General features: G+C 40.0%; 3 protein-coding genes across 9 annotated transcripts in view; all 3 read left to right on the top strand.

The window, feature by feature from the left end:
• The window catches only part of LOC307121354 (protein translocase subunit SecA-like), a 5,423-nt gene extending 3,039 nt beyond the window's left edge, over positions 1-2,384 (top strand). Inside the window, exon 2 of the mRNA XM_079808902.1 lies at positions 1-2,384. This exon is cut by the window's left edge and continues 2,771 nt beyond it. Within this exon, the coding sequence (XP_079665028.1) occupies positions 1-694 (694 nt within the window). The 3' untranslated portion in view covers positions 695-2,384.
• Positions 2,385-29,888: 27,504 nt separating this feature from the next.
• LOC307120721 (uncharacterized protein) lies at positions 29,889-54,441 on the top strand. Of its 5 annotated transcripts, XM_079807869.1 has the most exons (6): positions 29,892-29,920; positions 30,170-30,272; positions 32,967-33,057; positions 50,557-50,619; positions 52,277-52,340; positions 52,580-54,441. In XM_079807869.1, exons 5-6 carry the CDS (start codon positions 52,282-52,284, stop codon positions 53,376-53,378), a joined length of 858 nt encoding a protein of 285 aa, XP_079663995.1. In that variant the 5' UTR covers positions 29,892-29,920; positions 30,170-30,272; positions 32,967-33,057; positions 50,557-50,619; positions 52,277-52,281; the 3' UTR covers positions 53,379-54,441. The 5 variants fall into 5 exon arrangements, with proteins under 5 accessions (XP_079663993.1, XP_079663995.1, XP_079663996.1 ...); XM_079807867.1 differs by lacking the exon at positions 50,557-50,619 and having other exon boundaries at positions 29,889-29,920; XM_079807870.1 differs by lacking the exon at positions 30,170-30,272.
• Positions 54,442-59,353: 4,912 nt separating this feature from the next.
• LOC307139206 (uncharacterized protein) lies at positions 59,354-71,539 on the top strand. Of its 3 annotated transcripts, XM_079838098.1 has the most exons (5): positions 59,354-59,387; positions 62,352-62,404; positions 63,614-63,732; positions 67,751-67,785; positions 67,910-71,539. In XM_079838098.1, exons 4-5 carry the CDS (start codon positions 67,779-67,781, stop codon positions 69,277-69,279), a joined length of 1,377 nt encoding a protein of 458 aa, XP_079694224.1. In that variant the 5' UTR covers positions 59,354-59,387; positions 62,352-62,404; positions 63,614-63,732; positions 67,751-67,778; the 3' UTR covers positions 69,280-71,539. The 3 variants fall into 3 exon arrangements, with proteins under 3 accessions (XP_079694224.1, XP_079694222.1, XP_079694223.1); XM_079838096.1 differs by lacking the exon at positions 63,614-63,732 and having other exon boundaries at positions 59,360-59,387; XM_079838097.1 differs by lacking the exons at positions 59,354-59,387; positions 63,614-63,732 and adding an exon at positions 61,611-62,034.
• Positions 71,540-72,089: the final 550 nt, after the last annotated feature.

Raw genomic sequence — 72,089 nt, 5'->3', positions numbered from 1 at the left:
CATTGTGACACTGAAGGAACAGCTAAAGGTGGATTTATCAAGCGCAATGCAGAAACTTTTGAGCAAACAGTCTCCATCCTCCATGGTCTACTATTACATTAGGTCTGGAAACAATCTCCGTGAGAAGGGACGCCTTGCTGAGAGCATTGAGATGTACACCAAAGCTTTGGAGACCGGCACATCTGGGGAGATTATTCCTCTCTATAATCGTGCACTGGCCACTATTACTAAGAAAAACGCTGGCTATATTGCTCAAGCATTGACTGATCTGGAAAAGGCTGGCAAGGCAATAGATTCATACAAGTCACACCTGGCACATATTTTTACATGTGTGAAATTATCAAGCCAAGAGCAGACAACAGAAGGCGACACTATGCTCATAAAACAGCTTCGAGTGAAGTGTATGATTGTAGACCTACTCAAGATGAACATTCAAGACGCTGTAATGAAGTTGAAGAGTGCTGAAATCAGAGGAGGAGATGTGAGACTGACTGAAAAACATCCAGTCTTTCTGGCTGCACACATTATGCTCAGTTATCCAAGACTTCTAAATGATCTGACGATGGAGACTGTACACGTAATATCATTGGGTCTTGAAGACATCTTCTCTTTAGACACCATTTTTTCTGCCAGTGGCCTTTTGTCAAAAGTATTAAAACTTATGAAATACGACAAAGCTTTCAAAAATAACTAAACAAACGAGGTATGCCGTCAGTTTTACATAAGGATCACATCTCTAATGTGTATCTTATGTACATGTCTAAGGAATTATTACTCTCTAATCACATATACTGTGCATGAGTTCATACACTATAATTTTCAGAAGTTAGCATTGCAAATTATGAAAGACTTCATAAACGTCACTTAATAAAAAGTAGGTCTATATTGTCAAGGAAGGGATAAAAGAAGATTGTAACTGTTGCCTGTATAGTATAAGTACTACCTATTGCAATACAATATAGTCACACTATAGAAATGCTCTACTGCACTATTCTAACTGCACTTTTTTTCCATCGTCAGTAACACTCTTTTATCTTTTTTCAGAAAATTAACAGTAAAAGACTGGCAGAAAAGTTGCCAGTAATTCACTATTCATTTTACAGTTATTTTCTGTACTTTACAGTGTGTTTAAGAAAGGCAGCGCAGATGACTGAATAAGTGTGTATGCTCAACACTTCCTGAGCTCATGCGATGGGCAACGAGCCCTGCTATGAGCAGATTCACTGAAGATGGAGAAGCAAGTGTGTGACATGGGACTGAGAGCATTCACTGTTCAGAGAGTTATACTTATATTGTGTGTCAGTGCTGAATCGTACCCCAGGTAGCCAGTGTAATCGCGGCTGATTTCCGGCTTATTCGCCTGTTCTGGCAGTGGCTCACCAAAAGTGAGCCAGCTCTGGCACAGTAATGGTTGCCCGATTTGGCTAGGCTTTGGATGTGCGGAATTGATTTGCACTGAGACACAGCACATTTAGCCACATTCAGCCCGATTACGGACCGTTAGAGCTGGTCTGATTATGGGTGAGATATGGTCACACAGACCCGGACCAGTTTAGGATGAGTGCTGGGGGCGGGTCTCCTTTTACAATGTGGTAAATTATACTTAGTAGATGACCCTTAAAATGAAATGTAATATCCTTTCCCTGTCAACGTAATGCTATTTATTTGTGTATTTTAAATTTAATTCATGTTAATATTTTTTCCCATTTTTCCCCACATTCTCTTTTTTCTTAACTTACTAAATTGGGAAATGAATGATTTAGCTGATGAAGCTTAAAGTGATTAAGGGAACTTTAACATTATTTCTGCTATATGAGCGTCACCTGCAGACTTTTTGTAGGGCTAATTGTCAGAAAAACAGAAGCACTTGCTACCATGATGAGTAAACCTTTGATAATCTAACACATAATATAATTTTAATAAACCGTTCTACACATATAATATTGAAGTAATGTTTACTTATAATAAAGCTATAATCGTGAGTTTTGTGACAGCCAGAGTTTAGCTCCTGCCTAATTAAACACACCTGAATCAGCCAATCAAAGACTCCAGGATTACTACCGGGCAGGTGTTTTGGAGCTGGTTGGAGATACACTTTGCAGGACAACAGCAACTAAACAAACCAATATAAAGTCTTACATTTTGAATACATTCATAAACATTTTGTATTGTTTCATCTGTAGCAAGAATATGACATGCTTTTTTCCACCACATTTTTCTATTAATCGACAGTAAGGATCACTGTTACAATCAGAAGCAATAATCAACAATAATGATTTTGTGATGAAATTGCAGCTTCTCCGTCTACTGAGTGTTTTTTTTTTTTTGCATTATGCAATTTTTGTGTAAATGCATGTACATGAACAGCATTAAACAGTCTGTATAAATAAGCATAAATGCAACTTCTGTTCCACCTTTGCACTGTAAAGATGCCTTTTCTTGATGTTGAAAGAAACTGGATTGGTAACAGTCTAGTATTGCGATTGATCTTTAAAATAAAAAATCAGTGTGAAGAAATGCATGTACTGCCAGTGTACATGCATTTCTTTGAATTAAATTGTATCAATTCACAGAAATTCAATTTGACCAACTGAAAAATCTAGATGTGACCAGTCACTAGAAAATGTTAGATTGGAGAAATGTTTTACAGCAGTGTTGGTAAATTACATTTTTCCATGGGCTCAACATATTATTTCAAATTGAGCCCATATTAACAGACTATTGCCACAATGGATAAAATTCAATTCACAGAAATTCAATTTGGCCAATTGAGAAATTTAGATGTGATCAGTCACTAGACATTTTTGAATTGGAGAGGCCTGACATTTTTTACAGTGCAGGCAAGTCCCGTTCTCCTGGCAAACCCAGACTCGTTCATGGGATTGTCAGACAGAGAAGCGTGATTGGTCACTCAGAGAACACGTCTCCTCTGCTCTAGAGTCCAGTGGTGGCGCGCTTTACCCCACTGCATCCCACGCTTTGCATTGCACTTGGTGATGTAAGGCTTGGATGAGCGGCTCGGTCATGGAAACCCATTCCATGAAGCTCTACACACTGTTCTTGAGCTCATCTGAAGGCCACAGAAGTTTGGAGGTCTGGAGCTCTTGACTCTGCAGAAAGTTGGCCACTTCTGTGACCCTCAGCATGCGCTGACCCCGCTCTGTGATCTCACTTCATGACTGAGTTGCTGTTGTTCCCAATTGCTTCCACTTTGTTATAATCCCACTAACAGTTGAGCGTGGAATATTTAGGGGTTCAAGCATGAAATGCTGAAACCCTATTGTAATTGTAAGGATTCGTAAAATGCATTGTGCAGGCCAAACCGTAAGGCCTAGAGACATGAAACCTGGCCAGATGGTAGGCCTCAGTTTGGGGACAACCTATCAGAGTATGACCCCGAATGGCCCATAGGTGGCGCTACAGCAACCAAAAGTTCAAATTTGCTAATAACTCTTAGACTGTTTGTCCCAGGATCAAGTGTCTAATATCGTTGGAATCCTTGGCTCAAGGCAGACAAAATGGCTATCTCCGATTTGGATGTAGGCAGGGAACATTTTCTGCTATGTCGAATTTTGTCCAAAACCTACTTTTGCGAACTAGTCCCTGGTTTTTTGCCCGATCGGAACCAAACCAGTCTAGGACAATTCTCTGGACTCTCTAGATCAATAATTATTGAAAAAAAGTTCAACTTTTGCATTTAAGTGGCTATAACAGGGTCATTTAGAAAAGGGGCGTGGCAAAATACACTAAAAAGCCTATAAATCCCAAATGAAAACTCAGAACTTCACCAAAATTGATGAGCATATGTGTCCGAACATGGTGAGAAAGCATGCAGAGTTTCATGGAGATCGGACCATAGGTGGCGCTATAACTGGCAAAAGCCTTCATTCTTATTAGGGGTTCAAGCATGAAATGCTGAAACCCTATTGTAATTGTAAGGATTCGTAAAACGCATTGTGCAGGCCAAACCGTAAGGCCTAGAGACATGAAACCTGGCCAGATGGTAGGCCTCAGTTTGGGGACAACCTATCAGAGTATGACCCCGAATGGCCCATAGGTGGCGCTACAGCAACCAAAAGTTAAAAATTGCTCATAACTCTTAGTCTGTTTGTCCCAGGATCAAGTGTCTTGTATTGTTGGAATCTTTGGCTCAAGGCGGACAAAATGGCTATCTCCGATTTGCTCGCCCTTCGGGCACCAATTTCGAGTAAATTGCATTTTTTTGAAAAACCAATTTTTGCTGAATTCTCCTAGGTTTTTGGCCCGATTGGAACCAAACCACTGCAAGAATATTCTCTGGAGTCTGACAATCAATAATCATCCAAAAAATTCAAAATTTAAATTAACGGTCGATAAGGGGAACCAAAATCTTTGATGGCACTAGGGCCATTTTTACTAAAATGGTTATAAATTGTGAACGGAAAGAGTTTTTTTTGCTAAACCTGGGATACATCTTCGTGAGCTCAATCTGAGATCATTTGAAAAAAATCGCAACAATTGGCCACTAGGTGGCACTATACAATGGTTATAACTTGTGAACGGAAAGAGATATTTATGCTAAACTTGGGACACATGTTCATAAGCTCAATCTGAGTTGACGTGAAAAAAAATCGTGACAATTGGCCACTTGGTGGCGCTAAAACAGTGAAAAAAATCATGAAAATAGCTATAAGCGCACCCAACCGTTAGTCTACTGAAAATTGGCATGCGGTGTCTTTGTCCAGGGTGCCATGATAGTCTATGAGAATATTGGTGTATCTCAAAAAACTCAGTATACGTCATTGGCTTTGCCTTGAAGGAGCCTTAGAAGTTTCAAGCCCGTGTTTTTTTCACAGGAGTGGCCTCCTAAGAATCCTTGCCGAGTCCAACAATACCAAACATGCCAGGTTTCGCTTTATGGTTTTTGTAAGTGTCATTTAGAGCTTTAAAAAATTGTGGTTATCTTCAAAGCCGTTAGTCTGATCGAGACAACAACAAAAAAACAAAGGAAATTTGAAAACATAGGTAAATAGCTAAACAATAATGCCAAAATGTTAAAATTATGATAGAAACTGACAAAAAAAATTATTAAATCCAATCAATTTCACCCATGGATCATTTTGATGCTCTCACATGTTTGAAACGAACAATGATGGATTGTGATGAAATTTGTTTTGAATTGAGACTGACGAATCCCCGTCCATACTGTCAATGACCGTTCGCAAAGACCCGCCCACTTTAGTTACTGTTGCTATGTCTGACAAGCGACGCCACTCTCAGGCCTAGTCCACACGGACACGGGTATTTTTATAACCGGAGTTTTTCCTCCTGTGTTTTAAAAAAAAATCCTGTCCACACATGCTCGGTTTTAAAGAAATCTCCGTCTACATGAAAACGCAAAAACCCGCTATCAAGCGCTGTCAAGAGCATGCCACACCAGCAGGCGGCGATATCACCCTAATCGTAAAGGCATGTTGGCCAATCAGAAGCCTAACAGAAAGTTATTACCAGTTCCGGTAGGCTTACAAACATGGCGCACAGAGGAAAGGGGGAGTCATATATTTGGAGTGATGATGAAATTCAATTGTTCCTTACTGTCACACTTGAATACAAAGTTAGCAAAACTCAGGAAAACGTGGACTGGGAGTCTTGCCAGTCCAAGTACGCCGACATCCTAGCGCTGTTCCTAGAGCAGTACCCTTCTGAGATGTCCCAAGAGTTTCCTCATCGTAAAGAGGATATAACCAGGACCATCATCACCAACAAGCTTAAGACGATCCGGGGTAAATACAGGCAAGCGGTGGATTCCGGTAGGAAAAGCGGCCATGGCAGAGTGGTTCTACTTTATTTTGAACTATGTGAGCAGATATGGGGTGGTTCTCCTGCAACGACAACCATTCCATCCGGTATAGAAACGACGGATGTTGATACGGCCTCTCATCACAGTTCAGATTCTGCATCTTCTACACTTGATCTCTCGGCTGCGGAAATGTCTCCTGTGTCTGATCAACTTCAAGACTCTGATGGCAGCACTTTGGCCCCCTCAGTGGTGAAGGAGAGGAGAGCTCTACTTAATGTATGTATCCTTAATCGTTGACCATTAAGACGTGCATTTTGTTTATAAAAGTAGAATGTAGATTAACTCTATATACACACCGGTACCGGTGTGTCTGTTGCAGTGGTGGAATAAGTACCGGGTCATTTACTTAAGTAAACGTAGCAATAACACAGTAGAAAGGTACCCTGTTACAAGTAAAAGTCCTGTATTAAAAATCGTAAAAGTACAAAAGTATAAGCATATATGTTTCAACAAAACCATGAAAAGGCTTAAGTACCAAAATAAAAAATGATGAATTAATTTCAGAAAACAGATATTTTATTACTGGAGAACTTATCAATGTGTTAATGTGTTCATCATGTTAATGTTACAACTGGTAAAGGCAGGGATAATTTTAAAGGCAAAGTTCACTTTAAAATGAAAATTCTGTCATCATTTACTCACCCTTAAGTTGTTTCAAACCTGTATGAATTTCTTTCTTCTGCTGAACATAAAGGAAGATATTTTGAAAAATGTCAGTAACCAACTAGTTAACTGGAAACATTGACTTCCATAGTAATTTTGTTTTTCTACTATGGAAGTCAATGTTTCCAGTTAACTAGTTGGTTACTGACATTCTTCAAAATATCTTCCTTTATGTTCAGCAGAAGAAAGAAATTCATACAGGTTTGAAACAACTTGAGGGTGAGTAAATGATGACAGAATTTTCATTTAAAGTGAACTTCAAGTACTTTATATACTGGTGGGTATTGATGATCTAAAACTGCAGTACTGGACATTGGAAATACTCAAAACATAAGTTACACAAAACTGGACTTAAGTACAATGTAAATGTACTTAGCTTTATAACACCAATGTTCTGTTGGTCATGTGGCTAACTCGGTTGTAACATTTTAGCATTTAGGCTATTTAGTTGAAACTTTCTTATGTAAGTTTGAAATAATTATTTTAATCTACTGTTTTCCAGGCAAAACTCAAAGGACACAAACAGGACAGACTTAAAAGAAAGCTTCCAGCTGAGACACAGTTGCTGCATGCAGCCGAGGAAGACATCCAGATCAAAAAAAGAATTCTGGACATGATGGAGACGTCAGAGAAGCAAGCATCTGAAAATTTCAGAAAATTATCTAGTAGTCTTGAGAGTATGACAAGCTCAATTGCAGATGGATTTTCACTGCTGAGACAAGTTCTAATGCCTCCACCACCACAACCATTCAACATGTCACCATATCAAACCAGGGGTCCATATGGGCACGTGTATGCATCTGCACCACCACCCAACACTACACCTGCCAGATTTCCACCCAACATTACACCTGCCACATTTCCACCCAACACTACACCTGCCACATTTCCACCCAACACTACACCTGCCACATTTCCACCCAACACTACACCTGCCACATTTCCACCCAACACTACTGTAAGTGTGTCACCACACACACCTGGCTGTACCTCACCTGTGCAGGGATTCAGACCGTTTTCATTCACACAAGCACTTTTCCAGGATGACATTTGAAGTTGTTAACAAAAAACATTAGAAAGCTGTTGTTTGGCCTGCATCTTTTTTTTATATTTATTTCATTTTTTATTATACTTTCACTTTCTGTTCAAAGACTGTTGAAGTACACCTGTTTTTGAGGTGTTAAATATTACATTTGTTGTTAGGCGGCTTCAATATTGTACGTAGAAAACAATTATTGCAAAAAAAGGTCTGTTTTGTTTTTAATGGACTGTCAAACCCTTTAAGTTTGTAGTACAAAAGATTTTCTGTAAAGGAAGCCCGCCTACTTTTAAGTTATGAGGTGAGGTCATGCCAGTAGTATTCTTTAAGTTACCAGTTTTGACACTGGTATTGCTCATTGAGTTAATTTGTTAAATTGAGCTGAAACTCAGGCAGGTTGTGAACTTGTGACTGTTTGTGCAGTGGCTGATTCAGTTCCAACAATGTGAAGAATGTATTCAATACAAAGAGTTTGAATATTGTACATGTCTGAGTGAGTGTTTATTTAACATAAGACAATGCCATGTGTGAACTGTAGATGCCTTAAACTCACAAGGACATTACAACCACATACATCATTTTCATATAAAATAGCCATAATTGATTTCCTGCAACAAAACAACAAATTTTAACTTAAGGCACTTAACAGTTTTTCACATGTTCAGGATTACACTTTATAGACCATAAGCAGGTTTGACTGGCATGTAACACACCCTCATGTACAAGGCAGAGAAGACAGTGTCCAGCAGATAGAAGTCCCCTTTATGGATCAAGAAATTCAGTAAGAACTCTCCGGACCCTTTTCCCTTCTGCTGTGATGCAGTCGGCTCTGAAATAAGTCTGTGTGTCTGGCTGGTTGTCCTTGTCATGCTGAACTGCCTCATTGACTCTGTTCTCGTCCATCGTCTCCTTAGTGGCCTCACAGTAGTTATGGAGCACAAAACAGGCATAGATGACAAAGGGAAGGTCGTTTAGATTAATGTCCATCGCCCTTCTCAATGCTCCAAATCGTGCTTTCAATCTGCCAAAGGCGCATTCAATAACCATTCTGGCTCGACATAAGGAGAGTCCAAAATACTGTTCCTGAACAGTGCTTCCCCCATTTGCATACTCCTTCATCAGGTAGGGAAGCAAAGGATACGCTGGGTCCCCAAGAAGAAAAACTGGAATTGACTCCGCATGTTCTAAAAAAAATTTTTTTGAGGAGGGGATCGTGCCATTTTTCAAATGTGTGTTCAGCATTGAATTTGCAAACATACGGGCGTCATGGACACTACCTGGCCATTTGACTACTACATCAATAAATGAATATTTGTAGTCACATGTGGCTTGTATGTTAAGAGAAAACCTACCCTTTCTGTTCAAGTAATCCATAGCATTTGTAGATGGCTGCTTAATTTCTACGTGGGTCCCATCCACAGCACCAATGCACTGAGGAATGCCATGGGCTCGGTGAAACCCCGCTACAAGTTCGTGTACACTGGACTCAGTGACAGGCAACTGTATATACACAGGGCCCAAGTGGACAGTAATTGCTTCACATACATGCCTTACTATTTTAGACACCACCTGTCTTGATAATCCAAAGGCGTTTGCAGTCTTGCGTAATCGCCCCTCGTCTGCTAAATAGTACAGTGTGCAGGCAACTTTTTTGACAACACTGACAGGCGATCTCATTACAGTTGTCTGCCCTTCAATGTACGGGCGAAGCAGCTCACTCAAAGTCAACAGCGATGTCCTCGACAAACGAAAATTCTCTCTCCATTCTTCAGCAACAACCACTTCGTTCTCAAAGCTGTCCCACCAACTAGAGGTCCGACCGGGTCTCGTCCAAAACCGGCGACGGCCACGGCGGCGGGGTCTGTGTCGTGGGTTTGTTGTCATTGCCAGTGCCCCGCGTAGAATTTCATTCTGACGCCTCTGTTCCGCAATATAATAATATATCTGAGCATGTATCTGTGTACATGATACAAGCAGCCCTGTTAGCACAGTTACTATCAGCAATATGTGGGCTACGTCCGCCATTGCACAGAATCGTCAACAAAGCAGTCAGCGACGCACAATCTGACGTCAAACACAGCGGATAACGGCGCACACTCTGACGTCGCAAGGCAAAAACTACGGTTTCACTGTCCACACGACAACACTGCAACCGGCGTTTCTGAAAATCCTCACCCTGGCCGGAGTTCTCAAAAAAGTCCGGTTTCAGTAACCGGATACTGCGTTTGCGTGTGGACGAACAGCCAAACCGCGTAGAAAAAGCTGCGGTTTTGAAAATACCCGTGTTCGTGTGGACAGGGCCTCACACCACACCAAGTTCTCACGCAGTGAAAAATACATTGCGGATCAGAGAAAAGACTGCGCGCTGACAGACGAGTACTTTTGATATGAAACAAAGTCTTTTCACACCTTTCAAATGTAGTAATTTTTTTGAGACATTTAAACAATAAATACCATTTGTGACTCTTTAATGTGTCTGATAGATCGCTGTAGACTCGAGGCTCAGTTAAAGCTGCTTGTGAACCGATCATCTCTTCCTTCTAGTTAATTTATATCATTAAAATAAACATGAATGAACATAAAAGGAATGTTGTTTTAAAGTGCTAAGACGTCAGTACACTTTGTTTTTCAAATTTAAATCCTCCTATGTTAATCTACTAACTTTCCTGACTGCTTTGTTGGACAAAATGGCGGATTATGATTAGTCAGATCGCCTATCAATAAAACTCCCTGCAAAGGGTCAATTGAGAATAGGCTTGTTTGAGATGAGCAAAATCTTCGCAGAACCGATCACCGGTGATCAGCACGAGATGCATGCCGGTTACAAATGTGTCAGAGTACGGTCTGCCTTGCTCTGATGTCATGCTGATGTATGTCAAAAATATCTCGCGAGCGCAAGGCGCACGTGTCGGATTCTGCAGTCGCGCGCAGTTGCTCTCCACCGACTGCGCTGATCAAAAGCATGATGGGAAACGACTTGCTGACGACACAGCTTAATGGTCATTGGTTTTATCAACTGTGATGTATTGTTCTCTTTTAAAATGTTTGATTTTAAAACTCTAATATCATGTTTTATGTGTATATGTTGTTTGTGAATATTCCCAAACTATCTGACAGTGCGATCTCTTTGGGTTATGCAATTTATTTTTTATAAAAAAATAAAATAAATAAAAACACATGTCTGTATTAAAGAAAGAAATATTGATAAACATGTATTTGGAATGGAATTAAATAACAAGTACTTTGGGTGTCTTGTTCATTTTATTTATTTTCATATAAAAGCAACATAACTTGAATTACATCCAGTTTATTAGCAAAACTGTGCACGAGCGTGAATCGCGTGAATCCCGCGATATCCATCTTTGATCTCGCAGGTGTCAGATCCACTGTGAGTAGAGAGAACTGTCCGGCTTGCCTGTGCTTTTTTCACTCCTCCTCTCACTGCAGCCACCTACTCTAGCATACATTTCAGGCGAGGCAAGGCGCATCTCAAACAAGCCTATTGCCTGTGCGCACAATCCTGATCTAATCGACAACTTTGCAGTTGCACATAGGAAAGCCCGGAAAATCCCACTATAATGTAAGAGAGCATCTTTTTTATGTATTTGGACCAAGTACTAACAATGTTTTATAGTGCGCTGTCCCCATTGTTTTTTTGTTGTTTTTTTGTTTTGTTTTTGGTGAGCGTAGGCTACTCATGATTTTGTTAGTAATCTCATCTCTTATATGCTGTGTATGATCATATCCTGCCCTATTCATGGTAGCCTACTCGCGGACATTGCGTCATCAATTGCGTCATCAAGGGGCCTGCCTTGATAATCCTACTTAAGGGCCCGTTGGCTCGTTCGTTACGCCACTGAATATAATTGTCTAAACTCCTTATTAAAATTATATATTTACAACAAATCTGACACATACAGTATGGGCACACTTTGAGTACTACTAATAAAAGTGGTGGAGATCAGGCAAGACTATAAGAAGACTCTAACTATAAATGTAAAAACGCTTTAAAACCATATATTTCCTATGGTAAACTGCCTGTATAGGCTGTAAATTGACTTTTTCATCTATGATGGCAGTTGTTAAATGCTTGCTAAATAAAACTTAATGTCTTTTGATGCTTGTGTGCTTAAAGGCCTTAAAGGCTTGAACCCCGCTAAATGCTGCTTGCAGCTTTAATTAGTATAATATTTGGACTACTTGCACAGGTGGCCACCGATCACAGCCCCACGCTTGAGTTCTCTGAGCTCCTGAGAGCGGCCCATTCTCTCACTAATGTGTGTAGAAGCGAACACACACACACACACACACACACGCTCCTGAGAGCGACCCATTCTCTCACTAATGTGTGTAGAAGCATCTGCAGGCCTAGTGCTTGATTTATACACCTGTGGCCATGAAGTGATTGAACACCTGAATTCAGTGATTTGGAGGGGCGTCCCAATACTTTAGGCAATATAGAGTATTTATAATGCCTTTAACAAATCACAAACATTTCTCAAGAAGATCTTTTACTGGTTGATATTTCTCATATGATCTATATGTGATGTGTTAACTAATGTGTGAATATTATCAATCAATGTTGAGGACAGCAACAATGGTGAGAAATCAGTGTTTTTAACTCTTGGTGGGCCCAGAAACTGCACAGGGCACATTTACCCACACTTCCTTTGGCTTTGAGTTGCCAAATGGCTCCATACAAACAACATGAAAGCTTTCGTCGTCTGAGGATCCTCACCACTGGCTTTCAACATTATCACAACTGATCTGACTGACCTGCCCTTCTTTCAAACCTCATCAACACTGCACAGGAAATCATACGCCGATTCTTGATGTCTAAATGATTAGAACTGGTTCAACATTTGATCTCGAGACGCTCTAGCGACTGACACTAGGGGTTGCAGCTTTTAGCCTCCTTGTTAGAGCGTCCGACTATAATGGAGGCAGATCCGAGTTCGAGTCCCGCATAAACCGGGAATATGGTAGCGATATGCCTGAATTATGTTGGGGAGGTGAAGTGATGCCAAAAGCAGCTGATGCCAGAGCAAGCTGAGTGGCTGATTATATGCTCCTGCAGGAAATTGAAAGATTAGATGGGTTCACTCCTCCCAAAATTACGTGTAGGAACTTCACTTAAAGCCGCACTAGGTAACTTTTGCTCTCGGGGTCCCCCTACAGTTGGGAAACAGTATTGTCCTCTACTACTGTCGTAAACGGTCACTCTACATCAGGGGATGCATCGCACGTGCATTTGTTGACATGACAACTATGATAGCCCTGAACACTGCAGGAGGAGTTCACCTGTCTATGGAGTTCACATGCAGGTGTTCTGCTTGCGTCGCGTGTGAAATGTCTTCATCCCAGGTACAGTGGCATATGTTTCAGCATGTCATATGAATACAATTTCATGGGTTTTATTTTTTTCAAACGCCAAATGATCGCGATGGTCACGTTTACAAGCCAGCGTCATTATAGTAGCCTAGTCTATTGGTTCCCGTTTTACAGAATCTATATGATACTTCAATTCAATGTTTGAGTGGTAGGTAATAACCATATATCGTCAATATTATAATATCAAGCTACCATAGATGAATCTGCAAATTCGAGAAATCGATTTGCATTAAAGCTTGAGGAAAGACAAATAAACCAATATCACAGACATGTTAGGTATCCTAAAATATGATTTTGTATGTATCACGTATTTACTTGTAAGAATGTAGCCCCTCCTCCTCCAGCTCACGCCAACGAGCAAACGCTGCCCAATGTTGATCCTCGTCCTGCCTTTAATCCGATCACTTTCTCGTTTTCTCTTTTTGCTTTCCTCAGACAAAACCTTTGCTTTCTTATTTTTCTGTGCTGCTTCGGCCATGACTATAACATCCGGCAAACAAATGATTTGCGAGCGATTTTTTCACGCACGTCCGAATTTAAGGAAGTGGTGGTGGTGGTGGAAGTGACGTATATGCCGTAAAGCAGTCTAATTTTGTAGTTCTTTTTGTTCTCGGGTTACTACCCGAAACCCGAAGTTTAAAAGTACGATTAAAAACGATACAGACCCCGTCAGGCTATGGCAGACGTGTCATTCAACCTATTGTAAGTCGATGTATCATCACAAGAGTTTTGAAAATATATTATGAAGGTTGAAAAGTTACCTAGTGCTGCTTTAATTATCTCATCTCAATCTATCTGTCATTCTTTCCCACTGTCTAGGCATCCTGTAAAACCATTAAACAGAAACTGTTTTTAGTTGTGTGTGGACGGTTGTAACTTTTTAAAGATGTGCTACATCCCACCCGACCCCTGTCATCCAGTGTTTAGCTAGCTATATTAGCATATAGGTCTTTTTTCCCCCTCTCTTTATAAAATCTGCATGTGCCTATTCATAGCCTTGACAACCATTCCTATGGCATCTGGGAGGAGGTGGGTAAACACAAACATGGTCATATGACTCCTAGCTTATCCCTGATTGGTGGAATTGGTTGTGTTATAACTGTTACAACCGTGCCCGGCCTCCCCTATAGAGTTATTTTATAGTATTAGTGGTAAAAAAAGTACATGTATATAGGTGTCTCTCATATGAAATATTGTAGTGAGATATTATAGTCATGATTTTCTCCTGCTGGATGATAACAGGAGAAAATACAGGCGTTGAATGAGGAACAATGTTAGTTGGCAGCAGAAAGCAAGAGCAAACACTCTTTCTCATTTGTGTCAGGAAAACACTCAAAGCCTTGACGCATTGATGACAGTGCCCTCTAGTGGTTATGTGTTGTTCCTCTCGACTTGTAAACTGGTCCATTATTCAAAGGGTTTCAGCGCCATCTGGTGGTGAAAATGATGAACACGATAATCTGCTAAAATATAAAAAGTATGTTTTTTAACATCATTATTGATATCAACACATTTTTCAGTGTGTGAGAGAGAGTGAGTGTATAAATATGAGTGTGTGTGTGTGTGTGTGTGTGTGTGTGTGTGTGTGTGTGTGTGTGTGTGTGTGTGTGTGTGTGTGTGTGTGTGTGTGTGTGTGTGTGTGTGTGTGTGTGTGTGTGTGTGTGTGTGAGAGAGTGAGTGAGAGAGTGAGTGAGTGAGTGTTTGTGAGAGAGTGAGTGAGTGAGTGAGTGAGTGTGAGAATGTGTGTGAGAGTGAGTGTGTGAGAGAGCGTGAGTGTGTGAGTGTGTGTATGTTTTTGTGGTTTACGAGGACTTTTGACCTGAATATATCATTTTCAGACATCATTGTAAAAGAAAGAGAGTCACGCTAAGAAGTCAGAGTGATAATAAATTGAGGTCCATGTGAGGAAACAAGTTAATAAAATGTGTGTGTGTGTGTGATGGGTGTGTGTGTGTGTGTGTGTGCGCGTGTGTGTGTGTGCGCGTGTGTGTGTGAGAGGGAGAGAGAGTGTTGAGCAAACTTGATAAAACAACAGTTTGCAATATTAAGTTTGGAGTATAACAAATAGAGTTGTGAGGGAAAATTATTCAGAGATGGGCACAAATATGTCGACAAATATGTCAAAATGTATTTTGTTACAAATTACAAATACTTGTTCATCAAACGTATTAAAATAAAATCCAAAATACTTGTGTGAGAAATGTATTTAATTAAAATACAAGTAATTTGCCATTTGACAATACAGAAATACATATAAAATGTACGAGCAATCATTTGAAGTCCAAGAGACTGTGGCATCACAGTAAGATACAACACATTTAGTAACAGTGGAGTTAGACACGAGACACTAAACAATTATTGATATGTAAGCATTAGCCAGGATGAAGTCTTTTCACTTTTAATTTAATGAATTATACTTCATATTATTAAACCTATTGTTTGATAAGACACAATAAACTGACCATCCACAAATATAGATAACTCAGTAATAAAAAACTTTATCCTCATCCTCAAGAGACCGGAATATGACCAACATTTTATTTCATGATGACATGACACATATTTCTTTTTCAATTTTTCTTTGTTATTAAAAACGAATATGAAAAAATATGTAAATAACAAACAATAGGACAAATAAAATATAAGAACGATATAAAGTACATAAACAGTGCTTTACATTTTTCAGGTACAGTAGTCTATCTAAAGGCGCAGTAGGAATGACAGCTAGTGGTTGAAATGGGCACTGCAGTCCAAAATCTAAATATAGTTAGCCCCGCCCCTCCTCAGACTCGACGCTCACACGGGTCACGCCGGTTTGAGGACACACAACAGGAATGAGCGCAGTTGACAATGGAAGGCGAGGAGACTTACAGTACAGGCTTTAGTACAGTCAAAAACTTACATACAGCACCTTTAACAGTTGCACTCAGGTAAGAAACTATACAGAAATTGAATAATCAAATGTAAAATAAAACACTGCAGTCTGTATGAATTATAATTATACAGCAGGAGGTATATTAGGCTACTGTCGCTTTAAGACGGATACACGGATCCAATATATTGATCCATATTTCTCTCAACGGTTTATGCTCACTTAAGACACAACTGACTGATATTTAGCTGATAAAATGAATTTTGTCTATAGAAACAAAAGTAGCTAAGTAGGCTAACGTTAACTAGCGAGCTAACATCTCTCGTCAGCTAACAAGTAAATTCAAAAGCTAGTGTTTTGTTTCTCAGATTGTCTCCTGAATTTATGATGGTTTGTGTTGTGTTTTCTCCAGTTCATCTGTGATGTTCTGTAACTGATGAATTAATTTCCGTATCTCAACCATGAATTTCCCAGCTTTTGATCTGATCTCCCGTTCTTCATCTATGGGTGTTTCTGCTAGTCTGTCCATGTCTTTGAGCGCTCTGGTGTTTTCTCTAACTGAGATCATGTCAAGCGCATGATTAAACCCACCATAAATTTCTGCTATTGATGTAAGCAAACGTGTTATTGGGGACAACGGCTTTTCCAGGTCAGAAAGCTCTTCTAGCCGAATCTTACTTAAATCACTGGCATCTCGCTCTAGTTTTTTAAAGTCTCTCATTTTCTCAGTGCGCTCATTAATATTTTCAGCCATTGGGTTGATTTTATCCTGTAATTCTTTCAGTTCCCATTCAATGTGTTGTCTTAATCTTTTCACCTGGTTATTTTTGTCAAATCTGTATTTGTCGCTTTTAAATCCTGCAAAGAGAAGCATTGTTGATCCTATTGCTCCGACAATACCACCAGCAGTAAGAACAGAACCTCCCTGAGTAAATAGGGCTAACACTATGACCATTCCTACAGCCGCCGCTATTCCTGCAATGACCCCCACCATTCCTGCATCTCTAGATCCTTCAGTAGAACCTCTGAAATCTTCTTCAAATGTTTTGATGATATTGACATGTCGTTTCTTTGTGCACAGCTGGAGTTGAGGATGACCCATCTGTCTAATCAGTTTGCTGAGTCGAAAAGGATCATCTCTAGAGAAAATAAATATTAAGAGTTTATTTGTATAGCTTCATAATATAGTAATCACATTTTTGATAACATTTTGATTCTTTAATAGTTCTCACGCTTCAGGACGACTCTCCATGGAAAAAAAAACGGTTGAAAAGTTCCTCAGGAGTATATCTAGAGAAATTTAAGAGTTTATTTGTATAGCTTCGTAATCGTCGTTATATAATAATCACATTTTGGATAAAGACCCAAATATTCTGATTCTTTAATAGTTCTCACGCTTCAGGAGGATTCTCCATGCTGTTGCTCCGCCGGTGAGGACCAGATGATGCTATTGTTGATGTGATTAAGAAAACACAAGTTAAGACATTATATCTCCTCTTATATTGGATTATCCCATAACCCCATAATATATAACATTGTATTTGTGTTTTTATGCACCCTTATGATATGCACCTTTTAGGGTTAAATAAAGCACAATGGTCTAACTTTTGAAATTGTCCCAGTGAAAGTTTTGTACATTTTTTTTTGACTAATCCAATCTGTTCAAAAGACATGGAAAGTAACTTTTATTCATTATTTTTATTTGAGAGATAGGAGACGTTTCAGATCACTGCGTGAAAAAAAGATTCCTTTTTCCCATTTCCTTGCGCTTGAAAGGACACATAAACATAAAATTGTTAAAATACCCGTCTCTAGGTTATTAAGTGAACAGCTGAGGAAGAAACCAGGTGTGTGTCCGTGCATTTGGTCTTAAAGTGACAGCAGCCTAAGGCCCTGTCCACACGAACACGGGTATTTTTAAAACCACAGCTTTTTCTCAATGCGGTTTGGCCGTTCGTCCACACACACAAATGCAGTATCCGATCACTGAAACCAAACTTTTTTGAAAACTCCTGCCAGTGTGAAGTTTTTTGGAAACTCTGGTTGTTGTGTTGTCGTGTGGACAGTGAAACCGGAGATTTTGGCATGTAACGTCAGAATCGGAATTTGCAATAACCTTTTTTCCAGGCTTCTGATTGGCCAACATGGCTTTATGGTTAAGGTTATATCACCACCTGTGGTTTGGCATGCTCTTGACAGCACTTCATAGTGTATTTTGCATTTTCATGTGCAATTTTTTAAACTGAGAAATACCAGTGTACGTGTGGACTAGGTCTAATATTCCTGCTGCAGAATACAGTTTTAACAAAGATGAATTCATATTTAATTTCTACAGTGAACAAATAGTGTTATTTAAACACAAGAACTACAACTGACTTTCAGCCACAGCATTAGATGAAATCAACTGAAGATGAAAGAAGCTGTAACATCACAGAGCTTCTGTAATCAATAACATACAATTAACACCTAACCCATATAATCAGAGATTGGGCTCAGACAGTTCGTCAGGTCACTACGTGGTCATGATCACTATGAAAACATCTGAAGACCTGAAAATATTATTCTCTGTTAACTAGACACACAGTTCAAGTAGCCAGAGAAAGAGTAATGTTAAAGAGTCAAGAGCCCAACTAAATCAATGATCTCCATAATGCTGACCGTGAAATGTTTATCTTTCCTTCTGTGATTATGCTTGTTAACATCAGGTGTTTATCACTAATGCTCAATCAACACTTAATTAATCACTTAATTATCTCATTAACTTTAACACTGATTCGGAGGCGTAGTCCACACATACACAGGTTTTTCAGTTTTTCAAAAATCGCATCCACATGAAAACTCAAACACTTGCTATAAACGCTGTCAAGAGAATGCCAAACCAACAGGTGGCATTATAACCCTAATTGTAAAGAAGCTGGGAAAAAAAGTTATTACTAGTTCCGACATCACAAACCAAAATCCACACGACACCACTGCAACCAGAGTTTCTGAAAATCTTCACCCTGGCAGGAGTTTACAAAAAAGTTTGATTTCAGTGATCGGAGACTGCATTTTCATGTGTGTGAACGGCCAAACTGCATTGAGAAAAAGCTGCGCTTTGCAGACGGTCCCTTCAGACTTGTCTCTCAGCGCCTGCTCATAGAGATCTATTCATATTATAAGGCTCATTCTGAGGAAAACTAGGTTGTAGCTAGGGATGGCCCGATACCGATACTGGCATTGGGTATCGGGTCGATACTGTCCTCATATACTCGTACTCGTACTCATAAAAATGAGCCGATACCACGCACCGATACCACGCACCAATACCACGTGCGTTTTGTGAAACGTTTTGTGAAACCGCCGCGAGCCGCCGCTTTGTCTAGGTGAACGCCATATGAACGTAAAATGTCGGCGGTTTGGGCTCATTTCAAGATAAGGGATGATGACAGCAGCAAGGCAGACTGTAAGTTATGTTGGAGGAAAAGAAAGTACATCGTTTAACACCAGCAATCTAATTAAACATCTGAAGACGCATCATAGTGCTGAATACACACAGTTTAGTCAAGCTAAAAAAGCAACTCAGAAGCCAACATTAACACAGGTTTTACAGAAGCGCGAGAAGATGTCCAGAGATAATCCACGGGCACTAAAAATAACAGAGGGAATTGCATACTTTATTGCACTTGATGACCAGCCATTGTCGGCTGTTGAAAATAAAGGATTTCGACATCTTCTTGGCATACTGGAGCCGCGATACGAAATTCCGAGTCGCCATCACATTACAACCGCTATGCTTCCGAAAGTGTTTCAAGATGTGAAAAAGCACGTCAGTGGCCTGTTGCGTGACGTTTCGACCGTCAGTTTTACAACAGATATTTGGTCAAGCAGTGTCTGCCCAATGTCTCTGCTCAGTTTAACTGTACAGTGGATTGATGACAACTTTACTCTTCGCCAAGCCACCTTACAAGCAAAGCCGTTTCGGGGTTCGCACACCAGCAAAGCCATAGCAGACGCGTTCGATGGGATGCTTCAGACCTGGTGCATTCCGAAAACCTCTGTCCACGTTGTGCTACGAGACAACGCTAAAAATATGATTAAGGGCATGAATGATGCTGGACTCCCCAGCCTACCTTGTGCCGCTCACACTCTCCAGCTGGTGGTCCACGAAGGACTTTTGTCACAGAGAAGTGTTGCTGATGCATTGGCTATCGGACGCAAAATCGTTGGACATTTTAAACATTCTCCTCTAGCCTACTCCTGCCTCGAAGACATTCAGTTAGAGATCGGTCAGCCTGCAAAACGACTACAGCAGGACGTACAGACCCGCTGGAACAGTACATTTTACATGATCCAGTCCCTGATTGAGCAGAAACGGGCACTATGAGTTTTTGTGTCCGAACATGAACTCCCTGATAATCTCACGGCTCACCAGTGGGCACTGCTGGAGAAGGTTGTAACTGTTCTGGGTCCGTTTGAGGAGTTAACACGAAAAGTTAGCTCTTCTGAAGCTATGGCAGTAGATGTGATTCCTGCTGTCACTGTATTGCAGCGATTTCTGTCTAGAGAGACCGACGATGACCATGGCATCAAAACTATGAAAGGGACTTTAGCTGCAGCTGTCAGCAGTCGATTTTCTGATGTGGAAGAACAACCCCTCTACAGCATCGCTACTCTACTCGACCCCAGGTAGGTGTGTGTGTGTGTGTGTGTGTGTGTGTGTGTGTGTGTGTGTGTGTGTGTGTGTGCGTGTTTGTTTCTGTGTGTGTCTGTCTGTGTGCGTGTGAGTCTGTATCTATGTGCGTGTGTGTGTATGTGTGTCTGTCTGTCTGTGTGCGTGTGTCTGTCTGTGTGCGTCTGTGTGTGTGTGTGTGTGTGTGTGTGTGTGTGTGTATGTGTGTATCTGTGTCTGTGTGCTAGATAGCGAGTTAAAAGTTGCCAATGTCTTGCTGAAAAGTACATTTTAGTATTTCATTTTCATTAATAATAATAATAATTTGATTAGGCTATGTTATTTGAATAAATACCTATTGTCAGATGCCTCATTTTTTCTCCCTCTGTTATAGGTATAAACATCTTTTTTTCTCTAACACCAACACTGCTGCAAATGCCAAGGAGATGCTGATGCGTGAGCTGTTGAGGTCGTCTAGAGAAGAGGAGAATCATGACCTGCACGAACCTCCTGCCAGAAAACCACGCAGGGACCAGGCAAGCAGCAGCCTGGACAGTATATTTGATGAAATAGCAGATGAGCAAGCACCAGTCTCTCTAAACAGAGCTCAAGTAGGTTCTACTGCACAATTAGAGACATACCTAGGGGAGACCACAATTTCTCGAGAAGACAAACCATTACAATACAAGATTCAAGATTCAAGATTCAAGAGTTTTATTTGTCACATACACAGTTATATACACAATATACAACTGGCAGTGAAATGTAAACAGGTCCGCTCCATGGACAGTGCAAATAACAGTTACAAGAAATTAAAATAGAAATAGAATAAAATTAGAATAAAAAGTATTAACATAAGTAGAATTATAAATAAATCAAGTAAAGATAAAAATTGGAAATAAGATAAAATAAAAATATAAAAAATATGTGGATATGATAAGTGAGATAAACTGTAGACTTAAAAATAAGTGGTTAACATAAAATATATATATATGTATATATAAAGAAGTATAATGTGCAAGGTTTATTACAGGTTGTTACACAGTAACAATAGGAACGTAAAGTGCAGTGCAATGGCAGTATATGGATGTTAATGTTTAAACTGGATGTTTATGTGTGTGCGGGGTGAAGTGAAGTCACGTGACTGAGTTCAGGAGTCTGATGGCCTGGGGGAAGAAACTCCTCCTGAGTCTTTCAGTCTTTGCCATCAGGCTACGGAAGCGCTTACCAGATGGCAGCAGGGTGAAGTGAGAGTTTGCAGGGTGATTAATGTCTCTGATGATTTTAGTAGCTCTACCTCTGCAGCGTTTGGTGTAGATGTCCTGCAGAGACGGGAGAGCTGAGCCTGAGATGCGCTCGGATAAGCGCACCACTCTTTGCAGGGCTTTGGAATCGTGACTGGTGCTGTTCCCGTACCACGCTGTGATGCACTGAGTCAGGACACTTTCTATCGCCCCTCGATAGAAAGTTTTCAGGATGGCTGGTGAAACCCTGAATTTCCTCAGCTGGCGCAGGTGGTACAGTCTTTGCCTGGCTTTTTTCACCTGTGTCTGGATGTGTGTAGTCCAGGTCAGATCCTCGGAGATGTTCACACCCAGGTATTTGAAGCTGCTCACTCTCTCTACCGGTGTCCCGCTGATCATGAGAGGGGAGTATGACCGATGCTGTCTCTTCCTGAAGTCCACAATCAGTTCTTTGGTCTTGTTAACATTCAGAGAGAGACAGTTGTCCTGGCACCATGATGTCAGTTGCTCCACTTCGTCCAAGTATGCCGTCTCATTGTTGTTGGAGATGAGACCCAGGACAACAGTATCATCAGCAAACTTGATGATAGAGGTGGAGCTGTGTGTGGACAAACAGTCATGGGTGTAGAGAGAGTAGAGCAGGGGACTCAGCACACAGCCCTGTGGAGCTCCAACACTCAGGGTGATGGAGGTGGAGGTGAACTGGCCTACTCTCACCGCCTGGGGTCTGCCAGTGAGGAAATCTTCAATCCAGAGGCAGAGAGAAGAATTCAGGCCTAGATCCAGGAGTTTGTGTGTTAGCTTAATGGGAACTATGGTGTTAAAGGCTGAGCTATAGTCAATAAATAGCAACCTGACATAGTTCCCACTTTTGCTGTCGATGTGAGTGAGGCAGGAGTGAAGGACGTGAGAAATGGCATCTTCAGTCGATCTATTGGGACGATAGGCAAACTGAAGAGGGTCCAAAGTGTCAGGAATGGAGGAGCAAATGTTGTTTTTAATGAGTCTCTCAAAGACCTTCATGACTAAAGATGTGAGAGCCACTGGACGATAGTCATTTAGGCAAGAGGGTTTACTGATCTTAGGTACAGGGATGATGGAGGATCGTTTGAAGGAGGTGGGGACAACAGATGTAGCAAGGGACTCGTTGAATATGGATGTAAAGAGCCCTGCGAGCTGATCAGCACAGGACCGCAGAACACGACCTGAAATACCATCCGGCCCAGCAGCTTTCCTGACATCCACACGTTTGAGTGCCCTCCGAACCTCGTCCTCCGAGACAGAGATCACGTGACCGTTGCTGCTCTGAGGGACTCTCTCTGACGCGTCACTCGCCGGAGTCGCGCTGCCGCGATTACCATCAAAGCGAGCGTAGAAAGAGTTTAACTCGTTCACCAGCAACGGATCAGCTCTCACCTCTGCAGAGGATTTAGTTCCAAAAGCACAGATGGTCCTCAGTCCCTGCCACATCCGCCGGGAGTCGTTGAGTTGGAAATGAGATTCCACTCGGTCTTTATAGCGGAGTTTTGCGGCTTTAACGGCGCGCCGGAGAGCGTAACATGAAGCTTTGTACTCCCTCATATCCCCCGTTAGGAGACCGGCATTGTAAGCGGTGGTGCGCGAGTTTACTGCAGTGCGAATTGAACTGTCCACCCACGGTTTCTGATTAGGGAAGGACGTTATAGTTAATGTTTGTGTGGCTTGCTCTGTCAGTGTGTTAATAAAGCAGAGCGCCACTTCTGTGAACTCGCTGACGTCCTCAGAACTCGCGCGGAACATGTCCCAGTCGACGTCATCAAGAGCTGCCTGTAGCGTGATCTCTGAATGGGATGACCAGCGTTTGACTTCCCTCCTCACCGGGGGCTCTTGAACGAGCCTTTGTTTGTATTCCGGTGTGAGGAAAATGGCGGCATGGTCCGATTTGCCAAAAGCTGGCTGTGAACGAGCTTTGTAGGCGTTCTTAAACGGAGAGTAGCAATGATCCAGTGTGTTTGCTCCTCGTGTGGGACAGGAGACATGCTGGTGAAAGTTTGGCAATACTTTCTTTAGGTTTGCTTTGTTAAAATCACCCGCGACGATGAAAGCAGCGTCGGGGTGTTTGTTTATGAAGCCGCTGGTCACATCATGGAGGGCAGATAAAGCCAGCCCCGTGTCTGCTTGTGGTGGAATATAAACGGCAGTGCAGATGACCGAGGAAAACTCCCTCGGTAGGTAGAAAGGCCGACACATGAGAGATAAATGTTCCAAGTGAGGCGAGCAGGATCGCGAAAGAATGGAGATGTTCCTAGGATCGCACCATTTCTTGTTTATCATGAAACACACTCCACCGCCTTTAGATTTCCCGGCCTCGGCTGTTCTGTCCATCCGAAAAACAGAGAAGTTCTCGGACGGCGTCACGGCTGTATCCGGGACCGCTGGCGTGAGCCATGTTTCGGACAGACAATAGATGTTGCAGTCTCTCATGTCCCGTTGAAAACTTATCCTGGCTCTAAGATCGTCCATCTTATTCTCCAAGGATTGGACATTTGCGAGCAAAATGCTCGGGAGAGGAGGACTGAATGCTCTTTTTCTCAGTCTGTTGCGGATCCCAGCGCGTTTCCCGCGGTGTTTTTTGAATCTTCGCCGTCGACTCGAGTGGCCATTGTTCAACTCGGCGTCCCGGCGAATCTCAGATGGAAGATTGGAGAAAGTGTCCTGAAACAGGTCAGTGTAGCGGTAACCAATTTCCAGAAGTGTTTTGCTGTCGTAACAGATCAAAGCAGATGATCCGTTGGAAAAAATAGAGAGTAAAAGAGAGTAGAATAATAAATAAAAGCAAAGTCTTAGCGGAGCGACCTGAACGGCGACCGAGCACGGCGGCGCCATCTTGTGTGAACTGGGCAGTTAACAAAGTGCGGTTCCCTACTCTGGCCAAAATGGCATCCAGATACCTCTCAGCACCATGCAGTAGTGTTGACAGTGAAAGGCTGTTCAGCTCAGTGTCTCACATTGTGAATGCCGACAGAAACAGAATCACAGCTGATCACGCAGAGATGATTTTGTTCATCAAAAAGAACCTGCCTCTCATTCTCCCAAAAAGTACCTAAGCTAGTTCAGATCACATTGCTGACTGAAATGTTTGTTTAATTGAAACAAGGGAGCTGTCACTGTGCCACATAGTTTAATTGTTGTTTAATTGAAATATGCAGTAGTTTAATTGAGACTTGCAATAGTTACATTGATGTTTTGTTTAATTGAAATATGTAAGTGTTTCATTGAGACTACACAACAGTTACATTGAAATTGAGTTAAATTGAAAGCTGGAGACGTCAAACATTTCATTGATATATTGTTGTGTTGACTGTACAATACGTTTTATTTATATTTTGTCAGTTGTGAAGACAGTGCCAGTATTTTTTGTTTACACAGAAATATATATAATTTATTTTTTATTTGAAATTGCCTACATTTATTATTTTACTCATTATTTATTTTAGACTTGTTAAAACAAGCAGAGAAAATAAAAACAGTCTTCTAACCGGTGTTCCGTGTTCTGTCTTCTTTTCTGGTAGCCTGTAATTACTTTCGCGGTAGAAATATCGGTATCGGTACTCGGTATCGGCAAGTACACAAATGTAGATACACGTACTCGTATCGGTTTGGAAAAAAATGGTATCGGGCCATCCCTAGTTGTAGCTTGTTGTCTATATTACTGTGATTGGAAAGAGGTGTCATTTGTGTTTTAACAACATTTAGCTCACAAGTTATTGATCCAGTAAGTTCAAATCTGTAAATATATTGCCAACTTTACTGAACTTGAACTAAGCACTGACCGAATTTCTTTATACTCAAGTCCAAGTTCAAAATAAAACACTATGAACCGCTCCATTGTTAACATACTGAGCTGTTTGAAACACTGCCAGCCGGACATTAAACAGGAAGTGTTTTTCCAAACTCAACAGGTTTTGTGAGAGAACACAATAGAATTTGTGAGAGAACACAACATGATTTGTGAGAAAACACAACAGGATTTGTGAAAGAACACAACAGGTTTGGCCAGAGAATGCAAAAATGCTAACTTTTTTTGTCCCATCTTATATTTTTTTCACCACCATGTCCCTTTAGGGGCTTTGTAGTTTATACAATAATGCGCTCTTGACACTTGTTATTAAAATGACACAATAGAAACTGCCTCAAAAGAACTGTAAAGAAGAAGAGAATGCCTGAAAGTTGTGTCTTTGATGTCCCTCAGCGCTGCCACTGTTTGACATATAGTGGTGATAAATCATTGCATGTTCAGACGAGCCATGGGCCTGCTTATACATAACACTATAGCGCTCTGGGTAAATCCACACCTGATACACACCCGCTCAAATTTGTTCAAAACTCCGACTCGGATGCAACAACCCTAACTTGTAGAATCGAAAATGACACTGGGAAACAATTATCTGTTAAAAATGTCCACTTTGAGTTTTAAGTAATTATTTCAAACAGGCTAATTACAAACAGTCATTTTCTTTCCATTTTTTGCCATTTCGCTTCTAATAAATTACCCGCATTCCCAGCATTACACTCGCCAAACCTTGATGCTGTCGGTCCTGATGAAGCTCTTGAGTGTGTTTTGTGGCCAAACCTTGATGCTGTCGGTCCTGATGAAGCTCTTGAGTGTGTTTTGTGTAATGAAGGGAGTGATGAAGCCGGAGAAGCTCAAGCTCCGCGCCTAGAACCGGTCGAGCCAGAGGAACTGCTTAACAAACAAACAAAAAATTAAATACACTGAAACAATCTGTCTGATTTATATTCAAATAGTTGCGTAACAAATAAAAATAAACAAGAACTAAATAATTTAAAGTTAGCCCATAATGAAGATATAAAAGGAAACGGTTCAGTGTCTTTCTTCCTCCCATCTCTCTTCTCTTCTGCCCTACATTTTACAATATAATTAGTTAGACTTGCTTAAAAAAAAACATGCAAACTGATTGCCTTAAAAAAAACAAGTAAAGTGAAAGATTAGTTAAAAAGATAAATTAGATTTACTCTTAAAGGGTTAGTTCACCCAAAAATGAAAATTCTGTCATTAATTACTCACCCTCATGTCGTTGGACACCCGTCAGACCTCCGTTCATATTCGGAACACAAATTAAGATATTTTAGTGTAAAGCTGATGCTGAGAAAGGCTTCAGATAGGCCTCCATTGGCATTCAGTACATTGACACTCCCTAGACCCATAAAAGGCACTTAAAACGTTGTTACAAAGTCCATCTCACCACAGTGACTCTACAATAATGTTACGATGCGACGACAATAGTTTTTGTGCGCAAAAAAAAATCAAAATAACACCTTTATCCAACTTGTTCTTGTCTTCCGTGTGTGTCTCCACGACGCATGCGCGAGAATATGACGCAGATCCGGCGTTCGGACACATGACCCAGAAGCGATTTGTTTACAAGCAGAGGAAGGCGCGCGTGTCTAAGCTGTTGAATTCTACATTGATCATGCTTTAGGTCTCGGCGTAGTGCTCAAAATGGGGCTAAAATGTGCATTTCATGGATTCCCGAACCCCAGCGCTACGTCATATTCTCGCGCATGCGTCGTGGAGGCACACACGGAAGACAAGAACAAGCTGGATAAAGGTGTTATTTTGATTTTTTTTTTGCGCACAAAAACTATTGTCGTTGCATCGTAAAATTATTGTAGAGCCACTGTGGTGAGATGGACTTTGTAACGATGTTTTTAGTGCCTTTTATGGGTCTTGTGAGTGTGAATGTACTGAATGCCAATGGTGGCCTATCTGAAGCCTTTCTCAGCATCAGCTTTCAACTAAAATATCTTCATTTGTGTTCCGAAGATGAACGGAGGTCTGACGGGTGTCGAACGACATGAGAGTGAGTAATTAATGACAGAATTTTCATTTTTGGGTGAACTAACCCTTTAACTCGGGGTTCCCCCGGAAGAGCTGGAGGAAGTGGCTAGGGAGAGGGAAGTCTGGGCGTCTCTGCTTAGACTGTTGACCCCGCGACCCGGCCCCGGATAAGTGGAAGATGATGGATGGATGGATCTTAACTTATAGCTACCATTGTTGTTACCGTTGTTGTGTTTTGCTGAATATTGAAGTGTGTGTGTGTGTGTGTGCGAGACACAAGCATCGTCAAGATATTGTCATAATTATTGATTATATTCCAAAAGAGTCCAACCAAATGGAACATTGTTCTCCATAATGGTTCTTCAGAGGTTCTTCAACGGTTCTTTGACTAAGGTGCTATATAGCACCTCTGAAGAACCGCTGAAGAACCACTGAAGCACCAAAATTGGTGCTATATAGCACTAAAAAAGTTTCCCCTATGATTACGAGCCAAGAACCATTTTTGGTGCCATATAGAACCTTTTTTTTAGAGTGTAAAGTGAAAGAGCAGAACTGAACTTTTTAAAACTGTTTTATGTGGTTGAGTAACTTAAGACTAGGGAAACATTTGATAAACACAAGAGTGAATGTATTACTTCAATGTTTGAAAACGTTCACAGACAATATGGCAGAAGCAGCTGAAGATCATTTAGTTATATTTATGTTTAATATTGTTGACATCATCAGCAGTGATGTCATTATTCATCACGTGTTTCAGTTGTTCTCAATGTTATTCATCAGTGTCAACACTAGATGGCCTCAATGTACAGTGTTGAATAAATATCCCTTTACAGAATAACAGCTCAACTCACAGAAACATATTCATACTAATATACTGTAGAGTTGAGTTTTCTGTCATCCAGAAGCTGTTTATAACAGTCATGCATTTGACAAACACTCTTTGATCAATTTGCACACTGAATATGGGTTGGAGATCTTAATTTTGAACTCTCAAAGTGCACCAGATTAATGAAAATGCACAAAATTTTTCTCCGGGGGAGCATGCCCCCCCAACCCCCCTAGAGGGACAGAGGTTCACCCACAGTTTCACTAAATCCTATGGGAAATACTGAATGCCAATAAAAGGTAATAAGGTATTAATGTTTATCACCGATTTTTAGGCTTGCTGAACTTTAAATGATTTAGATATCTACAGTTCTACATATAAAACACACAACATAAGATTGGCCCCGTCTGTATTCATTGTGGCCCCTCTTGTGCCCCCATTTGAAAAAATCCTAGAATCGCCCCTCCATCGATCATAAAGTGAAAGAGCACAGAACTGAACTTTTTAAAACTGTTTTACGTGGTTGAGTAACTTAAGACTATGGAAACAAAATGGCAGCAACTGAAGATCATTTAGTTATATTTATTTAATGTTGTTGACATCAGTGATATTAAAGTTCCAGTGAACCGAAAGTTGCAACTGATTTTATTTCAGTGCTGTGACATATTTCCAAGTGAAAGGGAATATTGAATAGAGGGCAGGGTTTGACTTCAGCGCTCCTCCTCTCCATCTCTCGCTCATAGCAGACTAACGGCTGGAGGGAGTGGTGAAGGATATTCAAACCCAAGCTGTCACACTTCGTCATCGGAAAGGGAACGCCATTCCAGACCGGAAGTTACTTGTCAGATTTTGATTAAAGATCACCACAGCAAACAATTTTTTTTCTGTGTATTAACTTTGCACGGATTAGTTGTTTACCCTAAGACCTGTAATGTGGGCTAACAAAGTAAATAAGATCGATTTTGATTTCATGAGGACTTTAAAAGGCAGATCATTATTTAGCATGTGCTTCAGTAATTTCAACCCTAGACGGCCTCAATGTACACAGTGTTGAAAACTGTGAATAAATATCCTTTTACAGAATAACAGCTCAACTCACAGAAACATATTCATACTAATATACTGTAGAGTTGAGTTTTCTGTCATTCAGAAGCTGTTTATAACAGTCATGCATTTGACAAACACTTTTTGATCATAATAAATACCTTTATTCACACCTTGTTTATCTTTTGTTTACGTAAATGTCTTAAAACTAAATTGCTTAGGTTCCGCATGTTAAGTGTAATTTAGTTTTATAGTCTCACATGAGGATCTTCTGTTTCTGCCTTTTCCCCAGTTTAAGGTGTTAAATCTCTCCCTTTGTTATTATCAGTTATTTTATATTTGTAGTCTAGACATTATTATTTTAATAATTCATTGAATTGACCCTTTTAATATTGATTCATTGTATGCGGGATATGTTTCTATAGTTATGTTAATTTTTCAGCATTGTTGAATATGGTGCGTGGCTCCTTTAAGACTTCTGTTCCGGTTCCCGGTAAACGCGACTGAAGGTGAGTTGTGCTCAAGCTCCGACTGAGAAGTTTTATGAGTTTAGTTTATTGTAATAAATCATGTATTTTTGTTCTTAAATGCACTTTAATCTCATTCAAACATGTATGAAGTTCGTGTGAATGATGTGAAGCTTCAGAGAGCATTCATTAAACATGAGTGTGTAAGATCTGTTGGCTTAAATACTGCCTTTCACTGACAGAAGGCCACAGATCAGAGCTAGTTTTGATCCTTCGTTTTATTCAATGCAGAATAAAATCTGGCCTGAGTTATTCCTGTTGCTCGTTCATATACACACATGGTTATTAGGGACACAACACAAGATCAGGACTTCAGGTTGATCTGGTGTTAAAGGTGAGTGTGTGTGTGTGTGTGTGTGTGTGTGTGTGCTCTGTAATGTACAGTTTGCAGCAGTGGTGTAGTCTAGTGTTTTGTACTGAGTATACTGTGCTTTTGTTTCCTCCCACTAATGCACACATTATGGTATGGGATCAATATAAAGTCCTAAAGTCCTGCGGTAACGGATCGAAAAATAATAAGTGTGAATCAAAAATGTAAAAATATACTACAAACTGCAAACTGAAAAAAATAATAAAATATGGCAAAATGATCAGAATAGCAAACAATGTAGTCACAGATCAAAATATAAACAAAATCAAAACATTAAAAGCGCATTTAAAAAATAACAAGCATAAATCAAAACTATAAAAACACAGTAAACATTATATTGCACAAATCTTATGTTTGTGTTCTTAAAAAGTTTTCCATAGTTTTTTTTTACTCTCTGCTCTGTTTTCTGCTCATATATATATATATTTTTTACACTTTATTTCTCCTTTTCTCCTGATTTTTTTCCTGTTTTTCCCCTCTTTCGTTTGTTTTTCCAAATGTTGCAGTTTGAGTTTCATGTAAATTAGGGCGGGTTTAAGCGTCCCCATTGGTCCACTAGTTCTAGATTGACAGCTGCTCCTCTAGCCAATCAATCAAAGGGAGTTGATGTCCAATGCGACTCAAGGCTATTCGCCACTGATGCTCGCTCTTATGCCGAGTTCACACTGCCCGGTTTTAGGCCCGATTTTTGACTCGCCGACAGACTTTGCAAAATCGCTGACAAATGCCTGAAATCATAGGCAAATCAGTGCTCGTGCACGTGAGTGACAATCACGCAGTGTGAATGATCAAAGACGCGATCAGAGAGAATCGCAGACGAGTCGCAGACGCCCGTGAGATATTTGGCATGCTAAACATCTGGACCTGTCGGCGATTCAAACTCCTGCTGTGTGAAATGAGTTCTGACTGAAAATACATCAGCGATGACCGACAGCCAATGAGAGAGCGAGATACAGGGCAGCGGGAGGTTCAGGGAGGAGTTATAGACCAGAATATCAGTATTTTAACAGATATATTTACAATTATATCAAACAGAAACAAAGCACAAACGTTTGCCGCAACAGCAGCACATCGCCAAACTATTTATTTAACTCTCTCTGCAGAACACAATAATTGCTCCCTGTGTCTCCCCAACCATTTCCTCCGCCATAATCTTATTTATTTTTCTCCTTTTTGCTGCAAATCAGCACACAGACAATTTGGATAGTCTATATTTTTAATAACAATTCCAGTCTCGCGTGAGAACTTTAGTCTGACGCTCGTGTGATCTTGCGTTGTTTCCTTCTCACTTCTCGCGTGTGTTTGCTTGTGAAGCGTAGTTTGCTGACGGGTCAGAGCTGTCGTGATTCTTCCTCTTGTACAGTCATGCAGTGTGAATCCTCCTGTTGCCGATCCATCGGTCAGTGTGAACACAGCAGTCACTGAATGATAGGACGGATAGTCATGCAGGGGTGTAACGATACACAAAACTGACGGCTCGGTACAGCAGTTTTACAAAATTGCTTTTTATTTATTTTTATTAAACAGTGGTTTACTGGAAAAAAAAGTGTATGTCCTTAAATGAATTAAATTATAACCAAAAGTTTATTGAAGATTGCACATTAATATTAAAGGTTAACAACAGAGCCCACACTATTCTAAATAGTGCCTAAATTCAGTTGCTATTTATTTTTAGGTATAATAATCAACACTCAAATAACACAGTACACAAACACATAAACTTCACATAAGGCTGTTTTTGCAATAACTTCTAAATCTAATTATAAAATATTTGTTGAAATATAATCATTTTGTCTGTCATTTTCATGACAGGTTTATTTAAACATACATGAAATAATCAAGACATCACTTACAGGTTAAGTAGAATATAATGAATATACAGGCTAATATAGTGCATATATTTAGTGAAAGAGTTGATTTCTCAAGTGAATTAAAGTCTGTGGACACTGAATGTCTGCCTGAGGTAAATGTGATGTGACATTGTTTAGTTTACAGCAGTTATATTGAGGTCTTTCCGCCGTTGAAACACTGATTGAGCGATTACACCACATATTATACGTGACAGTAAGTTGTAATGTATCCTCAACACACCTTCAGATGTATATTCATGTTTATTCTTTAGGAAGAGAAAATCGATCGCGTTCACAGATTTTTTTAATTTTGTGATAAAATGGACTGAATACTTAGTATGTTCGTGTGGGAACTCGGACTGAAGTGTGTTCCGCACTTAAAACAAGCCGACTGTAAAAGATTGCACTCGGAAACCGGCAGGTACCACGCGTGCACCGAACCGAAAGCCCTGTACCGAAAGTGTGAAAAGAGCAGTGATCCAACCAGTCGTGCAGTCTGAACTCGTCATTACAGGCCAGAGGAAGATGATAACCGTCAGCTGGCAGTTTCCGTGCTGGGATAAAATCTTACCGTGGCAGGACACCGTTATACTGTATGTGTGCAAAAAAATCAAGGATCCTCTCAGGAATTTTGATCCAGGAGTTGCATGCTAGCTTCACAATAAAATAGATGGACCCTTTTTAAAAGGTCAATTTGATTATTCAGATATTAGATATGTAGGATTTCTGTTCAGTGTTGACTCTCTGATGGTATAGGCATATTTATGTCCGTGTGATATCACATTTCGGTTCTGAATTGTTTTAACAGGTTATAAGAAGCTAAAAGAAGACGGATGTCTAACCTGAGCCACACTGACACTCCACTGATGAGTTCAGGTCAACTTCTACACGCTATCCGGGTAAGGTCATAGTTCTTAACATTATTAAAACAAGTAATATGACTTATTATAAAGAGACTTTCAACCAGCCAATCAGCGCTGGGTCAATTACTTAAAGGTAGGGGTGCTCCGATTGATCGGCAACCGATCTCTATCGGCCGATAATGGCTTTGAGATGATTGATCGGCGGTCTCTAAAAAGGCCGATCTCATGAACTGATCTCATGTTGAAGACACATAAAACCCTACGCCTGCCGTGAGAGCTAGGCCATGAGATGCAGCGACACCGTCTCATTCTCTTTCCGGCGCGGGTAAAATAATTATAATGCTGAAGGTGAGGTACAATTCATATTTCTGTATTAAATAACTTACGAAGTCATTTGAAAACGTTCTGTGAGACGCAAGTTCTCAAACAGCCAGGGGCGCTGCTAGCAATTTTGGGCCCTATGAAAGAATATGATGTTGGGCCCTCTACCGCACCAACCTAGCTATCCAAAATCTGTCTGTAGTTTAATAATACTGACCGTTTAAGCTCTGCTTGCTCAACCCAGAATGCCCCAATTGGCTGATGAAACATTGATTAAAATTAAGATACAATTTCAACAAAACAAAACTTAATGAAGTGGTCACAATCATGTCTGACCCACTCAATGTCTCCTGGCATTGCGCATTTTATGTGTCCTATCTCAGGCTGTTCACTTTTCATAATCGAAACAGATTGACAACATGGATGTAAAAAATAACATTATAATAAAATAATAAAATAAAATAAAATAATAAAATATAAAAATAAATACCTTAAAGGGCATATTGCAGGTTAGAGACTCCAGTGAGTCAATGTATAGAAAAATAACGTAGGAACTAGATTTTCTTTAAAGGTCCCATGGCATGGCATTTTTCTATTATTTTATAATGTTTCCTGAGGTGTACTTATATTGTTAGTATGATTTTTACATCATAAAATGTCATAATTTAGAAATAAAAGGCATTTTTTCCATACTGATGTTTGCCCTGTGGCTGAATGCCCTGTTTCAAGAGGCTTGTCTGCTGTGAGACTTCAGTAAAAACGCCCACTGTTGTGATTGGCTGACATCTTTGCATTTTAAATGAGCGGAGGGGGCGTGGTTTGACGAGGTCTACGAGGCACGAGCTGCTGCCAGAGAGACAGATGGACCTGAGTTCACTTCACATCGGTTCTGTCAGTCTCAGTTCAGTGAACTGTTATAGTTACAGCATATACTTCAGGTTATTAGTTTATTTCTAGTCGGAGGGACTGTCACTCATGTCAGAAAGTAACTTTAGTAAATTATGGATCAGCACTAACTAGAGACGCGAACCGTTTAGAACGATTCAGTCCGATTTGGTGAACTGATTCGGTTCACTAAAAAGAACCAGTTCAAAAGAAAGATTGTTCGCGAACCGGACATCACTAATGTACCAGAGACAGAGCTCAGCGATTGCTAAAAAAGTTATTTATAGTAACTACTGAGTTGTGAGAGCGCTGTCAGTGCGAGTTTATTGTGTTTGTATCTGAGAGTTCTGAATAAACACGAGTCCCAGTCACGCCGAGTCCGTCTTCATCATTATTACCAACTTTGTAACACATGCAATGTACCATTACAGCTGTCGAGATGAACGAGTTACGAGTAAGTGTTGATGATAGCACTATTTTTTAGATATGTTCTTATCATATGAAAAGCGTCAGTGACGCGCATTGAGTACACAACGCAAACAAAGACACAACAGCAGTAATCGAATGTAATCCAGTTTATTGTGGGGAAAGCTGGCTAGCCCGGAGACCCTCACGCTTACCCCCCTTCTGCTTGATCTCGCGCCGCGTTTGGTGCCTCCGCTGTGGGCCAGATGCAGTACTGGGGGTCGGGGATGTTGAAGGCCGACTGGTCAGTGCAGCTTGAGCTTCGGCGTGTGTGAGGTTTATCTCTAAAGATGTGACTCTGCTGATGTTGAGCAGAAACTCACGACTGTATGCACATTTCAGAAAAGATAGACGCGACGAGGACTTACAAAAACACTGACTCGCAAGATAGAAAACACCGTTCTGTCGGGAGAGAGAGAGAAGCCGCAGTGTGTGCACGAATAATAAATAATTATTAATAAAAGAATAAAAGATAGCAATCTCTAAGGTTTTATCGGAAAGAGAAGATCTAATCTTAGAGAGGAGACATAGCTGGAAAAAACAAGAGCTGATCACTGAATTTATTTGTTTGTTTTTTTTATTTTTTATTTGAGGTTCTGATCCCAGAAAATGGAGCAAGGTAGTCCAGGTCAATGCTTCTGCTCCCAGATTTTCCATGAGGGCCAAAGACTATAACCTCAGTTTTAGATTCATTCAGAAATAAGACATTTTGATAAAAACACAGTTTCACTTCATCTAAGCAAGCAAGAGATTTCAGAGCATCATGTTTGTTTCGTTTAAGAGGTAAATTAATTTTGGTATCATCTGCATAGCAGTGAAATTATACACCATGTTTTCTGAAGATGAAGCCCAGAGAAAGTAAATACAGAGAAAAAAGGACTGAACCCTGTGGCAATCCACAGTTGAGAAGGCGAGGAACACCCATTACCCAGTCTAACAGAGAAACTCCTATTCGTTAAATATGATTTAAACCAACTGAGGACAGTTCCCTGAATGCCCACAGAACATTCTAGTCAGGACAAAAGAATTTTATGGTCAACTGTATCAAAAGCCAAGGTTAGGTCTAACAGTATTAGGTAGGGCTGGGACGGTTACCGCATTACTGCAATACCGCGGTCACGTGACGCTTACTGCGGGTCTGAGATCGTCACCGCCATCACCGCAAAAAACAAAAAACCATTGGCCTGCACATGTGTGCACGTTGTGTCTAATTCCATGGATTCATTGATTCTAATGACGTGGATTGTGTCTAATGACGTGTGTCTTATATGGATTCAAGGTTTTCTAAACAAAACTTCATCAAAAGATGGAGCAAATCCGACCTTTCGCGAGTTGGGGAGCGCAATGTTCCATTATAACATTCCATTTGTATTGACTATTAGGCCCATATGCGAGAGTACCTGTGTAATGTCTTGTAGCCTATAATTTGAATTTCATTTTACTAAAGCATAAAATACAGGCGTATAAGCAGGACCTCAGTTTTTAATTGCACGTGCTTAACACAATTCTCTCACGTGGTTGCTCAGCCGACAATAGCGGGTAGGGAGATAGAAGTCATGAAAGCAGAAAAAGAACGCACTGCCCGAGCAATGGGTTTGTGTCGAACGCTGGTGTCCGCTTTCTCCCATAGCTGGCAAAAAAACCCACAACGGCTTCAGAAAGAACAAACTGAGCTGGACCTGCCTCAGCCCTCCTTAGTACTGGTAAGTTTTAACTCTATTCCAACTCTGTTTGGGAAAGATTGACTACAAATAAGCTGGGCATGCGAAATTTCATTCAATATAATCAATAAATAATCTAGGCAATTAAATATAAGGCTATGTGATTCTGAAATTCCAATTTCATTAAAAGGCTATCGAAAAAGATATCCGTCTGGCAGGCTTACAATCACAGTAGTGTGCGACACTTTGTTAAATTAAATAGCCTTCATTAAATATTTGAACCACTGAGACAAAAGCGCACACGAGATGTATAAATTAATATAAATATGTAAAAATATGTAATATAAATATAAATAATAAGTAATATACAAGTGTGAGCAGCGACACTTTGTTAAATTAAATAGCCTTAGTTAAATAGCACCACTGAGACAAAAGCGCACACGAGATAGGCATATAGACCTATATATAAATTAATATAAATATGTGAAAATATGTAATATAAATAACATAAATAATAATTATGATATATATATATATATATATATATATATATACACACTTACAATCACGGTAGTGTGAGCAGGGATTATTTGTTAAATTAGCCTAAATATTCTTTGTTAAATAGCCTTGAACCACTGAGACAAAAGTGCACGCCACACGAGATATGTAAATTAATATAAATATGTAAATGTTATAAAATATAAAAAATAAATAATATTCATATTATATTATATATAAAAGTAGCATAATATACAATCACGGTAGTGTGAGAGGCGGGACACTTTGTTAAATTAAATAGCCTTGAGCCTTCATTAAATAGTCTTCATTAACCACTGAGACAAAAGCGCACACGAGGTGTGAATTGTAAATGTAAATTAATAGCCTGAATTTGTAAAAATATGTAATATAAAAATATAAATACTAAAAATTTAAATAATATATTATATTATATGCGCTGGTGTGTGCGCGAAAGTCGTTAGTTTATTGTTTGATGACGACGACTGTAATCTGAAAGTAAAAATATGGGAAATAAATAAACATGAACAAATAAATATATATAACTGATCAATACTGATAAATAAAAATGTGTTTGTTTGTCTTTGTTTATGCTGTTCCATCTTCAGATCTCTCAGTCGTGATCTGATCTGCTCTCTCAGCAAAAAATATGAAGGCTGGGATGTAAACCATAGCCTAGTTTATTCGTTTTGCCAGCACTTTTTTTTCAGATTTCATTCCATCTCTAATTGTTCCTGTCCTAAACGTGAAAAAATAAATTTAAAATAAACATGTTCCTTATTATGTTCAATTGCCTGGGCTTGGGTGTGCGTGTGCGGCTGTGCGCGAAAGTCGAGCGGGAGCCGTTTAAAGCGGTTTACCGCTGAACCGCGGGAATTTCTTACTTTTCAACCGCAGTAAGAAAAAATCCATACCCTCCCAGCCCTAGTATTAGGATCACAGAGTCAGTCGCTAACAGTGTATCATTAGAAAGCCGTAATGAAGCCGACTCAGTGCTGTGCTCAGGAAAGACTCAAGTTGAATGAGAACAGTTTTCTCCAATGCTTTGGTAATAAAAGAAAGTAAGGAGTCGGGTCGAAAATTATTAAAATCCCCATGGCTAGTCTTTTTTAGTTTGATGCTACAAGCTTGGCACACCTATTTTTGGGCAGTTTCTATCATTCTTCTCAAGCTCCATCAGGTTGGATGGGGAGCGTCGGTGAACAGCCATTCTCAGATCTCTCCAGAGATGTTCAATCGGGTTCAAGTCTGGGCTCTCAAGGACATTCACAGAGTTGTCCCGTAGCCACTCCTTTGTTTTCTTGGCTGTGCTTAGGGCCGTTGTCCCGTTGGAAGATGGACTTTCGCCCCAGTCTGAGGTCCAGAGCGCACTTGAGCAGGTTTTCATCAAGGATTCATCTTTCCCTCAATCCTGACTAGTCTCCCAGTTCCTGCCGCTGAAAAACACCCCCACAGCATGATGCTGCCACCACCGCTTCACTGTAGCCATGGGATTTGCAGAACCTCTCAAACTCCATCAGGTTGAATGGGGAGTGTCGGTGCACAGCCATTTTCAGATCTCTCCAGAGAATTGGGGCTATGACTGGGCCACTCAAGGACAGGCCCGGATTGGCTAATTGGGAGCACCGGGAAAATTCCCGGTGGGCCGGTCTGTTTTTTTGGCCGCGAGGGCCGTTGTTGTCATAGCACTGGGTTGAAATATGGATGCTGTCCCTAAGCTGCCTGCACTCACAGCAGGCCAACTTTTTTACTTATTATTTTACCGCAGCCCCACTCTTTTTATTTATTATTTTACCGCAGCCCCACTCTTTTCTCGCAGAGTGCAGCCTGCAGGTTAATGATGATGTGATTATCTTTTGACTCCCTGGCCCCGCCCCCGACACAGCACCTTGCAAGTTGCTCAAAATAAAAAAAATCTGATAAAAATGGATAATGAAGCGCAAATGCGGCGCTGAAAAGGCCAGAATAAAAAAGAAGAAAGATTTGGAAACTGACGCGGCCAAATGTTCTAAGCTGAGCAGCACATTTTTCCTCAAAAAAACAAATGAAGACGACGAGGCCGGTAAGTAAGCTAATGTTAAGGTAGTTAGGAGCAGTGCAATTTGCTAGCGACCGTGCAAAACAATGTTGTCTTTAAACCACGTTCATGTATCAAACTTTTTCTTGTAGCTCTTCAGCAGCAGCCGCCTGTAGTCCGGTTTGCTGCTAACAGTAGCCACGTTTACATGCACACTTTTTGTCATTCCGATTAAAATCATTCCGATTGAAAGATTCAGTGGACTGTTTACATGAGACGTTATCTAAACCGATCTGGTGTTTACTTGTGCTGACTTTCAGTCTGAATCATTTTTAGGGCTGGTCCGAATACCATTTTTTGAGCTTCGAAGCTTTGGTAGTGATCAACATCGAATATTCGAAGCTTCGGAGGGAAGGAGCTGAACATATCCTTCTCTCTAATAAAGGCTGGAATCTGGAGAAGCGGCGCGCCTCACGCGGGCAGGGCTTTTATGCTCCGCGAACGGGCAATGAACTAGTGATACAAAACACACAGATCTGTTACGTCCCAGTTTTGATATATTATAGTAGCTAGTAAAAATAATTCTGTTCAGTTATAGAACAGACTAAGAGCCCCTATTTCTGCCCCTGGGGCCGGGCTTCGGGACAATTTTCACGTCATACCTCAAACGCAGGCTTTTTCCTTCATTTTATATTTTAGACATTCATTAATTAAAAGAAACAATGAGGTGTGCAGCGCTGGTGGAAACAACATGAGACTATGACAACACGACTGTTAAGACGGCTCGCAGTGTTTAGAGTATCGCCGCAAATGAGTAAAGCAAGCCAACACGCAAACTGCCGAACCTCTTAGATGCTCAAAAACACAATCATCTTCATTAATGAGACTAAATGCTCTTACAGTGCTTAGATCACTCGTTCTGATATTACGGTCTTTGATTTGAAATGAGCTGATGAATAGCCTATAATGCAGCTCATATCTGTTGCTTTCGTTGACATGAACTCCGTTAAATGTGCATATAGCGCAAGAATTGAAGATCGGATTTATATTAATTTTGCGGAGAGGTAGGCCTATAAGTTAAGACAACCTGCCTAATTTTTATTTATTTCTTTTTGAACACGTTTCCTCAAAAAAAAAAAAAAAAAAACGTATTATAAGCAAGACAAGTTAAGTGTTGATTTAAGAGGATAAATGGATCAAACATGTGTTGTTAACTAACTCAGTCCGCTTGGTCATTACTTAAAAAAAAGAAAACTTTAATTTAACAATCAAAAAAATGCTTTAAACATTTTTCTAAATTAACTTAATAAAGAAACAAAACGAAATATAACTACTTTGACATTAAAAACAAAATTTTAATGGCTGCAACAATGTGTAATAGGGAGTCTTCTGCCCTCGGTTGAGTGTGTGTCTACTCAGCCTATGCAGCGAGCTAAACATGCAGTAAAGAAGGTGGTTCCAGGAACGACAAGACACAATTTTCCTCTTAAGTGTCTTTACTGAAGACTTCTCTCTTTTCTGACTTTTCTTGTAAAACTGTGAACATACAAACAAATTGTATTTAAAATACATTATTTAACAAACAAAATGCATAGATGCAAATTTTATACTGCAAGTGACGAGAATTCAAAATAAGAATCACAAAATTAGTTTACAAATAATTCAGGTTGTATTAGTTTGCCACCATGTGGTTACAGAATATACTGCAGCTAATTACAGTTTCAGAGCACAGGTTTATAGGCAATGCAAAATTGTACAACATATCTGTAATCTCAACATTTATTTACTGATAACTGTAGAATAAAGCTCCAAATTTATTTATCTTCTCACTATTCCGTAAAAGTATAACAGCTCAGCTCTTACTCATTAGTTAACAAACTCAACAAGCCTTGGTACAAAGCTACAATGAAACCCAAAACCTCTGATTTTACATTTATAACCTGACGATCTGGATTGTGAGAAAAAGGTGCTAACATTGGCTTATATATGATATTGTGCATCCACATACACTCACATGGAAGCTAGCAGCATTAATTAGACTTAGATCACAAACAACTTTGGTTAGTAAGAATAAAATAACCTCTTAAAGAATGAGAACAATATCGACAACTAATTACTCACAGATTATGGCATTTCAACACCTCTGGACATTCTCACCGCGTGTGACAAACTTTTTGCCTGCTCCCTAAACACTGAGCGCCGTCTCGTGCACGCAATGTAAAACAGAAGAAGAACTCCCAAACTCTAAAAGAGATACTGACCCCTAGTGGGAAAATAAAGAAATGCACTATATAATTAATGCAATACTATTGAAACATAGAGGGACAGAACACTCCCCGCCTGACATTTGTAGAATGTCATCCATAACTAGCATAGCAAAGTACCCGATTCTAAGCACTGTCCTTAGACACCAACAACACAACCTCACTTATAGGTCTTACGTAGCATCGGAGTTCACCCTTGCGGAAAATCTTAACCTCTATTTTCCTGACAAGTCCATCCTTGCTTGGGAAGATTTTGGTTATGAGTCCAAGTGGCCAGTTGTTCCTATGTTCAAGTGCCTCCTTTAGCAGAACAACATCTCCTGTTTGTAGATTTGGTTTTACAGTTTTCCATTTTCGGCGGTTCTGAAGTCCTGAGATATATTCCCTTTGCCATCGGCTCCAGAAAACATCGGCAAGGTATTGTACGCGTCTCCATTGTGCTTTGTAAAGATCCCTGCTTTCAAACTGACCTGGAGGGACTGGTGGGGTTGCCACCTTTTGTGTAAGTAGCATGGCAGGGGTAAGAATGGCTGGGTTTTCTGGATCTGTGGAAACTGCTGTGAGCGGACGTGCATTCACTATAGCAGTGACTTCAGCCATTAATGTCACTAAAATCTCATGAGTAAGTTTTGCATTTTTATGTTCCAGGAGCATTGCATCGAGGATTTTGCGTGTGACCCCAATCATGCGCTCCCAAGAGCCACCCATATGCGATGCATGTGGGGGGTTAAAATGCCATTTGCAGCCTGAGTCTTTGAGAAAGCTGTGAAGTTTGTCATTGTGACAGCCCTGTTTGTCTATTTGGAGTTCTTTGCATGCGCTCACAAAATTCGTCCCACAATCGGATCTAAGAAGTTTGACTGCACCCCTGATGGCGAAGAAACGACGCAGGGCATTGATGAATGATGACGTGTCCATTGATTCTATTGTTTCAATATGAATGGCGCGTGTGCTCATACAGGTAAATATGACTGCCCATCGCTTAGCATCCGACTGCCCCCCACGTGTTTTTCTGACCATGACAGGCCAGGGGCCAAACACATCAAGGCCTACATGTGTGAACGGAGGGTCCGTGGACAACCTGTCCTCTGGTAGCTCAGCCATGATCTGTTCCTGTTGTCTACCCCTTAGTTTACGGCATGTGACGCAGTTGAATATCACTCTGCTTATAGCTCTTTTGCCTCCCATTATCCAAAAACCTGCAGACCTGACTGCTCCTTCAGTAAAATGTCTACCCTGATGACATACTTTCTCGTGGAAGTGTTTTATAATGAGCTGGGCAAGGTGGTGCTTTCCAGGGATGATTATGGGATTTGTTTCGTCCGATGTTAACTGTGCACGTTTCAGTCTCCCACCCACTCTGAGGATCCCATTATCGTCGACCATAGGGCTTAGCTTGCTAAGTGTGCTTGAGTTTTTTAGAGGGAGACCTTTTTCAAGATGTCTTATGTCCTCTGCATAAACTTCTCTTTGAACAGTGTGAATGATAGTGCTCTTGGCTAGGTCGAGCTGTTTTTCAGCTAAATGTTCATTAAAGCTGTGCCAGCCATGACAGGAGCTCTCTATGTTCGGCTTGAATGACTGGGCAATGTGTTGGAGTTTGGATATAGCTTTAAGTAGTACATTCCAATTTGAAAACCTTTCAAATCTGACACTACTAAGTCTATCCTCTGAGAGAGTGATGGCACAAGTAGTGACCTCAGGTCGCAGTTCATTGTCAGTCTCTGGGTCTACAAGATCAAACAACTCTCCCTGTGCTTGACTTTCTCCTGAATTGGAAAGGAAAGCGGGTCCACTGATCCATGTGGAGTTAGAGAGCTGCTCAGCGGGTAGTGCTCGTGTGGCATGATCAGCAGGATTTAAATGAGTGGGCACGTAATGCCATTGGTGAGCTTGTGTGAAGCGCCTGATACGTTCCACTCGGTTATGCACATAAACATGAAAGCGTCTCTTTTTGTTAAAGATGTAACCGAGCACTACCTTGGAGTCTGTGTAGAAGTTCACCTGTTCGACAGCGATGTCTAGCTCCTCCAGGACTAACTCGGCCACCTCCACAGCCAGGACTGCTGCGCAAAGTTCAAGCCTAGGTATGGTGATGTCTGGTTTTGGGGAAAGCCGTGCTTTGCCGAGAAGGAAACCCACTTCACTGTGACCATCTCTATCTGTGAGTTTGAGGTAAGCAACAGCGCCCACTGCCTTAGTGGAGGCATCACAAAAAACATGGATCTCCTTAGTTAGAGCTGCAGATAGTGGTATTGAGGTGTACATTCTGGGGATTTCAAGTTGTTGAAGATATTTGAGGGAGTCTTTCCATTGTCGCCACTGTTCTAATTTGTCTTTAGGCAGTTCAGTGTCCCATTCGCAAATGTCAGTGGAAATGTCTCTCAGTATGGTTCTGCCTTCTACAATGACTGGGACAGCAAAGCCAAGCGGGTCGTACACACTATTAATGACTGACAGCACTCCCCGTTTAGTGAAGGGCTTTTCATTGACTGTTACCTGAAACTTGAACAGGTCTGTGGACAGATCCCAGCCCAAGCCTAAGCTGCGCTGCATGGGTGGGTTAGTCTGCCCGAGGTCAAGGCCCTGCATGTCCGTTGCAAGGTCCTCAGTTGGAAAGGCACTTGTGATGATAGGACAGTTGGACGAGATTTTGTGCAGGCGTATATTACACTGAGCCAGCATCTTCTGAGCTCTACAGAGAATGTCAATGGCCTCATCTGCGGAAGAGAATGATTTCAGTCCATCATCTACATAGAAGTGACGCTCAATGAACTCTCTCGCATCACTGCCGTATTCCCTTTCTCCCTCCATCGCTGACCGCTTCAGTCCATAGATAGCCACTGAAGGGGAGGGGCAGTTCCCAAATACATGTACCCTCATCCTGAATTCCTGCACTTCTCCATCCAGATCATGGTTTTTGAACCACAAGAAGCGAAGGTAGTTGCGGTGGTCTTCTCTGACTAGAAAGTTGTGGAACATTTGCTCCACGTCTGCCATGACTGCGTATGGGTTAGACCTGAAACGCATCAAAACTCCCACAAGAGTGTTATTGAGATCTGGCCCTTTTAGTAGCACATCATTGAGAGAAACATTACTGCATTGAGCACTCGAATCGAAGACTACCCTAATTTTCCCTGGCTTTTGATGGTGGTAAACTCCAAAGCTAGGGAGATACCAGCATTCTTGGTCTGGAGTAAGATCCGGAGCTGATTCGGCGTGGCCCTTACTGAAGATTTTATCCAAAAATTCAACATAATGCTCCCTCATTTCAGGTTTCCTTTTCAACGTTTTGCGGAGCGACATTAAACGACTGAGGGCCTGGTCCCTGTTGTTGGGCAAACGCTGCCTGGGGGTGCGGAATGGGAGAGGAGCTACCCAATTATTTGCATCATCTTTTGCAAAGTCTTTGTGCATAATGTCCAAGAATAAAGCATCTTCTGCTGAAAGTGCCACTTTGTCATCATCTGCTGTTTGCTGGAAAATGTGTCTGCCCAATTCCACTTGTGTCTTAAGTGTATGACAGCTTTCTGTGTATTTGTCTTTGATATATATTTTGTTTTCACAGGGGCTGAGGAAAGTAGGGCGGCCGTTGCTAAGAATGTTTGTCTTACAAGTGTTCACTGTGGGTTTGTGGGCACCTGAGAGGCAGACCTCACCTATAACTACCCATCCCAAATCAAGGCGTTGAGCATAAGGCGCACTGTTTGGACCATTCACCTGAGTGCGGACCTTGTGAGCTTGAATGATGTCCCTGCCCAAGAGGAGAAGAATTTCTGCTGATGGGTCCAGAGGAGGAATCTGCGAAGCAATTGCCTGTAGATGAGGGTGAGCCGCCGCCGCCTCAGAGGTGGGAATCTCGTCCCTGTTATCTGGAATCTGATCACATTCTGTTAGTATGGGCAGCAGCATGGTCACTTTTCCATTTACATCCTCAATCACAAAGTCACTCGCTCTGCGACCACCAGTCTCTGATAAACCAGCACATGTTTTCATGGTGTATGGAAGTATGGTACCTTTTACATTGAACATATCAAAGAAGGCAGACCTGGCTAAAGATGAATTGCTTTGATCATCTAACATGGCGTACATCCTCCTTTTCTCTTCAGGGGATGTGCGGGGGTAAACGTTGACTAAGCAAATCTTAGCGCAGGATTTACCTTTGAGGCCTTGGCCACACACTTCTGTACAACTGGTTGTAGTTACAGAGCTCGGGGAATCGGACTCCCCGCCGTGGCTCTGAGGCAGATGGATAGAGTCTTTAGGTATCCACGGAGGTGGACCAGCATGCATGGCGGACACGTGCACATCACTATTACATTCTGAGCATTGGATAATGGTTCTACAGTCCTTAGCTCTGTGACTTGTGGAGGAACAACATTTATAACAAATAGAGTGTTCTTTGAGAATACCTTTTCTTTCGTCCAGTGTTTTTGACCTGAATCCCCTGCATTTTGCAAGTGAATGGGGCTTGTGGTGAATAGGACATTGCTTGTCTGGATTGAGAACGAATGTTTGAGCTGTGCTGTTTGCTTGACTGATATCTGTTTTATTCACTGCAACAGGAACTCTGTATCTGGATGGTTTTACCACTGTCTTGTCAACTCTTGGAGCTACTATGTTTGAACTTTGTAACATAAAGCTAGGGTCTGTTTTCATTTCAGCATAGTCATTTACAAACTGAACAAAATATGAAAAAGGTGGGTAAACTGCACCGTTTTCCCTTTTGTATTTTGTCCCTTGTTTCACCCATGACTCCTGGAGTCCGAAAGGGAGCTTTTCCACTATCGGGTTTATCCCCCTTGGGGTGTCAAGAAAGCTAAGGCCTGGCAGATAACCTTCACTTTGTGCATACTCTAACTCTAACAGAAGATCTGCAAGCTCTTGCAGCAGTTGAGTATCTTTATTGGATACCTTTGGAAAAGTCTGTAAGCGTTGGAAGAGTGATGCTTCGACAACCTCGGGAGAGCCATAACTCTTATCTAGGCGTTGCCACAAACGTTGGAGGCCTGCTTGTGGGTTGTTGACATGGACCGCCCTGATCCTCAGAGCGTGTTGAAGTGACTCCCCGCTGAGCCACTTGGTAAGAAGGTCAAGCTCTTCGCTAGGCTTGAGGTTGAGGCCTCCTATGGCGTTGAAGAAGATGGACTTCCAGGACAGGTAGGACTCAGGACGGTTGTCGAAAACCTTGAATCCCGCTGTCAGCATATCACGGCGTGCTAGATAGGCTGCTAGATCAGACAGTTCAGTCCGTGGAGTCGCTGAGGGTCTATGCTGGGGTGAAAAGTCAATTTTCATGTGTGTAGGAGGGGACGTCAGCCGTTCCCTGTCTACAAAATCAGTGAGATGTTCACCTGGAGAGGAAGCGACTGGTGTTTGGCTCGGTTGTAGATGGCAAGAGTCGTTATGACTGACCAGTTTTCCTGTGTCAGGCTTCTCTTCTTTCACTTGCAGACTGGAGTTGGCGAAGTGAGCATTTACATAATCTTGAGCACGTCTGATGGAAGGAGGCGTCTTTGGGGAGATGCCTTGCTCAATGAGGTCGATGGGGTGGTGCTCCTCGTCTGCTGCCGCTTCCAGGACATGAGCTGCAGCAAGCGCCGCTTCAGCCTCACCCTCCTTCTTCAGAGCGTTAAGCGTTGCCTCAATGCGAGCCTTCTCAACCTCCATGTCGATCTGGCGTTTGGCGTACTGTGCTCTGGTGCGGGCGGCTTCTGCTTCTGCTCGGGCTTGTGCTGCAGCTTGGCTGGTGGACGAACGGCGTGAAGAATGCGAGAAGCACTCCGACCGGGCCACCATCTGTGATAAAGGCGGTGTAGCTTCAGGCTGAGACATCTTGGGTGCTTGATAGGTAGATAATCTTTTTACTCTTCTGCCCTCGGTTGAGTGTGTGTCTACTCAGCCTATGCAGCGAGCTAAACATGCAGTAAAGAAGGTGGTTCCAGGAACGACAAGACACAATTTTCCTCTTAAGTGTCTTTACTGAAGACTTCTCTCTTTTCTGACTTTTCTTGTAAAACTGTGAACATACAAACAAATTGTATTTAAAATACATTATTTAACAAACAAAATGCATAGATGCAAATTTTATACTGCAAGTGACGAGAATTCAAAATAAGAATCACAAAATTAGTTTACAAATAATTCAGGTTGTATCAGTTTGCCACCATGTGGTTACAGAATATACTGCAGCTAATTACAGTTTCAGAGCACAGGTTTATAGGCAATGCAAAATTGTACAACATATCTGTAATCTCAACATTTATTTACTGATAACTGTAGAATAAAGCTCCAAATTTATTTATCTTCTCACTATTCCGTAAAAGTATAACAGCTCAGCTCTTACTCATTAGTTAACAAACTCAACAAGCCTTGGTACAAAGCTACAATGAAACCCAAAACCTCTGATTTTACATTTATAACCTGACGATCTGGATTGTGAGAAAAAGGTGCTAACATTGGCTTATATATGATATTGTGCATCCACATACACTCACATGGAAGCTAGCAGCATTAATTAGACTTAGATCACAAACAACTTTGGTTAGTAAGAATAAAATAACCTCTTAAAGAATGAGAACAATATCGACAACTAATTACTCACAGATTATGGCATTTCAACACCTCTGGACATTCTCACCGCGTGTGACAAACTTTTTGCCTGCTCCCTAAACACTGAGCGCCGTCTCGTGCACGCAATGTAAAACAGAAGAAGAACTCCCAAACTCTAAAAGAGATACTGACCCCTAGTGGGAAAATAAAGAAATGCACTATATAATTAATGCAATACTATTGAAACATAGAGGGACAGAACAGGGAGGAATGTTTACTCAAAAAAAAAGGTTCTATATGGCACTAAAATAAAAAAACAAATTAAATAAAAAATTAATTAATTAATAAAAAAAACACGTCACGTCACTTCATTTTATTTGTTTCATTTGCGCCGTTGCGAGCAGCATCAGCCTCATGTCAAAAATGCCTTTTTACTGTGGTGGTGGTGGTGGTGATAGTAGGCTAAATGTTTAAACCAACATTGTGATGCTTGAAGTGTTTTATATCTATGGATTTTATTACAAGTAAGACAAGTCCAGTGTTGATTTGAGAGGCTAAATTGATCCAACATGCGGTTAACTCACTGTCAGCTGCTGTCCGCTTGGTCATTACTTTAAAACAACTAAAACTTTAATTTAACAAACAAAAAAATGCTTTAAACATTTTTCTAAATTAACTTAATAAAGAAACGAAACAAAATATAACTACTTTGACATTAAAAACAAATCTGAACTATTTTAATGGCTGCAACGATGTGTAGGCCTAATAGGGAGGATAAAATAAAAAATAAAAAATCACGGGACTCGGGCCGATAGTTTTGGTAAGCTGTAGGACACGGCCAGGCTAGGGTCTAAGACTAACTACAATTAAAAAACTGAACGTGCCACTCGAGCCAAACTAACGGCCGTCTCAGCACATCAGCAGCAGCAGTCAGATAATATTCTACACAAGAGCGAGGAGCTAAATTACAAGATGATCGCGGAATATTTGGTTTTAAAGCGATGTAAAAGCGCCTACTTAAGGGAGTTTGTCATTGTACTGTTTTGTTGCTATGTTTTTCATTATAGAATAATAGCTAATGAACCGACAATTCAAGCAACCCGCCCCTGAATTGGCAAACCGAAAGTAAACGCGGCGCAGGGCTGCATGCGTTCAGCCGCTCAGCGCACAAGCACAGCATTGAGGGAAACGCTGAGGGAATATTTTTTCACCGTCACATCCCTAACGTATAAAAAGGATAATACATTTTGATTATATTATTCTATTTTCCACAATGTCAAACGAACGCAGTTTAACCCAAAATGCAAGCTCAGACATGGCTTCTGCCACATAAGCTTGTGCAGTTGTGCGCTCTGGTGCACTGAACACTAAGAAGAAGCAAATATATTTATTAAGTATAACGAGGCTATTAAAATGGCTTGGCTATAAGAAAATTTAAAAAAAGTATTGTATTTTATAGTGATTTTATAGTGTAAACATATGCAAGCGCGAATGAGAGCCGTTTTGAGCGGGATGCCAGGTGTTCACGAAAAAAACAACAGCGAATATTCGAATCACAAATTTGAAAATCGAATATCAACCCATCGAACGAATATTCGAATATTCTGGTCCAGCCCTAATCATTTTGTGACATGCGCACACAGTTTGTCTGCCGCCTCAGATTCGTAACGTTAGTATCGTGGATCAATAGTTCTGTGTTGGTAATTTTTATATTTATTTATTTTTCTGTGGGCGGACATGCAGTAGTTTAACCTAATTTATGTCCTATACAATGGCTATTTCAACAGCTGTGAATGATGAATACGGAATCAAAAATGAATTCAATTCATTTATTTTGAAAAACACAAAATTAGCAATAAAATGCACTCAAATTATTAATAAAAACATATACGGTGAAACATGAATGAAGCATTCAAGACGTGCTCAGCATCATTACTAGTAGTACTAAACATATATATTTCAGATGATTAAGGAAAGATACCATAATCACAAAGGTATAAATATTAACAAAAGTAATTAAAGTATACTGTGGGTAATGTTACTTAACCAATTTGAAGCAGTTGTTGATTTTTTTTATAGCTAACTTAACTAACAAGAAACGGCCACCAGGACTTGTACAGTTTTGTAAAAGCTATTATTTGTCGTAAAGTGTAAGAATCACCTCAGAAAAATAAATTATTCTGTGAGGCGCAGTTGAAGCCTAGGACAATCGCTGTCAAGATGAGATGCTGTAGCCAGGCTATGTCTGTGTCATTATTCCAACATCATGTTCATAACATGTTACCAAATAAAAAGTTTAATACCTCAGAAAAATTAACTTTCCTCTCTTGTCAGCATTAGCCTGGTGTGTATACCTCTTCAGTTGAGGAGGCGCGCGCTGTATATCACGTCACAGAAAGACGTGCACTCAGTAATCGGATCAGGTCGTTTACATGGTGGAATTTTTCGTTTGATCGGTTCATGAAAAGGTTTATCCCACCCCTCTCAAACCGATTACAATTTCAATCGGTTTGGCCATTTTTATTCCGATTGAGGTGTTTATATGGAGTATTTTTATTCGGATTGGACTTTTAAACCGATTACAGTGCTCCACGTAAACGCACCTATTGAAGAGCAAGGCCCAGTAACGTTACCAAGCTCCAGTCATGAGCCCAACACACCAGAATGGGCAGGTAGGATTGTCATTCAGAAGAACTAATAGTAATGACGAGCCCTGATCAATGAAAAATGCCCTGAGATAATTAATGATGCCTGATGATTCAGCAATACATTAATGAAACTGACTTGACTTGATTTGAAAGCTTTGTAAAAAGGGGATATTTGTGGTGAGAAATAAATGTAACATTTCATTTAGTGTCAGAAAGAGAGCCAGGACCAAGTTGTGAAGAGACTTCTGCTCTCACTGTGAAAGACACAGGTAAGCTGCTATTGTAGCATAGTGTGTGAATAAGCAAACATTATCACTGAAAAAATTCGTATCTTACTTGTTTCCAGTTCAAATATCTAAATATTCTTAATTCAAGATACATTTATTTGACAAGTGAAATGGCATAAGAAAGTATGTCTTGTTTTCGGGGGGAAAAAACACTCTAAAAAACAAGTTTTTTTTTTTGTTGTTGTTGCTTAAAACAAGCTAAATCTAAAACTATTATTTTTCTTACACCATTGGTAGATAATATTGATTGTTTTAAGCAAAAAATCACTTAATTTTGAGGTGTTTTTCATGCTTGTTTAGTTTATGCATCTTGATGTAATATTTATTTTTAAATATATTTGGACTGGAAACGAGACAAAAATACTAAGAGAAGCATTTTTTTTTTTTTGCAGTGATCACATTAGTTACAATATAACAACTTTCTATGCCCAATTGTTACTAGTGACCCATTATGTTTTAATCAAATGATAGTGAATATACAAAGCCCACGATTAAAAGGGAATATGATAAAAGTAATATGAATTAAGCCTGCATATTTTTCCATTTTGAATTTGCTTTGATTTAATTCAATTTAATTTGAATGTGCTTTCCATGTCAAATATGTTAAAGATTACAATATGCTTTTATTGTGATTTAAATACAGGTGCAAAAAGTCAGATAACAGTGCAATACTTGTTTAATTCTTTAACTAATGTTCTCATATTTGTGAAAAATATTTCCTTGAAAAAGAGATGCTACTGTCATTAGAAAGTGCAATACATTTTATTTTAATCTTTATTTTGTATATATTTATTTTTTCTTAAAGAAAATAGATTCTGATACTGTCCTGTTATTTACTGTTCTAATAAATCTTCACTGTGAAGCAAAACTTAGGCTACTGTTTTTGCAAAATAATTTTCAAAAATACAAAGAATTACAAGGCTGTAGAGAACAGTGCGCCTATTGCAGACTTATATTCTGAGGTTTTAATTACATTATTTTAATATAGTCAGTCGGGAACTAAAGTGGGCCGGTCTAAGGCATGAAACTCCAGGGCTGAAAATGAGTCCCAATCCGGCCCTGCTCAAGGACATTTACAGAGTTGTCCCATAGCCATTCCTTTGTTAAATTGGCTGTGTGCTTAGGGTCGCTGGAAGCCATGCTTCACTGTAGGGATGGGCTTGGCCAGGTGATGAGCGGTGCCTGGATTCCTCCAGACATGACGCTTGCCATTCAGGCCAAAGAGTTCAATCCCTTTTGTCAAACTCCAGACGGGCTGTCATGTGCCGTCTGGCCATTATGACACAGGCCTCAAACAAACTTATTTCAGGTTGTCATTATGGGGTATTGTTTGTAGAATTTTGAGGAAAATAATGAATCTAATCAATTTTGGAATAAGGCTGTAACAAAATGTGGGAAAAAGTGAAGCACTGTGAATACTTTCCGGATGCACTGTAGGTGAGCTTTACGACTGTCTACCCTCGCATCAACACAACACATGCATCCTGGCTCTCGTAAACACGTGTCATGCATTCAGGTGGAAGGGAATTTGTCAATGAAAACTTTTTAATGATGATCTTGCTAGTCTCTTAAGTTTGCAATGTGGTCCTAGCTGGTCCTGACATGATGCACAACTCTTGTGTTTTTTATTTAATCACAGCAACAATGGCTCCACCCAGACGCCGCCGTCGGCGAGACAGCATTGAGCAACCGCCTAACATGCTGTGAGAGATGCTCTTATTGTTTTAATACGCTGTTATGCTTATGATTTTTATGGGTTTTCACTTGATACTGAATAATTTGTGTTTAACATAATTTTGTTAATGGGGCAATGTTTAAAAAAAATCATATTAAAAGCCTGTATAGTCATACTGTATGTGTAGCATAAAGAAATTTGTATTATGAGACATACAGAATATACTATATCAAAATCCCTGATGTTTCTGCTCTATTTTTCTTTTAGATCTGATGTCATTCATCTTAAAGAGGAATTGAATAGACTCAATGAGGACATTTACCCAGAATTCATCAAGCATTCAAAGAAGATTACTGATCTCCTCGATGAGTTTAGAAATGGTTACGGACTTGCTATTTTTGTCCTTAGAGGGGCAAAAATATCTGGAGGAATTGGGCTGGTGTTGTCGGCATTATCATTTGTTTTAAATGATGACGATGTTTCAGTCATTGTTGCTATAGCAGGAGCAGCTGTGGCTGTAGTTGCTGCATTATGTGCTGGTTTTGGGCAATACAAGAAAACACAGCAAGAGAAGAACTTAATACGAAACATTGAAGAGGAACGGAAGAGATTTCAGGATAAAAGTAGCCTTATTATTGACATGCTGGAAAACATTTGTCAGCGTACTGAGAAAATCCTGAGAGACCCATGGCTATCAGACCACAAAACCCAGGCTTTAAGTGAACATTTTGCCTTCTGCTTTGAAAAAAGGCAGCTCTTTCAGGAACATGACAGCAGTAAAGAGGGTGACCAGATAAAATCTAAAATTGCACATTTGTCTGGAAACATTTCAGAAATGATCGCCAAGGCTAGTTCTGTACCTGATATCCTCAAAGAGATCCTCGAAGACAACAAGAGGAAAAAGGACAAACCTGCAAAACCCACACATGAACAAATAATTAACAAGGAGTTTAAGGAGCAAACACAAAAATTCATTAATGACATGCAGAAAGGAATACGCCAGTTGAAAAATGCAGTGAAAGAATTAAACCAAACAACAGGGAAAGTATCAAATATTTTCAATTAAACCTGACAAAATTCAAAAGTATGAACTGCTGACACAACTTGTTGTCGGAGAACAACACAACTAGCGACCAATATTTTATTGAATAATTATTCAATAATTTTATTTTCCTACAATGATTAATATTGACATTGTCAAAATATAGAAATATTTTTGGAAAATGGAAAACGATACTTTGTTAAAGGGTAACTTCAGTGATTTAGCATTAAGCTTTGTATTTAAACTGGGTCATTTATGCAGTAGAAATGTGAAATTATTTTTGAATTTGGTGCCTTCTAGACTGAGAAAAGACTGTATTTTTGTCAAAAACTTTATTTTTGTGTCATGTGGATGAAAGACAACAACTCCCAGAATGCACTTGCAGTGAGCCGAACGAAAGTCACGGCACAGACGCAGCATTGTCAGATCTCATTCCTCACGAAGAGCTGAGCAGAGCTGAGGTAACATTAAGCTCCAGTCTGGCACATTTTCAGATCGCATATGGAAGCTAAACTATCACAGGAATTAATTGAAAAGTTGAAACACTCACTTTACTCTGCACCGTTCCGTTATAAATGTCCGTGCGGCGTCTGTGTCTTACATTCTGTGCGTGAGATCTCTCCCCTATGAGCGGGTTGATAACATGTGGAACAGCTCCATCTAGTGGCTGTAGTCTTTAGCCTCTGGCCAAAAAATCCTCAGATGATGCAAAATGACGATATTTGTGTCATCGGAGGAATTTTTCCAGAAATAAAATGCCTAATTCTCTCGTCTCAGGGGGATATGAGGGGGGAAAGTACCATAATTTGAATATACTACCGGGTTTCTACTGATACAAAGCCTAATGCTAAATCACTGAAGTTACCCTTTAAATGCAGAAATCCAGTAGTAAGACCTTGTTTTTGCTCTGCATCAATGATTAAAATTAGGAGATGTTGTTATTTTATGTAAATTATGTGTTTATATTTATCACTTTCATAACAAAATATGCCAAAAATGCACACACAAAAATGTATTTGAATACAAAGTCAATAAAGTAATTGTCTTTAACCCTTTAATGTCCACACCAAGGGGAAAAAGGCCATGGAAAAATCATTTCTTTGCATTTTTTATTTAGTTGGGACAAATGTTTCTTTCTTTTTTCTTTTTTTAAAACAGACCCTTCAGTTGTTAGTAACTCTACCAAATGACTCAGAAGTGTGCTTTAATAAACATTTAAAGATACAACTTCTTAAATAAACCATTTTTAGATTAACTTTTTTTCAAATTATTATTATAATATTTATTATTTTAAGGTATAAAGGACCATTTTGGGGATTTCCGCCTGGGTTTGGCCTACCCAAATTGAAAAGCTTCCCATACCCACATACAGTGGTCTCTAAATACACAATTTTGGTGCCATTTTAAAAAGAAGTTTAATAGAAGAATAATGAGAAGTCCAATAATTCAAAAGAAAAATACATGCAAGAATAAAATAACAGCGTGTTATCTTCACCCGAAGTAAAGCCACGAGCCCCCGTGTGCTCTATCCTTATCCTGCACACTTCCCCGGGGGCGGTTCCTCAGAGGCCGACAATATCATCATAACACAGTCCCTTATATGGTTAGCTGAAAAACCCTTTGGACTTTAAGCGCAAGTTTTATGTTTGTCCAGGGTTTTAACAAATATTACATCTAGCACACATAAGTGTAAGGTTGTCTAACGGTCAAGGGGCTTCTGTCAAAACCACACTCTAGTGATATATGGTTGACAGTCAAGTTGAACTTCCCTTTTACATTACCTTTACAACACCTTCAACTCAAAGAGGTCCCATCTACACATAACACATTTGTAACGGAAATATAAGACTTGTTAAACTCATGTAGAATATAGGCACACTTCTAAATAAGAGGAGATTATATTATCCCCATCTAAGATAGAATAGCATAAAAACACACATAGCTGTTTACAAGGCAAGTTTGGATGGTCTTAGGTATCTAGTGATCCAAACTTCTCTTGTAACTTAAACATTTTACAATTGGGGCATTAAAATTAACTTTCCAACATGAGACCCTTAATGTCATCCATCAATTGTTTATTTGATTTCTCTATTTGTCTGATTAGCCTAATTATTTGCTTTCCTTTCTTGGGGCCTCATTTATAAACGTTGCGTACGGCGCTCTCTACGCAATAATTGGTATTTATAAAAAGCAAACTTGACGGGAAAATATGCGGTCCTTCACACAAGCTCTGACCCAGGCGCACGCACAAAAACAGGTGAAATGAGAAATGGCGACACCGTCAGGACATGGAAGACCTTTGTGTAAAAGAAATGGCAATACTGCCTCTCATAAATAACATGAAGACTTCACAAAGCAAGTCTTACAATTAACAGCCGTTTGATCGATCTGCAGTGTAAAACACACTAAATCAAACAGAAATGCAAATTAACACATATTTGCAAAAAGAAAAGTGAAATATGTTATGCAATTCATCCTCTTAAATAATATGGTAAACCAGAACGAAATAATGAACAAAACTGATAATCTCGCCAATGTGTCCGTCTGGCGGAGCAGATATAGATGCAATTAGATAGACAGACAGACAGACAGACAGATAGATAGATCATGGTATTCATGCATATGCCTTTAGTTTGTTTTAATTTTGATAAAATAACGTATGTCTCAACCATTCAGAAAACTGCAAGAAATGAACTATTTCCCATTTCCACGTAGATTATAAACCGACATCTGTAGCTTGTCAGATGCAATTAAATGGATGGAAATAAAATGCGTAATGACGCACAATGGCTGATCTTGCGCTCTTAGAAGATGTGAACGCAAATGGAAGGAGTCGGAGTGAACGCATCTTCAGACAGCAAGAAGACTTGCTGGCAAACGAGGACGAGTGGCTTATGAGCCGGTTCCGACTTTTTACAGCATTTACGGCGTCTGCAGCCTTTTGCCACTCAAGTGCCTTTTTGGCATTAGTAATGCCCACACTGTGCCCTCCAAACAACATTTTTCTCCTCTTTTCCACCTCGTCAACGATAACTTCTACTTCACATTGAGTGAAGTTAAGTTTTTTTTATTTCCTCTCAGTGTTTGCCATGATTTCGCAATCGATGAATATTAACTTGTGGGCGTTTCACAGACTATTTATGGGCAACTATGGGCGTGAAATGAAGCCGCAAAAGCTGCACTACATTTAGAATTGATTGTGATTTATTAAGGGAAAACTGCGTAGGATGTGCGTGCGCACGGTTTTATAAATCTGAATATTTCTGTACGTACGCACGTCCTATGTTTCATCCGTACGCCACTTCTGACGCAAATCCTACGCAAAGTTTTATAAATGAGGCCCTTGGTCAGTTCTCCACTGGGAGAACTTGTCCTTTCGTATGGTTTTGAATGTCCTTTTTGCTTTCTTCTCCTCCTTCCGGCGCTGTCTGTCGTGCTCTCTTTTGTATCGTTCTGCAAGAAGATCATTCATAAACAATTCTTTTGTTTTTAGCATTTTAAAAGTAAATCAAACGTGAAAGCAAGAAGTAAGTGTGTATGCAAGTCTTTCCACTAGTCTCCAGTTGTGGAATGTAACAAAGTACAAATACAGTATAGCATATATTGTATGTATAAATAAAGTATTTTGCTCGTAACTGCAACAAAAAGGGCGATCACAACATAAATAAGGTTGCAAAGATATATATTTATTACATAGTTCTAGGGGAAACGTAATAAAATTAAATAAGAAAGAAGACATTCAAACACCAACTGGTCCAAACATGGCTACGAGGTAGACGGGACAAACGAGGATCTTATTGTGGTAGAGGTGTTCGAATCCAAAGGCACCTGCCACGAGCCCATACCTGCGAGATGCAAGACAAGATCAAAATCACGAACAACTAGGGTGACCACCATCAAACAAACCAAATGTGGGATGATTACTAAGTTTGTGTGGGACAATGTGGGACATGTTACCAACACTAAAACATAACCTGAAACTGTTGTATAATCTTAAATTCAACATCACTGAGCCAAAAGGCAGCAGGCATCATGCAGATAACTTCTTTTGAAACAGTTCTGACCAAGTGGAACTAAAATCCCACCACGTTCCAACGGCAGCTCTACTGGCTGCGGAGTGCGTGAGGGATGAGGGTTCCCCGGGGGTTGGTTCCCTGGGGGAAGCGCGCTCACCGTAACCCTCAAATCACCCGTGCTACTGCCTGAAGTAACCCTCTGTGGAGGGTTAGATCGAGGCAGAGGCACGGGGACTCCACCCCTTGCGAGATGGAGTCTAGACCGCAACTCCGAGATGGTCATGTTCCCGCAGTGAGAACATGAGTCATCCACCAGCGCTGCGTCAGCGTGCTGAACGCCCAAACACAAGATACAGCGCTGGTGACCATCCCTTGGTGACAGGTAACCACCGCATCCAGAAACACAAAGATAGAATGTCATCTTGAAAAAGACGCAAGCTCTATCTGTGTTTGCTCTTTCAGAAGGACGCTCTCCTTGGTGCTGAAGCACGCAGGGGGCGGGGTCGCAGCGACACAGTCAGGGGGTGGGTGCAGCCTGACGTGCGCGCTCTCTCACACAAAGGTGCTCTCTTACCAGCCGTAAGAACGGCTTTTCAGCGCTCTCCACCTAGCGCACCGAACCAGCTGTGAGAACAGCCTTTGTGATTGCTCTAAACAAACAACACCGAGAGATGATCCGAAAACCACGCGACCGCTGCTGTGCCGTCACACCAACACCGACTGAAGAGATCGCTTCCGAAAGGCGGCTTCCGTCTTCAGTCAGGACTGCGAAGTAGTGAGTGATATCTGGCGTTACCATCTACCACCCGGCTCCGAAGCAAAAGGTTGATTTGATGCAATCACCTGTGTCTCATTTATACCCGCACGGCGTGGCATGAGCACCTGGTGCAATCATTGCATGCCAATGTGCATTGGCTCGTTTAGTTACACTCGAAGTAGATTGGCTCTCGCGAGCGAGATTCCTATTCGTCGGTACTCCGACGTGGCGTCGAGAGTGACCGACTGAATGGGAACAAAACAAAACACGGTAAGACCGTGACAACATTTTTCACGTATCTGTAATTTACTTAAGTAGAATCAATAGTGCATACTTTTTACTTTTACTTGGTTACATTTTGCAGCAATTATTATACTTTCTACTACACTACATTTCTACAACTTTTCGTTACATTTGCTGATCCGTTTCAGAGCTCGACATTAACGCGTGCCCTCCTGGGCAAGAGGATTTTTTTGAAAATGCAAGTGAAAGAGAATTTTACTTGCCTGACCGGATAAGCTGCTTAAAACGTCAATAACAAAAAATAACTATGAATCGGTTGCATCAAAGATTCAATGACCTCTTCATAAACGACTGCCTCATTCCTGAACGAATCAGCCATTTGAATTAATCAATGACTCGCTCATTAAGACCTGCCGTCACCTACTGGCAGTTTAGTTTCATGTTTAAACATTTCCAACTTTTCTTATTTGTATTAAAAAATATATATATTATATTAATATTAATAATAAATATATTTAAAACAATCTCATAACATTATTTAATGCAGTTGTAATTTTTCAGTGTAAATTATTTAATTTGGTTGGTAGCATCCCTATAGTGAATTGTAAGTCAGAATTGTAAAACATATAAACTGAGCCACAGATGGTAAGCACAATTACATTAACCCAAAACTAACTTAATTAAAAGTCCACAGCCCATACTGTTTTTTATTTTATTTTTTATTATTATTATTACAATATAGACATTAAGAGAATAAATTTTTATGCAAGTAGCCTACTTTTTATACTTAGAGTACATTTAAAATCAGGTACTTTTTACTTAAGTAGGGTTGTCATTGTGGTACTTTTACTAAAGTAAATATTTCTCTGGTTATTTGTACTTTTACTTAAGTACTGAAATTCAGTACTTCCTCCACCACTGCTAGTCTCCACCCATCACAAGGACAGCAGGGTATATAATGGAGTGTCGCTGTAAATATCACTGTAAGAACTTCTGCAATTGAGGAAGCTTTTAAAGGTGAGCAAGATATTTTTTTTTCAAGATAAACCTTTTTTTTAAATAGCCATATGCTATCATAATACAAATAGTGTCATAATATTAAAGCGTATAGGATTGCTCCAGCAGGGAAAATCCAAATTAAAATGAACCCAAATTAAGTAATGATCATTAATTAAGTATTCAAATAAGCAAGTAAATATTGACACAATCTTATAATGTTGAATTTGTAAAGCAGGAACTGTATTTTAAGATCATATTCTAGAACATAAACACTACTTTCATTAATTTACCCTTAAACCCAATGAGCTGGTTCAAAATAACTGGCTTATTTTGAACCAGCTCATTGGGTTTAAGGGTAAAGTTAGGGACAGGTGTGGTGGTATGAGTAAGTTTAAGGGTAAGGTTAGGTTAGTACAACTTTAGGTAAGTAAAATTAGTGCATAGTAGTTAAGGCCACTTAATATAAAGTGAGTCCAATACAACTTTTAAATGTAATCATGTATTAGTAAATGTTGAAATTAAATATTTAATGTTAGAAGCATTGTTCATTCTCAGTTCATGGCTAATAAAACCCTATTGTAAAGTGTTACCTAGACCAGTCACTCTGTAGAGTTCCCTCATTCTTTAGAATAACAAGTGTTCAGTTTATGATATTATTTAAATAAACCTAATGCATATTATTTAGGAATATTTAATTTTCTCAAACCTGTCAAACATCTGATCTGGTACGAGACCAAAAATGTTGAAGCTCTAGTTCTTAAAAATCGCGTGGCATTATGCAAACTAACAGAAAAACCCCCCATCCGCAGTTATGAAACAACACAGACCACATCCTGTCCTATGGAGGCTTATGTGTAGCAGAATTCAATTTGCAATGCAATATGCAAAATGGCAATATGCAAAATGGCAATGCATTTCAGTATTTAAATTTACATTTTAAATACCATGTGTGCAACATTAAACCTATCTTTCACATCTAAGCATTCTGGTGCTGATGGTGTGATGGATATTTTCTTGGAACACTTTGGGTCTCTTACCATTTGAGCATCATTTAAACGCCACAGCCTAGTATTGTTGCTGGTCATGTCTTTATGACCTCTGATGTTTCGGTCTCACTCCCGCAAAAATGTAGGCTATGTTAACTTCTCCCGCCCGCAAAATTCACGTTTTGTCCCGCTCCCGCCCGCAAAAACGTAGGCTATAAATAGATTATTTTCTGTATGTCCATGAAAAATCCATGAAATTGTTTCAAGTTACTAGCCAACACATTCCCGCATAAACACTCCCGATAAAATACTTGTTATTAAAGCATCAATTTTCACAAACCACTTTTAACAGAAAAGCAATAGGCTGCCGCGTGCGTGGTTTAAACCACCGCTCACTTCAGCAGACACGCGACCGCGCTCATGTTAAGGTGCACGGCGCGTTCTCTGAGAGACGTTCTTCTAACCATAAGTATCTATGGTTCTAATAACGTGCTGGTCTAACAGAACAGTCACTGACAGACGCGTGTGATCATTTCTGTGTTCTCGCTCCACTTCATCTGTAAACCCACCGCTCTAATAGCTCTGCTGCCGCCATGTTTTCAACACCTGGCCCCGCCTTGATGTGATGATTGACAGGGTGGGACGGAGACTTGATCGGCTCGGATTGCATTTTCAATTCCACATTGAATTTTGCTACATTCATTGCGGGACATATAATGAAAATGCAATCGCAAGTATCTTAACTGTGAGTGTAAATGCAATTAAGAAAAATAACATTTAAATTATCATTTTTCTACAATTTTTTGCTTGAACATGTTAAACACATTTAATCATTTCTGTAATACATTTTAATTTTAATTTTGCAATTTATAAAGCGTTAAAATATATTTTAAAATGATATGTTAACTAGTGAATGAAATAGCAAATGTAAATTATATTATTCAATTTGAATTATCATTTTGCAACAAATGTTGCACACATGGTATGTAAAATGTACATTTAAATACTGAAATGCATTGCCATTTTACATATTGCATTGCCATTTTGCATATTGCATTGCAAATTGAATTCTGCTACACATAAGCTTCCATACCTGTCACAGTGTATGTATATTTTGTCATGGATGTGCTTTTGTTCTATTGTCATTTTGGTGTTTGAAATATATACAGTGGGGAGAACAAGTATTTGATAGACTGCCGATTTTGCAGGTTTTCCCACATACAAAGCATGTAGAAGTCTGTCATTTGTATCATAGGTACTCTTCAACTGTGAGTGATGGAATCTACATTTACATTTATGCATTTGGCAGACGCTTTTATCCAAAGTGACTTACATTGCATTCAAGGTACACATTTTACATTTTGTCAGTTATTGCTTTCCCTGGGAATCGAACCCATGACATTGGCGTTGCTAGCGCTATGCTCTACTATTTGAGCTACAGGAAAGCCTGTAAAACAAAATCTCCCTCGGCCTGGGGCACCATGCAAGATCTCACCTTGTGGGGCATCAATGATCATGAGGAAGGTGTGGGATCAGCCCAGAACTACACGGCACGACCTGGTCAATGGCCTGAAGAGAGCTGGGACCACAGTCTCAAAGAAAACGCCGTCATGGATTAAAATCCTGCAGCGCACGTTGAAGAGTACCTATGATAAAAATTACAGACTTCTACATGCTTTGTAAGTGGGAAAACCTGCAAAATCGGAAATGTATCAAATACTTGTTCTCCCCACTGTAAATACATTCTTGCACTTACTGTTTACATTTTTCCTAAAACATCTATGCATTTGTTATATACATGTTGTTTAGTCAGATGCTTGTAAAACTAAGTATATTACATGAAAAAAAAACTAAAAAACATTTGGACCAGAAACTGTATAAATAAGTTTTGTCTGTATGTGAGGTATCCCTCCTTTTGTGGCTTATTTTATTCTCTATTTTAATAAAATGTCAATAGAGAAAAGATAAATAAATATATTTTTTTGTTTTTCCACAGACAGCTAGGACTACAGGCAACATCAGAAACGTTGAAGACATGTCTACTAGGAGGTTAGAAATTAATCCTTTTGAGAATTGCATAAGACAGTAATATTTTTAAAAAAGTATCAAAGTATTTCCTTTTTACTTAATTGATTACTTTGTTCAATCATCTGTACTTTATCAGAATATTTACATTTTGGAAAACTTACTTTCCCATTCAGTCAGTCACTCTTGACGCCACGTCAGAGACCAACAAATAGGAATCTCGCCAGAGAAGCCAATCTACTTTGAATGTAGTTAAAGGAGCCAATGCAATTGGCATGCAATGATTGCAGCGGCTGCTCTGCCTCGCAGCACGGGTATAAATGAGCAGCAGCTTGTTGCATAATCAAGCTTTCACTTCGAAGCCGTGTGGTCAATGTTTTTTCCTGCTCACTACAAAACGTGTGACTATGAGTCAACTCTGCAGTTTAAAGAGATAGTTCACCCAAAAATGAAAATTCTGTCATCATTTGCTCACCCTCAAGTTGTTCCAAACCTGTATGAGTTTCTTTGTTCTGCTGAACACAAAGGAAGATATTTGAAAGAATGTTTGTAACCAAGCAGAGAGAGCAACCATTGACTACCATAGTATTTTTTCCCTACTATGGTAGTCAATGGTTGCTCTATCTGCTTGGTTACAAACGGGCGGAGCGGAGACTTGATCGGCTCGGATTGCATTTTCAATTCCACATTGAATTTTGCTACATTCATTGCGGGACATATAATGAAAATGCAATCGCAAGTATCTTAACTGTGAGTGTAAATGCAATTAAGAAAAATAACATTTAAATGATAATTTTTTGTTAAACAGATCTAATCATTTCTGTAATACATTTTGCAAATCAGGAGGTTAAAGATTTGATCTGTAAACGCCTAACATTACCAGATAATCTGGGCCAAACAGTGGAACCGACCATTGTCGTGAACATTTTTTCCCAGATTATTAGGAGGGGTACATCGGGGATAAATCGGCCTAAATTTCTGTAATCTGAGCCTGGTTTAAGCCTGAATGTTTTAAGCTCCACTTGTTCAAAAGTTTAAGCTTCATATATTATTCCACACCCCACAGCCTTACATTCACTGCAACGGTCGTGATGTGATGTCACACTCTGCGGCGTCCTTTTTTCATATACATGAATTCAACATACCTATAACAAATATTCATATTCACGAGTTTGTGTGCCCATATAACCTTAGTGAAAGTGGTAAACAGATTTGGCTTTCTTTCTGCTATAGAGGGGCTCGGAGAGGATATTCTACCTGAGCTCCGATTGCCCCCCTATAACAGGCAAAATTGTACAAAAGGAGGAGCAGGGGAGGAGGAGGGATGCAGCAGGAACTAAAAATGGGAAGAGGTAAGCTGCTGGTTTTATACCTTGGTATTAATTGGAAGATTAGATGGGCATACTCCTCCCGAAATTACGTTTAATAACTTCACTAAAAAAAAAAAATTACCTACTTGACTTTACTGCAAAAATATGTGTTATTTGTATTCAGCCAAGAGGTAACGCCATGACGTATCAGTTTTCTACTGGTCACACATCTTCAATTGATGCAAATTGCAGTTTACTAAACTTAGAAATGCAGCAAAATGCGAAAAATGTGGCATTAGCTTGCATTTCCGTTCTGATGCATTCGCATGTGTAGGAATGTAAGTTAATGGAATGAAAAGTGTAGTGTGACTGCACCTTTATGCATTGTCGGTCAAATCTCATAACTCCATCAGCCTGAAGTGCCGCACACAGTTTGGACTGTCTCTGCTTGTTTTCAGCGCAAGGGTAAACTGTTTTTGAATAAGTACAGTGTAACGCAGTTGGTTCATGTGGGAAGAAGGAGGCGGGAACCGGCGAACGTTTAATCCAAAATAATACAAACAAAGTGAAAGCAAAAGCGACAGCCCCTCACGGACGACTGCCGCGCACACACATAACAAAACATAAATAAAACACAAATTAAAATCCAGGCCTGGTCCTCTCTTGTCCTTCACTGTCGTCGCTCCTCCTTTATACTCCCGTCACTCCTCCATGAGACACGAGGCAGACGGCACGCAGCTGGCGATCATCATCACTAATGACCGCGGCCTCGTCCCGCCCTAACGGTCCCTCAGCCTCGCCACATACAGCATTTTCTTTTTTCAATAAACACTATATATAAAGGCTAACAGGTTTAGGGGTAAAATTTATTTTTTCCTATGTTGCAATATGAGGTAAATAGGGCCCTGGACATGGTGATGGAAAAATATGAGATGGGAGGGAAAAAAAAAATATTTAAATGATTTTGCTTTTGCTTTCGCTTGCAAAATTTTTGTGTTCTTTGTGAGTGAATGCAAAGTTTCTTGGTGGAACGCACAAGTTTTGCGAGGGAACACATGTTTTGCAAAGCAAAGAGTTGAGTTGAAATGTTAGATAGCCTTTAAATCATCTTACTGTGCATGTGTAAAATGTAATAAAAACAGGTGGGGCAGGTAAAGCAAGGAACACACCAAACCGACGTTGACCAACTAGTAGCGATGAAAGCAGACTGTGCAGAGTCGACATCCGACGGCCTAGTAGCACATCCGTTCTGCGCCTGCGTAAGGGGAAATACCTTTCCATACCAACTGGTGGCAGTAGTCTGTTTTCTTTATTCAAAGCGGGAAACCGGAGGAGCTACCCTGTAGTATACCCTATATAAACAAAGAACCTCATAATCTCGCTCACCACAGATGGTCACTTCTGTTTTTTTCTTTTCTCGTGGACTGGTTTGCTAGCAGAACAGCCAATCAGAACGATCAGATGGCCCGACTGACCGACAAACATGTCGAATCGGCTGAAAAAATGCCATCGAGGACCAACGTCAGCCGAAAACTGCCCGGCAGCTGACCGTCGGCTTGGTGTGTTTCCAGGCTTAAGACATGTACCCACCCCTTTTTGTCAATGTCGATTTTGTCCCCACCTTTTTTTGAAAGGCACTGAAAATTAGTATGGTCTTACAACCATGTGGTTCTTGATGCTGTTGATAAAATATAAAATGAACAGTAGCGTACCGTACAGTACGGCGCTGCCATAACACCACCACATAGGCTACACGATACATACAAAATACAAGCATGCACTGTATGCACTACTGTTACGAAGCCCGCTTTCAAAGTGCTCGTTGGGAAGGGGGCAAGCAAAATAAAAGGACACGCAAAACAAAAATCCAATTTAAATATTTATTGATACAACTGCACTCACGTATCACCGTTTAGGCAACTGGAGAAATTAATCGAAATCAACTGACACAAATACTCTTACACAAACAAACCAAAACACAGACCAACAAGAACATCATCAAAAGAGACACAGATAAACACAGCTTGTCGGCTAACGTTACCGGCTTGACATCAAGATGCACACGAGGTTCGCGCAGCCGTCATCCGCAGCGGCCATTGCTTATTTCACATAGATCGCTCACAACCCGCGAAAAGTTCAAACAGCTGATGACATCAGCGGGGGGTAGCGCCGACACACCGCTGGGCCTCTGGGGCATTCTATCACTTCACATCAAAATCTGATTGGCTGATGACCCACGTCAGTCAAAGTTATGATCCAATGGAAAAGGCTAGCTATCCTACTAGTGCTGGTCCACGGAGCTGTGATGCGTTTAGATGATGAAAATACAGCTCAGCCACACAAAAAATTGTAGCGTACTGAAATAGACAGTAATTGAATTTAGACACATTCAGACATACATTAATTTAATTATGAAAACTTATATATTTTTGATTTTGTCAAGGCCAGCAGAGAAGGCCCTGATGGCCCTGACAGCCCACCACTGAAAATAAAATATAAAATAACATATAAGATATAGATGTTGCTTATTGTTGTAAACAGTGTTGGGGTAGTTACTCAAAAAAAGTAATTAGTTATTAGTTACTTCTGTAAATTGTAATGAGATACCTTTACTAGTTACTGCATTTGAAAAGGAACTTCACTACTTATTACTTATTTACTTTCCCGTTTCTTAATTTAGCGTGTAGATACATTGACAAACATCATAGCCCTATCATCACTTAGCCTGTCCGCATAGTGTTTATTGTATAAATGTCTACAAAATGGCATGTAAAACCATATGAAAGAACAATATCCCTGTCTGCACAAAGAAATATGCCTCATATAAAATCCACAAACAACAGGATAAAGGAGGCTATGATGGGGTCATTTTAAAATGGTGTCAACACACAAGTTTCAAAACACAGGCTTTGGGAAACATGAGAACAAAACTCTTCTCCTGAGAACAAAACCAGCTTTTTATTAGATTCATGGCGCAAAATAAATAAATAAATAAAATAAAATGAAGTGGTCAATGAAAAATATAAAAATAAAGGTCACTTTATCCCATAAAATTAAAACAGAAATGCACTTAAGCCCATAAAAAGGAAACCGAAAATGCAATTAATTAAATAAACAGAAAATTCACGTCATCCCAAAAACATTATTCCCCCCCCCCGGCTCGCTCTTCTCTGCCTCCTGGAGATGTGGCTGCCAGAGGCGGTAAGTTAACATACCAAGTCACAAACTCAAACTAGGGACTCTAAGGTTCTTTTGAGCTTCGATTCCAAGTCGGAATAACACTTGTCCAGGCAATAGGAAAATGTGTTCCTGTCGGACGTTGGCTTGCGTGTCGCGGGTATTTTATCTAGTATTTTTCTAAACCTGTGCGATTCAATAGTCAACAGGGGAAGCAAGTTTTGTATTGCCATGCTGGGCTGACAAATGCTTAGACAGGTTGCTCATTGAGTTGGCAGCAGTTGAAAAACACTTGTTGCATGGGCATAGAGTGCACTTCACACAAATATGTTTGTCCTTTCGAGCAATAAACTGAAAGTAATGTGAATATCGCCACTGGCCGAAACCCCTTGTCTCTGTCTCCATCTCCCTCTCTCCTCACACCAGCAGCTAGGTCACTCAAATCGATCTCTATGGCAACGGTGCCCAGGCAAGCACACACACGCAGCACGCAGCACTTAAACAGATCAAAACTTTACACACAGGCAAACACGACTTGGGTAACGCAGGAAAGCGTGTTCCAATAATCTAGTAAAGTAGTGTAGTTACTGATATTTTTAGTGTAATGCTTTACTTAACTTCGTTACTCAAAAAAATAATATTGTTACTGTAATCCATTACTTTGTAACTCGTTACCACAACACTGGTTGTGAATTGATCATTTACAACTGTAAACTCAATTAAAACTACAAACGCAGTTGTACAAACCTCAAGCTTTTTCTTTGACAAATTGCATTATGATTTCTAGGATATTTGACTAGATTTTAGGGTCTAAGCAATTTAGAAAAACAACAATGTAACAATAATGTTAACAATGACCTGAATGTTTTTTCCGACATTGCAGATATTCAGCTCAGCAATGCACTCCCATAATGAGAGGTAAGAACAGAGTTAATAAAATAAGACTACAATCAAATCTGTTTAATATGTATTAAAATGCTATAGGTTTCTTTTATCAGTACTCAAAACACTCTTCACTTACCAGATTGTCTTTTTCAAATAGAGTCTAAACCTGCAAGAAAATTGGTTCTTCTTGGAAAAACAGGAGATGGCAAAAGCAGCAGTGGAAATACAATTCTCAGTGAGAAAGTATTTACAACTGAATCTTCCCCTGAATCTAAAACAGTTGAATGTAAAACAGCAGTTGCGATGGTTGATGGAAGAACAGTCACAGTTATCGACACACCTGGAATCTTTGACACACGTCTTGATGAGGAAGTCATCAAATCTGAGATCCTTGTATCCATTATTGAATGTGCTCCAGCTCTTGATGCCCTAGTCATCGTTCTAAAAGTTGGAAGGTACACAAGACAGGAAATAGAGATTCTGGATACAATTGTTGAATATTGTGGAGAGGATACCTTTAAACATGCAGTGGTTTTATTCACTCGTGGTGATGAACTAGAGGGTCAAACCATTGAGGAATTTGTGAAGAAAAATTCACAACTGCAGGAGCTTGTCAATAAATGTGGAGGCCGCTGTCATGTCATTGACAATAAACACTGGAATGACTGTCACTTAGGGTACAGGAGCAACAAGGATCATGTGAAACATCTGATGGAGACCATCGACGTGATGGTGCAAGAGAACGGCCACTACACCAATGAGCTGATGAAAACTGCAGAGGAAGACATTCAAGAGGAGATGAATAGAATGCTCACAATTAATTTGTCTCCAGAAGAGAAGCGAGAGGCAGCGAAGAAGATTGTTCTTAAAAAATATCTCATTAGGTTTGCAGGAGTTGCTACAGGGACACTGATTGGTGCTTTTCTGGGCATTGGTGTCGCAGTGTTATCTGTTGTGGCTTTACTGAGGGCAGCTAATTTGAAAAAAGTATTCCAAGCAATAGCCACAACTGCAACTGCTGCGAGCACATTAGCAGATAAAACAGCAGTGGCAGCATCAGCAGCAGGAGCAGCAGCAGCAGGAACAGCATCAGTATCTGCAGTGGCAGGAGTGGTGGAGGCAGCAGTAGCTGGGGCCACAGCAGGAGCAGGAGCAGCAACGGCCGGAGCTACAGCAGCAGCAGGGGCCACAGCAGGAGCAGTAGCGGTGGAGGCAGGGATAGTAACAGGAGCTGCTGGAGCTACAGCAGCAGCAGGAGCTGGAGCAGTAGCAGTGGAGGCAGGAGTTGCTGCAGGCGCCGGCATCGGAGCAGCAGCTGGTACAGGAATCGCTGCAGGTGTCATATTAGGAGCTGCAGCTCTCGCAGGAGCTGCTGGAGGAGGATACACTGGATACAAAGCAGCAGAAGAAGCAGATTCTGTGCTTGATGCTATTAAGATGTCAGCCAAAGCTAACTATGAAAATGCAAAAGAGGTCATCAGAAAGGCAGAACAACTCCCTACTAATGTTTATAAGAAGCTTCAATAGAAATTCCTTATTATGAATGAAATACAGCAAACTGCTGTTGTAAACAGCATTTATATTCTATAGAGCATTCTACACTGTCACACACAGTGGCACCATGTACGAATAAAAAATGTTATTGGCCCAGTTTCACAGACAAGGCTTAGATTAAGCCAGGATTAGGCATTAGTTCAATTAGGACACTTAAGTAGCTTTTATAAACGTGTCTTAGTAAAAAAAAAAACATTACTGATGTGCATCTCGAGTCAAAACAATGACACTGACATATTTTAATATATGTCTGTGCAAGTTGCTTTCAGTTCAGACAGCTCAAACATGCACTTTAGTCTGGGACTTAAGCCTTGTCAGCCGATTATGTCTTCCGAAATAATTCTTTTGACTGAATCAGCGATGCTAATAATTAGTGAATTATCCATTCTTGTAAGTTTTTTTTGTTTTCTCTCGCTCCAGTAAATTGGACAAGTGCATTTGCAATACAGTCGGAATCGATATGCATTCATTCAGATCTCTCTCTTACTGCATCATCTTTATTTCACTCAATGTAATCAATAGTGTAACAGCGCTGGATGAAATGGATATTCACCTACAAACAACTGGTACAAAAAGCTACTTTTTTTACAGATAAGTTTGGGGAAAATCACTTACTGTTGTGTATATACATAAGAAGCCATTCAAGGGGGTTTTTGTGTCCGCCTAAGCTGTTTTTCCATTGTTTTCCTATGTGAACATGCATTAGTCTTTTCCATGGCATTGCTTTTCAGCTTTTATCCTGTTTTAAAACGTTTAAAATGTTATTAGAGTTACAGCGGACCTATCGTTTGGTCTGAAAAGTCTCACTTATTATAATATTGTGTTACATGAATGCTAGATATAAAACTACTCCCAGAGCTGAATGTTTAATATAAGCAAATATTGAATTGTTGAAGTTATTTAAAAAAAAAACAAAAAAAAAATGCAGACCATCAGATGACTAGAAATGCTCCCATTAGAATTAATGAAGCTCTGTGTATCAAGTGTCAAGACATTATGTTGCATTGCTCACTTTCCTTTTATTTTGTCTACATTGCAAGCAATGCAAAAAAAGTAATTGGAGAAGAGTGATTGGTTCACATTGTATTGCTCAACAAACACATCTGTGATTGATTCAAATGTTCAACCACTGCAAAAATGAAAATAAATGCGTATAAATATAAGTGTGCAAAACTCTTTGTGTATACATTCCACGACATTGCACACTCGTACTATTGATACGCATTCTCATGTGATCGTGCTGGCAAAAACACAACTTTTGACACAACTGGGGCCCGTTCTTCATACATCGCTTAATACATCTGAGATGATTTGACAGATCCCAGATCTTTTAATCGTGATAACTCATCTCTGGCTAATTTGGTTCTTTAAACGAATTTGCGGATTGGATTAAAATATCTGGATTGAGTTATCTGAGATTACTGCACGTTCTTGTGTTCCCTGAAGAGGGCAGACGCATCGATACTCAACCACGATCAGCAATGCAGTGATTGGCTGGCGGCAAGACAGCAACGTAATGACATCACTTAATTAAAAAACCACCTGGTCAAAAACTTGACAAATTACACATAAAACCCCCAAAAAGTTCTGGACCTTTATAAGGAAACAGCCAAACGACCAAACCAACATACAAGTTATAATAAATAGACCTAAATTAAATGTTCAATGTTTAAAAAACCCTATCATTTATATTCACGATTTTATAGTATTTCTACTCACTTGTGTTTCAGTGTTGTAATAAGCAATTCATTTTTAATTCAATTTGAAGCAGATTTGTTACGTGACTGTATCAAAGTTTCTTAAGGGTCAAGATCAAATTTGCTTCTCCTGCGCTGAACCAAGCCATCCCATAATATCCGTCACCACTGAAATGAATGCACGGCTCAGATTAACTGTACATGTGTGTAAGACTGGGATAACATTATAAAGTAATTATTCCATCAACAATAAATCTCTCAATCAAGTGGCTGTGTCTATAGTATTATACACAACAATATAATATTATTTTCAAATACATTTTTATATTATTTATAAGCGGCATCCAATAGCCACATAGTGGTTAGGTAGCGGGCTCGTGACTCTTTCGCACTCGGTCATCTTCACATTAAAGGAAGACGATTTAGTTTGCCTTTTGTGGTTTTATTTTAAGCACATAAAAAACATGAGTAGACCAGTACAGATACGGTCAACAGAAAGTTGGCCCCGCTACTCGCCCCTTCCAACCATAACAAACAATTCCAAAAAAGGAAATAATAAAGGGAAAACGGAAGTGATCTGTGCCCATGTGACTGTGAATAACCAATGAGAAATAACAAAAAATCAACGCACTTACATTCCGGCCCCATGATTATAAAAAAAAAAGAAGATAATAATCATCAATTAACAACAACAATAAATACATACGAAAATTGTAGAACATATCAATTATTTACAAATATACTTATATGTATGTGTGTGTGTGCATTTGTCCATGTAAAAGGAATGTCTGCATTTCTTCTTAGTCAAATTTTTAAGTCATGTCAGTCAAAAAAAAGGTCCAAAAAAGTCTGTCTATAAGTCAGTCATCATGTCAGTATGTCCGTACGTCGTTGAGCGCTGAAAAAAAAACATCAATTACAGTCTTCTTAAGATTCAAGAAGTAGACAAATCTTGGTGACTGGTCTGTCTAAGCAGTTATACTTTGTTTTAATCCTTACTTGGCGAATCAATCCCCTTTTATCTGGTGTAGTAGGAACAATTTTACCCATAATCCATGAGTTTCGAGGGGCAGCATCATTGACAAC

Source organism: Gobio gobio (genome assembly GCF_949357685.1).
Source record: "Gobio gobio genome assembly, chromosome: 2".
Lineage (NCBI taxonomy): Eukaryota > Metazoa > Chordata > Actinopteri > Cypriniformes > Gobionidae > Gobio > Gobio gobio.
The sequence above is the reverse complement of the archived record's forward strand: the minus strand, read 5'-3'. Positions and strand labels throughout refer to the sequence as shown.

Coding starts and splice junctions, on each gene's coding strand:
- LOC307139206 (XM_079838096.1), top strand. Junction 67,786..67,909: donor ATGCACTCCCATAATGAGAG/GTAAGAACAGAG, acceptor TTTTTCAAATAG/AGTCTAAACCTGCAAGAAAA.
- LOC307120721 (XM_079807867.1), top strand. CDS start 52,282: ATGGCTCCACCCAGACGCCGCCGTCGGCGAGACAGCATTGAGCAACCG. Junction 52,341..52,579: donor GAGCAACCGCCTAACATGCT/GTGAGAGATGCT, acceptor TTTTTCTTTTAG/ATCTGATGTCATTCATCTTA.